Below are 72089 nucleotides of genomic sequence, written 5' to 3' on the forward strand. Positions count from 1 at the left end.
TTAAATCTAGACTGAAAGCCCACCTCTTTAACATTGCTTTTGACTCGTAACCACTTGTAACCACTCGCCTCCACCTACCCTCCTCTCTTCCTTCCCGTTCACATTAATTGATTTGATTTGCTTACTTTATTTATTTTTTGTCTATTAGATTGTAAGCTCTTTGAGCAGGGACTGTCTTTCTTCTATGTTTGTGCAGCGCTGCGTATGCCTTGTAGCGCTATAGAAATGCTAAATAGTAGTAGTAGTAGTAGTAGTAATTTATTTTTTACATTTGTACCCTGCTCTTTCCCACTCATGGCAGGCTCAATATGGACATATACAGGTACTTATTTGTACCTGGGGCAATGGAGGGTTAAGTGACTTGCCCAGAGTCACAAGGAGCTGTGCCTGAAATGGGAATTGAACTCAGTTTCTCAGGACCAGAGTCCACCACCCTAACCACTAGGCCACTCCTCCTCCTCCTCCTCCTCTCTGTAATCTTCTCTTTACCTTTAGTAGCCCAATCTCTCCTTTTTATACATTTTCAGGTAATAGCCTTTAGGGAGGGGATATGGTATCCTATCTTTTACTCCCCCTTTACCTAGGTCTTGTGTCCCACCTCCACTCTCTTACAGGTCCTCATTACTCCCAGATCCACCACTCTCCAGCTTCACTCCTTTTTCCAGTCATGACTGTAGGCTAACAGCAACTTCACTCTGTTTCTTCTCCTTGAGGACAGGGTCAGATCTTGCCAATAACCCCTCCTTTCTCCTCTGCATGGCACACTGTGAACCAAGCTGCCAACTCCTTATTGTATTTCTTATACATGGAACAGCTGCGGACCAGACTGACAACCTCTATGCATCTTCCTCCTTCTCCTTAGCCTCTAGATCAGGGAGCCAAGACTCAAATGGGCCCCAGAGTGGGGAACCCACCTTGTGCATTTCTACAACTCCTCCAAGGCTGGTGTTAAGACATTCAGGGGGCCAGGGTAGAAACTGGGAAGTAGGGGCCCTAAAGTCCTTCTGTAGGCCCTGCCTTCTTTAGCTTGAGGCAGGCTTTGTGCCCCCTGTGGCATACAGACTGTGGGCAATTGCCCTGTTTGCCACCCTTTAATACCAGTCCTGCCTCTATACTGGATACCTCTGGGAGAGCAAAAGCCTGGCTCCAAGTTGTGGGTTTTTATACTTCCCTCTAATTCTTGAGAATCCACTGCTATTGGGCTATTTTCCCAGAATAGACCACCCCTTCATTAGGTTTGAATGACACTGCTCTGGAGCAGGGGTCTAAAATGTTCCTCCTATCGTTACATAGGAAATTACATTGTGACATTCTGTTGCATCTGTCTTCACTTATTCCCTCCAACCCAAAGTAGTGATATTATTTCTATATTAAGCTTCAATCTGTGAGCAAGCATCCATTGGGATATTCTGGTAAATGTAGTAGTCATAAATTTAAAAAGTTTCATTTAGTGAATTTGATAGAAAAATAATTTGGATATCATCTGCATAAATGTAATATTTCAAACCTAATGATCTTAACTCAAAATTGAGAGAACTGAAAAAAAAAAAAAAACATTAAACAGCACTGGCAAAAGTGGGAAGCATTGAGGCACCCCACAATTTGAATTCTATAAGTCTGAGGTAATACCAGATTTTATAACTGCATAATTGCAATTTTTCATAAAAACCAAAAACCAGGAAAAGTACCCTTCCAGTAATTCCAATACATTCCAGCCTGAGCAGTAACAAATCATGATAAACTAAATCAAAAGCTGTTGACAAATTTAATTGCATTAGTATAGAAGGAATGCTTTTATCCAGTAGTAATTTCAAATTCATTACTAATGCTAATAGACAAGTTTCTATGCTAAATGTCTTTCGAAAGCCAGACTGCATCTGCTTTAAAATACAGAATTTACCCAGGTAATCTTGAAGTTGAGGAGATTTTACAAAAGATTCAGAAATCTTAGCAAGGAATGGAATGCTAGCTATATATAAATAACTGGAGCAAAACTCAGGTGACTTCGTTTGATCCTTCAAAATGGGTGTCACGATTATAGTAGCTATTTCTAATGGGAAATTACCTGTAGAAAGCATTAAGTAATTAAATTCAGCAGCCAAAATAAAGAACTACTTGATAGAGATTTCAACATCCTCATGGAGCAGGGATCTTGTGTACTGTCTTAGATATTTTAATAACTGCTCCATTGTCATAGAAGTAGATTCTGTTCAAACCTGATCAGCTGAAATACCTAAAATATCTTCATGTTTTAGACAGTCACCTTTATCAGATTCATCAGCCAAATAACATGTAAACTGTCTTCTAATTATCTCAATTTCCTCTTTAGAATATGATGCCAATTCATTTGCTGATTTAACTGTTACTGGGTTATTTATAGGTTTAGAAGTCATCGACTTGACTAACAAACAAGTTCTCTTGTCATTACTTCCTTTGTCAATTTTGTCATTTTAATAATATCTTTTAGCCATTGCTAAATTTTCTTTATAAGTCTTAACACTTTTAGGTTATCTTGGTCAGAATTAGAGTGCTGCCAACGTCTCTCCAATTTCCTATGTGTACATTTCAACATTTTTAATTCTGTAGAAAACAGGGAGAATAAAAATTTCTTGCATTAATCTAAAAGGTGCAGAATGCATTAGCTAATAAGGTGTTCCAAATTGCTATCATTTCCTTAACATCAGTATGAGAGGAAGATGAGTGTATAAAGAATCGCTCAATCATATTTTGAAAATTTTCCTGATAAAATATCCTCTAGTCCATTTACCAGCTGATTGATTTCAGTGAAGGGGTTTCTCCTTTATAGAATTATAATTATATCAGGGGTGAAATAGTGTATATCTTTAACCTACTGCTGACAGTTGATATTAACTGAAGTAAATATTTCACCTTAAACATGGGCCTGCATTATGGGTTGATGAGGTAATAATCCATTTAAAGACCAATGAAAGACATCAAGGGGTAAATTCTATATATGGCGCCTAAAAAAAACTGGCACAGAAAACCCCCCCACTTAAGCATTATTCTATAAGCCACACCTGAAGTTAGGCATGGTTTATAGAATAACACTTAAGCATTATCATTCAACGTACATTTAGGCACCATTATTTGCAACCAATGAAAACATGGTGCAAATGCCTGCACCTAAATTTACATGTGGATGGCCTTTATTCTATAATTACACATGTAACTGAAACTCTCCCCATTCTGTCCCAAAACGCCCATGACCGTCCCCTTTTTCCATTCACCCATTTGTGGGCCACATGTAAAGTAAGCATGTATCATCCAATTAAATCTAATTAGTGCCAATTGCTTAAAAGCCAATTGTTGGCACTAATTGGTTCGTTATTCAATTAATTTTCATTGGTGTAAATGGATGCACGTAGATTTAGGTGCTGAAATATCAAGCACATTCTATAATCAACGCCTAAATCTAGGCACTAATTTTAGAATATGCTTAGCCAGCACTGATTTCAGCGCCGATTTTTTAGGCACTATATGTAGAATCTCCCCCAATGTATTTGGAACAGAGACTTCCAGGAGACAATAAAGGACTAGATTCTATATATCACACCTAAAAAAATCAGAGCCAAATCAAAATATGCTTAGGCATATTTTATAAAGTACATGTAAATTTAGGTGTACTTTATAGAATAAGCCTAAATTTCTGTGCAGTTTATAGACTATGCTGAGCACTCATCTGAACGACTAAATTTAGTTACGAGCAGTTGGTGTAAATGCTAACGCCTAAATTAGGCGCAGACCAGGTGTATTCTATAACAACGCGCATAGATTTTAGAAATGTCCATGGCCCACCCATTCCATGAATATGTCTACTAATAGACTTATAGGGACTAATTCAAAATGTCAATACAAATCCCTTATTAGAACCTGATTATGAGAAAGATAACCAAATAAAATGACAGTTAATGAAAATTTCTTAAGCACATTTCAATGGAGGGAAAAGACCTCAGTGGCTCTCATACTTCCAATAAGGAACGTATGGAAGAACCTCACAGTCATACCACCATCAGTGATCATAAAAATCCTCCAAATTTTCTTATCATCACCTTATTTTATATTTAGCAACTTTTATTACAAACTATTATAACATGTAAAATCTATTCACTGCATTTAAAGTTATCAAAATCTCTTCTTAATATTTCAAAGAGATGAGTGAAAAACGTATCTTTCACTGGCTGATCATCAGCCCTGATTGGCTTGTTAAGTAATTAAATTGCATGCACAAATCCAGAAAATGTCCCCTTTCATTCTCATTCTATAACCCCTCATTCCAGAGCTTCCTTTTAATTGAAAGAGACCCACTTCCTATGCATTTATACCATAAAGGTATTTAAATGACTCTACATTTTTCCTTTCCCACACTTATTAAAAAGATCTTTGTCTGTCCCCATATGCTTTATGATGAAGATCACTGGTCATTTTAGTAGCTGCCCTCTGGACTGACTCCATCCTGTTTATATTTTTTTAAAGGTGCAGTCTCCAGAATTGTACTCATCAGAGATTTATATAGAGACACTATCATCTCCTTTTTCCTGCTGGCCATTCCTCTCTCTCTCTATGCACCCAAACATCCTTCTAGCCATCATGTTTTTTTTTTAATCCATTTGGCCTTCTTAAGATCATCAACTATGACCACCCCAGGTCCCACTCTTTTTTGTGTATAGAAGTACTTCACTCCCTACCATTCTCTTGGGTTTTTAAGCTCAATATCATGAGCCTGCAGTTTTTAGCATTAAAAGATAGCTATCAAATACTAAAACTATCTCCAAGCTTCTCTAGATCTCTCCTCATGTTATCTGCACCTTCCAGGATGTCTACCCTATTGCAGATTTTGGTATCATCTGCAAAGAGGCAAACCTTACCCAACAGCTCTTCCATAATATTACTGGATCAAGCAAAGCACTGATCTCTGCAAAACACCATTGTTAACACCCTTATTCTCAAAGTGAACTACATTTACTATTACCCTAGGTCACCTTCCACTCAAATGGTTTCTAACGCAGTCAGTCACTTTCCCCCGGGATTCTACATAGTGCACCTAGAAATCCTCACCCAAATTGGCATGGATTTTATAACAATGGATGTAACTTAAGCTTAACAAGCTAATGAGCGCTGATAACAGCTCTTAACAAGCAATAATGAGCACTAATTGGCACGGATTAGAATTTAGACAACAAACACCAAAGCAGACACTGCAAAGTCCAAAAGGTCTTTATTCAAACAAGCCCGATGTGGCCATGTTTCGCCAAATAGGCTGCATCAGGGGTAAAACATATACAACTAACCAGGGACAAACAAGGACTTTGCCCTGGTAGTAAAACTGAGCGTCCAAGATGACTTCCAGCAGTTTTCTTGATCACATATGGCAGAGCAACAGCTTCTTAAGTCTGTGCACAGGACAATGGTGCTCAATTTATTTATGAGTTGTCTACGTGGAACCACATCAAAGATCTTTCTGAAATCTCTTTCCCCTTCAGATTGCTCTCTTCCATTGTGTCTAGTCCATCTTCATGATACAGAGCCCAAAATGGTGCTTACCAATGATTTCAGCCCAGATGGAGAACAGGAGTGGTTCATCTTGTCGGAGCAACTAGAAGCAGCAGTATTTGTGTAGGAGAAGGAGTTGGGGGTCCCATTAGCTATGCTGTCCAGCTGGCAGATAAGCAGTGGGAATGCTAGTGCCGAAGGAGAGGCTCCCAATGTAGATAGGAGATTTCAATTGGGTTTGGATTAGCAAAGATTGATAGCTTAGGAAGATCATGGTACTATGGAATGCGAATGTATCTCTTCCATTTTTAAACTAAACTGGTGTGACCATGGACTCATTTTGGGCAGTTTTGGTTAAATTAGATACTGTTGGTACTAAATTCTCTTCGATATTGCAGCTTTAGTTATTAAAATGGACATGAATGCGTGGAATGAAAATCCTGCTCTTGTGTGGAGAGACTTACTTAAAGTAGAAGAGGCTGTTAAGGGAACTGAGAATTTCAATGCTGTTGTCATGCAGCATAAAACGGTATTATGCCAAAAATTGGAACAGATAGAAAATCAGTTCAGGCAGTTAAATTTTTGCCTCCTGAATTTCCATAAGCCTACAGGGATTGCTCCTAGACAAATTTTTTGAAGATATCTTGGAGTAGCATTAAAAAAAAAAAAAAATCAAGGATCAAGCGACATCACCAATTAATAAAATTTACTGTATTCCAAATACCAAATCCCTCATTGTGCAGAATGATGACAGTAGGCAATTTATGAGAATTTTGGATTTATTAGCTTTTTTTAAAAGATGAGAGGTGATTGTTAGAGTTACCTTATTACTGTCATTTGTCTTAGAGGAAGCCCTAGCCATGCCAAGCATTTGTAGTTTAGGAAATCTCAAGAATTGTTCAAGGGTCGAAAGACTTGGATATTTCCAGATGTTGTTAAGGCCACTCAGGAGAAAAATATTTCTTTCAATGCATCAAGAAGTGTGCGACTTTCAGCTGGGTATGGGGGTGGGTCTCATTTCGCATCTTTATAAAGCATTGTTGTATAGCAGCCCCTCCACATCTTCCTATGAACACAAGTGGGAAACTCTGTTGGGACGCCATTGGGATTCCAAACAATGGGGGAAGATTTATTTAAATCTCTTGCATGTCTCTATTGCTGCTAATATGATCAAGAGTTATAAGATGCAGTTTCAGTGGTATTATATCCCTGCTCAATCGCTATGGAACAGGGCTGGGGCATTGTTGGAGAGGCTGCTCGCAATTGGGGACATTTCATCATATTTGGTGGGATTGTCCTGTGGCACAGTCCTATTGGGGGTCATTTTCCATTGGCGTATTCCTGTGGACATGGGGGCTTTCCTTCTTAACTATGGACTATCTTGGCTGGATCCTCCTGAGAAGCAGTGACTGATGGCTTTGATAGCTACGACTGCCCAGTTGTGTCTTGCGTCACATTGGAAACAGGCTACAGTGCCCGTGGATGTGCTCCAATGCAAGGTGGACTTTATTTGTTTGATGTCTATGCTGACCGCTTTAAAGAAGCATACTATGGGCTCCCATGTGCACACAGGGCATCCCTATACTCCCTGGAGGAAAAGCACCTATAGACCTCTTTTTGCTTGGCGGGTCTTATGGGCCTTGTTTTTTTCCTATTGTTCATCAGGTATTTGCTCACCTGTATGTGTGTGTGTGTGGAGGGGGGGGGGGGGGGTTCTCTAGGGGTGTTCAATTTCCCTGCTGCTTTGTTAGGTGGAGCTTCTGTGCTTTTGGTTTGCACTGTCTTCTTGTTGACCTTTGTAATTACCAGTTGTTCCAATAAAGAATTTATAAAAAAAAAAGTGTACCATAAGGATGCTTCTTTTTTTCTTTGCTGTCCTTGTAAAACCTTTGAGAAAATTTAGTGTTGTGAATTATGTGTTCTTCATCTCAGAGCAATTGAGATTTTGTTATTGATTCAAAATGTTTTTCTCTGTCTATTCTGCATCTGGAAGTGTATCCAATTTAGTAGATGATGATGGAAGAATCACCAGGATTAAACAGATGCCCTTATTTTTTGTTATTTCTTATTTATTTCCCTGAATATATGTCTCACTAGTCCCTCTTTTGTTAATGGTCTAAAGTGAACTGCATATAATTATGTATGGTTTCTTGTAAAATGGTTAATGGCTATATTGTAATTCTGTATTTTCTTAAACAATAACTTCTTGTGATTTTATTGTATTTCTTGATAATTATAAAATAAAACAAAATACACACTTGCATGTGTAATTCAGCCCTGTTCCCTTTTATCAATCCCTACTACTACTACTTACCATTTCCATAGTGCTACTAGACACACAAGTGCTGTATATTAAACATGTATGAGTCAGTACATGGCTGCATATTATCTGTGATTTCAGTAGCTTTTGTGATGCTATTTTATAAAGACACAGTAGCTTTATCATAAGTGCTTATTTGGCCTCTGTACCCAAGTAACTTGATATAAAATTACCTTGCTTACATCTATGGGCAAATGTTTACTTGTTTGGCCCTAGCAATGTGGTGTCTATGGTTGAATAATGTGTTTGATATATTGCCTTTAGGGGCGTATCTGCGTGGGGCCACAGGGGCCTGGGCCCCCGCAGATTTCGCCCTGGTCCCCCTCCCCACCCTCAACCCTCCCCCGCTGCTTACTTTTGCTGGCGGGGGGCCCCAACCCCCGCCAGCCGAGGTCCGACCCGCAATCTCCATATTTCGTCTTCCTCCGTGGCCATGTGCTTCAAGGAAGTAACGCTGCAGTGCTGATTCGTTGAATCCAGTTCGGCGTCTGACGTCGCAGCACGTCAGACGCCGAACTGGATTCAACGAATCAGCACTGCAGCGTTACTTCCTTGAAGCACATGGCCACGGAGGAAGACGAAATATGGAGATTGCGGGTCGGACCTCGGCTGGCGGGGGTTGGGGCCCCCCGCCAGCAAAAGTAAGCAGCGGGGGAGGATTGACGGCGGGGAGGGGGTGGAGAGAGGCGGCGGCGGCGGGGGGGGGGGGGGGGGGGGGGGAGGCAAAAATGTGCCCCCCCTCTCTGGCTCTGGCCCCCCCTACCGCCGGATTCCAGATACGCCCCTGATGTGGTACAACCAAAGTGGGATGAAATAGAGGATATTAATGGAGCATCAATGCTGGCTCTGCCTGTTGTGCACACTGCACCTTAGTTTTTCTTAGGAGTCACTAACCTGCAGTATCTCAGTGCTACAGACAATTAATGGGAGCCTTTTTAAAGAGGCAGGAGCTGAAGCTTGCTTTTCCCTCTCCAAAAAGACATGCCAGCTAAAAAGTGCTCTCCCTCCAAAACAAACCCCTTCCTCCTATATAGACTCCCCTCAGAAGATATCCCTCTGAAGACCTGACCTTCTTGTAGCCCTCCCCCCCCCCCCCCAGTGATCTAGGGGTTCTGGGGCAGGAGCAATCCCCAGTTACTCCTGCCCTTGTTGGTGCCAGGTTTAAAATGGCATTGGCAACCCCTAGCAGTAGTCCTGTGATACTACAGTTAAGGGTCAAGTCGCTATATATGGACAAGCTGTGTTATTTAATTTACATAATATTGAGATGTTTTGCATGGATTTGCATACTTTGCATCTCATTATTCCATTTCCCATGGTGACTTAAACTAACATGCATTACAGTAATATAATCAAATTTCAAGTTTATTTAATTTTTATTATCCTGCCCTATGGGAAACCTTCTGGGAGGCAATCTAAAATAGCAGAGAGAGGCAGAAACAGAGAAGTCAAGTTAAAACATTAAACACAGACATGAGTTGCAGGATAAAGGGTAGAACTGCAATATTATTATTATTTTTTAAATTCTTTATTTATCAATTTAGATATATTAAAACAAGCAAAAATAAACTTGTCAAGTAAATAACATCACTGTTCAACTATATAAGGAAACCAGTTAACATTCAAACAATTACAGCATGTTAATTAAAGTCCACATTAGTGAGATTCAAAAATTACATCATGGATTCCAAAAGAAAATAATTAAGGAAGCTTTCCTTTATCGGATGCTCATAGAAGATATCTACTCTTAGTATATAGGGTTCTAAGTTAATTACTCCCTTGTCCTTTTGCAGCTAAAAATGAAGAAAGCTGTGCCGGCTCATTAAACACATATTTATTAGATTGATATTTAACTAGGCATTTGCACGGGTACTTTAGAAAAAACGTACCTCCTAACTGAATTACACCAGGCCTCATAAGTAAAAATCTCTGTCTACGTTTTTGAGTCTCCTTAGTCACATCAGGGAAGAGACTAACTTTTAAACCAAGGAAACTCTTATCCTTATTTTGGAAGAAAAGTCTCATCAGCCAGTGTTTATCTGGCGACAAGGCTACTGTGGCAATTAAAGTAGAAGCTTGGACTAATTCAGTATCTGAGGATTCCAATATCAATGAAATGTCCAATTCTGACTTTTCTTGAGGCACCTGGCGCTTCAGGGGCAAGTAATATATTTGTGTAAATGGTGGAACCATTTTCTCTGAAGCACCATGTGTCTCAGTAATATACTTTCTAAGCATTTCCCTTGGTAAAACTCCAACTTTTTTTGGAAAATTTAAGAAGCGGATATTGTTATTTCTGGTTACATTCTCCAAGAATTCAGTACGTCTCCTCAAGGAAATTAAATCTTTAATCATAGTCTCTTGGTTTAAATGAACCTCTTTCACTTGTTTTTCCAATTCTTCTTGACGATTCGATATTGTCTCTACCTTGAGTTCAGTCTGTTGAACCTTGTGGTCCATATTAGACATTTCTTGAGATAATTGTTTAATTTGTGGACTTAAGGAACTCCCCAAGTCCACAATTAGAGTGTATAGAGTCTCTAATGTAATTTCAGTAGGTTTCTGGGATTTAGGAAATTGTACCTCTGTAACTGCAACAGCGGTCTGTAGTGCTTTATCTCCGGTCACAGCTTTCATCTGGTGCTGGTTGTTAAGTGTCATATCTCCCCCTCGAGAGGCACCTAGATCACAAAAAAGGTCCACACTGTCCGCAGTTCGACTCTCCTCCTCGGTCCTGTGGACGACTACACTCTTCGGTGGCGTCCTGCTAGGATCCGGCGTCGACGTACTCGCTCCCGAGGGTTGCGGGGGAGGTGCCCTATCATCAGGGCTGAGCGATAGCTCCAGTCCAGCGGTCTCCGAAATGGTTCCATTTCCACCCGGTCGACCTAGCGGACCTGCTCCCGGTGTTCCTGATATCTGTGCTCCGCGAAGGTAATTAATCATTGTGGATTGTAAAGGAAGACTTTGCCGTGGAGGGGCAACGGCGGAGGACAAGCGGCCCCTTCTCTTTGGCATTTTTTCTTTCTCGGAGCTTTGCTGAGCGTCCGAACTAGTCAGCGGCCATTTTGAATCTGAACTGCAATATTAGATAGGATAGAAGATGGAGGGAGAGAACAAGAGGAAGTATCACATATCACACATGTATCTTTGAGAAACCCCAGGTAAACTTTGGTATGCAAAGAAGTTTAATTGTAAGCATCGAAAAAAAAAGATGTGTTTGTAATTCTGATTTGAACTTATGAAGTACTGTCTGTAGGTGAAAAGACACTGGGAGATTTTTCCAAAGTTGGGGACCTTGAACACTAAAGATGGCGTATCTAGTATGTTCATGAATGATTTCTCGATAACTGGGAACAACTAATTGATTACTTGAGCAGATCTTAGAGTTCATGAAGGGCAGTAAGGGATGAGATGATGGAAGAGATAGAAGGATTTTGAAGACAAGTATAGAAGTTTATAAGTGATATGGTGGGTTACCAGAACCCAATGGGCTTCCTTAAGAAATGGAGTAACACGTTCATATTTATGGGAGTTAGAGATTTGTATGTTCTGAAGGCAGCAAATGTGTTTTATCCAAAGGGCCTTGTAAAGGGAGTTACAGTAATCTATTTGTGAAATGACTAATGAATAAGTTAATACATTTAGTACAGATGGGAGAATTAGGAAATGAATAGAAAGAATGAGTCGCATCTTATAAAAGGAACATTTAATAACCTGAGAGAGTTGTGGGAGAAATGATAGATTGGAATCTATAAGTATTCCTAGAATGCGAATGGTGTCAACCTGGGGCACTGGAGTATTAGCAAGAAGAATTGGAATAGGTAGAGTACGACCTGGTTTATGTTGAAATAGTAAGGTTTTAGACTTATTTGGGTTTAGAACTAATCTGTGTTCTTTGAACCAGCCCAAAATATGGGTAAGTTTATGGTTTATAGTGGAGATTTCACTAGTAGAGCAAGTTATTCGGGGGATGAGCACTTGAATGTCATCAGCATACATTTATACAGTCATGTCTAGAGATTGAATTAAAGTTAAGAGAGGAGCCAAGAAAATGTTAAATAGTATTGGGGACAGAATGGACCCTTGTGGTACTCCTGAATTGAAGTTAAAAGGGGTGGAAAAAGTATTCTCATAGAGGACTGTATATTGGTGGTTTTGTAGGTATGAGGAAAACCAGTCTAGACATCAGTTGATTGAAGGCGAAGCAAAAGAATCAATTGCAGTTCAGCAAGCATAACTGGTAAATATCATGCATTATTGCTTTGATGTGCCTTAGTAACTAACCTCCTAAACCCTCATTTAGTGCTATTTGTGCACTAAAATTATACCGGTCGATATTCAAAGCAATTTAAGCAAGCATTCAGTGGGCTGGCCACTGATATTTAGCTGCACTTAAGTGGGAAATGCCAGTGAATATCGGCTCTTACTGGCTATTAGAAATGTGGGCTGGAGAGGGACATTCCACAGGAGGAGTCAGGAGGAGCTGGCAGTTAAGCAGATGCTGATAATATTCAGTGTCAGCACCTGTATAGCTAAGCGACCAAATGGACCACATAAATAGTAGTCCTAACTTTGATCACCTAGCTATGCGAATACCAGCTCTGAAAAACAGCTGGCATTTGCATAGCCCTCAGTAGTGTCCTGCATCTCTAACACTTGATCCCTCCCCCACTACATGACCTGAACCCTACCACCACTACAGCGTTCCCCTGATTTGGCACCCCAGGACCCCGAAAACATAGTACATATTCCTTACACCCCTCTCATTCTCATTCCCCTGATTCTGCAGCCCCCAGACCCCGTCAGAATAACATATTCTGCCTCCTCATGTGTAAGTAGCTCCCCTCCCCCGGGCCTAGTCTAGTGGGTCATTGGGGCAGTAGTGAACCCGCACTAGTAACTGTGCTTTAAAATGGCAGCCATGACTTCAGTGGTAGTTTTGTGGTTATATCACTAGAGGTCAGCCTTTCATATATGGAATTCTACTATGCCAATGCCAATTCCTTAGTCATTTAGAAACATACAGGTCTACCTGTCAAAGCATAAATAAGAAATACACCACTTTAAACATAGATAAAAAAACATTTAATAGAGCAATTGCATAAAGGACTAAGTAAAATTTGCAGTTAATGTGGCTTAACATGGGAATATACTGTTCAGTTGTCACAAATTGTGCACAGTGACCAGTAGGAGGAGAACCAGCATTTTCTTATTCTGGTCCTACGTGAAAATGCAAATTACTATATATGGCTGAGGGGAGACATGATAGAGGTATATAAAATAATGAGTGGAGTGGAACAGGTGGATGTGAAGCGTCTGTTCACGCTTTCCAAAAATACTAGGACTAGGGGGCATGCGATTAAACTACAGTGTAGTAAATTTAAAACAAATCGGAGAAGATTTTTCTTCACCCAACATGTAATTAAACTCTGGAATTTATTGCCGGAAAATGTGGTGAAGGCAGTTAGCTTAGCACAGTTTAATAAGGGGTTGGACGGTTTCCTAAAGGACAAGTCCATATAAACCGCTACTAAACGGACTTGGAAAAATCCAAAATCCCAGGAATAACATGTATAGAATGTTTGTACATTTGGGAAGCTTGCCAGGTGCCCTTGGCCTGGATTGGCCGCTGTCGTGGACAAGATGCTGGGCTTGATGGACCCTTGGTCTTTTCCCAGTATGGCATTACTTATGTACTTATGTACTTATGCATCTGGCCGCAATAATTGTGGGGACTTAATATCTCTGTTTATGAGGTGCTTCAAGGGTGTTCAGTTTTTGAATGAGTTGCCTATGTAGACCAATATCAAAGGCCTTGCTGAAATCTCTTTCCTCCTCAGATTGCTCTCTACCACTGTGTCCAGTGCCCCTTCATGATGCAGAGCCCTGGATGGGGAGCAGGAGTGGTTCCTTGGAAGAATATTAACAGTGCATTAGCCAGTTATGGGTGCAGGGGCGTAGCCAGACAACAGATTTTGGGTGGGCCTAGGCAAGAAGTGGGTGGGCACCAAGTATTCTCCCCCACCAGCACCAAAAAAATCTCAGCTGGCGAGAAAATGCTTCTTTACATCTTGGCTTACCATCAGGGGGAAGTCTTCAGCTGATATAGCTTGGGATCTCCACCAGCTACCACTAAATGTGTGCTACTGTTGGGTGGGCATGAACCCTAAGTGGGTGGGCCCTGGCCCACCCAGGCCCACCTGTGGCTACGCCACTGTATGGGTGGTAAGTGTTGTCAGGATGACATACGCTGGACATACTTAAAATTAATATAGAGTAATATTAAACCAGCTTCTGACCTCTGAGAACTCCCCCCTCCCTCAGGAATCAGAGGATGGCAAAATGAACAAAAGGTATGTTAATCAGGAGTAATTAAACACAGGGCTAGCAGGCAGCTCAACACCATTTACGATTGCTGACAAGTGTAGCATGCTATCTCGTTTAACACTTCCATGCCCATTCTCTGCCCATACCATGACTGCAACACAAAAAGCAGCAAAAAAGAACACATAGGTATCCAAATGAAGAAAATGAACAGTGGAGGTGACCAACAGCAAAAAGGACATTCAAAAGCCAAGGTTCCAAAAAAATCTTTATTCTTCAAATGACTCAACATGAATCGTGTTTCGGCCAAAACAGGTCTGCATCAGGAGTCTGAAAGGTATCGTGTGGCAGTTATGTTGGAACTCACTGTGTACTGGGGCATAAACAACCTCAATGAATTAGCAAGTCAGATGCTAAAGAAGAGATTTAATTTACATAGACATCATATGAAAAATGCCAGTACCAACAAAGATGACACACTTGTGGGACAGCACTTTACAAAACCAGAACACTGTACCAGTGATTTTATGGTAAGGATCCTGAAAGGGAACTTTAAAACAATACAGGAATGTAAGACCTTTGAAGTCAGAATGATCAAATCTTTTGACATCCATCAGATAGGACTTAACAAAGATCTGGGTTTTCTAGTCCATTATAAAGCATAAAATTGTATTTCTTTGTAAATTGTATTGCTCTGTCAGCTTCCTGTCTCCCTGACTCTCACCTATCCACCCCCATCCTGTTAGACTGTCACTGAAATGCTTTGATGTTTCACTCATATATACTGTCATCTACCAACATTTGCTTATTTCTGATCTGACGAATAAAGGCAACCTTCAAAAGCTAATCAAGAAATGTATTGTTATGTCCAATAAAAAAGGTATCATCTTATTTTCTTTTCCATGTTTTATTTTGTTTTATTTATATTTTTATTTATTCTCTATATATGTAGATGCCCTTGATGCAGACATATGCCGAAACGTGGCCACATCAGGCCTTTCTCCACTAATGTAACATTCACCATACTGCTGTGTTTGTGACTGGTATCCAGTTTTCTGGCTCATAAGCTTCCTGTGTTGAATCTCTGGCTAGTATATTTTCCTTTAAGAGAAAGTTCTGTCTTAAGCAGTATGAATATAACTGTACATTTTCGTGACCAACAGAATGAGTGGGGAACAGGAAGACATGATGCATGAGTATATATACTGTGTTGGGCTAAATTTTTTGGATTTCCCTGCCTTCCCCTTCAGATTTATCTATTTTTTGGTGCATGCTGAGAAAAGAAGTGAAAGGGAGTTATAAGCTGCAGATAAATATATACTTTTCTTCAAACTGAAGATCAAAGCACTGATTTCACTAATTTCTGAGAAAATCTCTCCTAAAAGTGCCGATTACAACAAAATCAATGCCAAAAGACAAAATATTGCTGAATAATTAAAAGATAACGTGTCCATATCTACAGAAGCTCCAAGTACCCTTGCAGAATTTAGGTTCCTATTTCCAATGCTGTATTATAGCAATAACAAACATTATTTGTCATTTAGCTTATTCTACTTGGCAATAACATGCATTATTTGTTAATAATACAGAATAACACATGAATATTTAAGCTGGGAAGTTAATGTGTGCCCCCTCTACCCACTTTTACTGATCTGTAGAAATATTTCTAATCCCTGGCAATCCTTTTCTTTTTTTCTTTTTTTTTTTTTTTTTTTCAAAATATTAAACTTCTCTTGACTGATCCTTCATTGAAAAAGTTAGGATGTTGCAGGCTCCCTGACCCAAACCTTTCTACTCTGATCCATTTTTTGGAAAGTTGCGGTGTTGTAGGTCCATGACTCCATGGCACCTCAGGAATGTACATCATGATCCCTGGTGGCTCCTACCTCAGTGGTTCCCAGATCCAAAATGAAATCCTTTAGGCCCCAAGTGGATCCTGCTGATAGGCACTCTTCCCTCTAAGCTGAGCGGGAGTCCTCCACTTAAAGTCTTGCCACTCCCACTAGCAGCAGTACAATTCGAAGACTCTCACTCAGCTTAGAGGAAACAGTACTGAAAGGGACCTGAAGAGTGCCAATTTGGATCAAGAAACTGATGAGGCTGGAACAACCAGGGTTCACTCCTAACCCCCTGTAGACTTTAGGGGTCATGACATGAGTTTCAGGGTAATAATGGGAGTACCGGTGGCAAAAGGGGGTCCATGGTCTGCTGACTTTTAATAACAGCAATCAGAGATAAGCGGTTGGGTGAAGAAGCCAGTGATACTTTTTAAAAACAGTATGTGGGTTTAAGGAACCACACAATTTAATCTATGGATGGGGGGTGGGGGATCAGGCCAGACCTTCAAAACATGGTTGGCTTGGCTTGGGGCTCTCTATCATACAGGCAAGAATGTGTGATCTTCTTGTATGTAGCAGCACAAAATGAAATTTACTGTGATAAATTGCAGTGCTGAGATACTGTGGATTACTAAATCCTGTAATAAATCTTTCCTTGGTAAAAATAACATACAAAAGCAGTATTTAATTGTAGTTTGCAATAAGTGATGTTGTAATAATAATCTTCACTCAATATTTGAAGAGTAGGAAGAAGCATATGGGTCCTTTTACTGAAGTGTGCTAACGGATTTAGTGCAAGCTAACGATTAGCGTGTGCTAAATGCTGCACAGCCAATTGTATACTGTAAAGGGGTCCTACAATTCTGTGTTTAGGGTTGCAACCAAACTCCCCCATTCAGGGCACAGGGTTGTGGTGCAGCACCACCCCTTACTCCAAACTCAGTTCAAACAAACAAACAAAAAAACCTTTTAATGCAGCACCAGTTCCACAAAACCTAATCACCCACCAACCAGGGGCGTAGCTACGGGTGGGCCTGGGTGGGCCCAGGCCCACCCAATTCCAGCCCAGGCCCGCCCAGTGCCAGCTCCCATTGCCAGCCACTGCTGCTTTTCCTGATGAGCAGCAGGGCCGGCGCCCGGCGCTACAAAAAGAAGAAGCGCTCAGCTGACTGAGCTGAGCGCCAACGCATCGCTAAGGACAAGAAAAAATGTTTTTTAAAAAATGCGGCACCGCAGGCAGCCTCGAAGCATTGGCTGCTGGCTCTGTGCAGGCTCCTCCCATCTCTTACATCACTGCCCCTGTAGCGAAGCAGGGGCAGTGACGTAAGAGACGATAGGAGCCTGCAGAGCCAGCAGCCAATGCTTCGAGGCTGCCTGCAGTGCCGCGTTTTTTTAAAACATTTTTTCTCGTCGGGTTAGCGACGCGTTGGCGCTCAGCTCAGTCAGCTGAGCGCTTCTTCTTTTTGTAGCGCCGGCCCTGCTGCTCATCAGGAAAAGCAGCAGTGGCCGGCAATGGGAGCTGGGGCTGGTGGGCCTGAATGGGAGAGGGAAAATGGATGGCAGGATGGGGAGAAAGAGGAAAAATGGAAGGATGGGGAGAGAAAGAGGGAAAACAGATGGGAGGATGGCAGAGAAAGAGGGAAAACGGAAGGATGGGGAGAGAAAGAGGGAAAACAGATGGCAGGATGGGGAGAAAGAGGGAAAATGGAAGGATGGGGAGAGAAAGAGGGAAAACAGATGGGAGGATGGCAGAGAAAGAGGGAAAACGGAAGGATGGGGAGAGAAAGAGGGAAAACAGATGGCAGGATGGGGAGAAAGAGGGAAAATGGAAGGATGGGGAGAGAAAGAGGGAAAACAGATGGGAGGATGGCAGAGAAAGAGGGAAAATGGAAGGATGGGGAGAGAAAGAGGGAAAACAGATGGGAGGATGGCAGAGAAAGAGGGAAAACGGAAGATGGGGAGAGAAAGAGGGAAAACAGATGGGAGAATGGCAGAGAAAGAGGGAAAACGGAAGGATGGGGAGAGAGAAGGGACACTGAACAGAAAAGGGTAGAGAGATAGACACTGGTTAGAAGGAGGGAGAGAGACATTAGATGGAAGGATCAGGAGAGAGGGTAGATGGGTGGAAGGATGGGGAGAGAAAGAGGGAAGACGCTGGATGGAAGGGTAGGGAGAAAGAGGTGACACTGGATGGAAGGATGCAGAAAGAAAGAGGGGAGACTATTGGAAGGATGGGGAGAGAGAGGGGAGACACTGGAAGGATGGGGAGAGAAAGAGGAGAGGCTGCATGGAAAGGGGGAGTAGTGAAAGATTGGAGAATAAGAGGAAGGGGCATGGGGAGAACAAGGGTGAGAAAAAGATGAAAAGCCATAAGTAGATGAAGGAAATTAAAGAATGGATAGTAAGAATTAATTAAATCTGGACACAGAGAGAGGCAGAAAAATATTGAAGAAAGCAAAGAAAAAGGAGAGAAAAATGAGAAATGGCCAGGAAACCCTGGCAGAAGAGTCAAGCGAAAACGAAGGAAAGCAGAATCTAGAGACTGGGAGCAACACAATGAGAAAAAGTAAATGGCCATACAACAAAGGTAAAGAAAATAATTTTATTTTTAATTTAGGATAAAGTAATATGGTGTTAATAAAGTTTCAGAGACCAATACTTCCTTCCTTAGGTCAGGAGAGGATACCGTAACAGCATTATACTGACCTGAGGCAGGAGGTTTTGGCCTCTGAAAGCTCACTGAAAAGGGTGTTAAGGCTATTAAATAAATGGTCTGAAATCTGATGCACTGAAAAGCAGCACTTTACCCTGTGTGACAAATGCATCTGAGTGTGACTACATTTTGCTGGGAGGGGGGGGGGGGGGGGGTAGAGAGAAAATTTTGTGCCCACCCACTTTGGGTTCAGGCCCACCAAACCCTTCAGTTCAAAAGTTCAATTAAACTTCAGCTCCCAAACTTAAGTAAAGTCAGTTCAACAACTCAAAGTTCAAAAGCTCAAAAAAAACAAAAAACAAAACATGAGCACATCACATTTTCTTCTGTAGCACTCCAGCAGCCCTGCAGCAAGCAGGGCTGGCAGTTCACCTCCCACTCCACAGTAACAAACTCCTGTAGCCTCCCACTACTGCCTTTAAGAGGCAGATGCACTAAAGCTTAATGAACCTTTAACGACCCTCCAACAAGGAAATTTTGATCCGTTGCATGCATCAAAGGGCTTTTACCGAGGTAGCTAGCAGCTAACGAAAACAGAATGCAGATGAGCAATTAGTGTACAAACCCCATTGAAACAAGATGCACTAACCTTTTCCGATTGCCTTTACGCAGGAAAAAGGCAGAAAATCTAACGAGAGGCCCAGGAAGAAAGAAGGGACGTCTGAGGAGGCCTGCTGAATCACCGATCAGCTGTTATTGCCCGTGCAGCAGAGGTGAGAGGCGCTGCATGGGCCGGTAAGGTAAAGGGGGGGGGGGGGGTCGTTGGAGGGGAGGGAGCGGTGGCGACGACCTAAGGGGGGCGGCGGGGGTGGGGCACGGGACCGGAGCATGGCGGGAGGCGGAGCAAGTGTGGGAGATTACACAGGAAGGGAGGAGGGCTGGGCTGGGGCTGCTAAAATTGGAGTTTTTTCGTGCGGGGGGGGGGGGGGGGGGAACGGAGAGCAGCGGGGGGGGGGGCAAGGCGTACATACAGGACGCTCATGACGAGCACCTTTGCCCCCTCCCGAAACACACGTGTTTGTGGGGTTTTTTTTTTTGTTTTGACATCTGTGACATCTTTGTGGTATGCGCAGAGCAGTCAGCATAACGCTCGGCTGCTCTGCGCATGCTTTTGGCGCTGATTAACGACGGGTTTAACGATTCTGTGATAAATCCTACTTTGCAATACCGATCCGAACATTTCTGGAGCGTTTTTGTACTGCATTCCTCGTTTTTTAAAAATCGTTAAGCACTTTTACGTTTTTTATTTTTTAAAGTTTGATTGATGCATCTCCCTCTAAGTGCTGGCAAGGTTGGCTTTTGTATTTTCCCAGTCCATGCTGGCTTGCTCCTCTAAGCAAGGGAGTTCTGGAGGCAAGTCCTTTTCCTCCCCCACATACTCCATAGGTTCCATTAGCTCTCCACAGCCTTTCTCCTCTCCCACACTTCTAAGAGCTTTCAGGAGATCCACCCTCTCTTCCTCACAGCTGGGAGGCATTATATATTGATTCTGCAACCAGGGAAATTAAGCTTCTTGATTGCAGCTCCCTCTGCTGGTAGCTGGAGTAACTGGCCCCCATTTCCTGGAGTTGCTTCCATTCCTGCTAAAGTTAGAGATCGCTTCCAGGTTTTTGGGTCCACCCCTCTCTTTCAGACTCCCAAGGGATTCTGGGTATGGTAGTTCTAGGGTTGGCTGCTTCTGTCTAGGGTCATGTTTACCTGCCTTATCACAATACCTGTGGGCTGCATGGCATTTAACACATACTAATTCATCAGCAAGTCCTAAATCCATTTGCGCACCTTAGCAAAAGGACCCCTTATTCAAATTCTTGCAGCAAAAGAAACCTATCAATAACCATAAACAGGAAGATTATTTTATCATTTATTGTAGTCCTGAGATGAAGTCTGATGCACATACATTTTGGGTTGCATTTTATTTAATTTATTTATTTAGTTGTGTTAAACACATCTATACCACAACAATTATAAAAGGGTTAATTACTGTTATATAAGCTTGTTGTATAAATTCTTGTTTTACACTATACTTATGTCACATTGTAATTCATAAGGATATTTGTAGTGAAGCATATAATTGAATGTATGTAAATATAGAAAAATAAAATAAACAGGCTGCTACTATTTGAGAAGACTTGTTACTCGAAATAATCATATTTTATTAACTGTTTTTGAGGCCAAATACAGAAATTAGAGTCAAATTCTAATTATGCACAGAATGCATTTTCCTTACCCTGTTTCTGATAAGCAATCATTCACCTACTATCTGAATATCTGGAAAAGGACAAGGAAACCACTTGGAGCATATGTGGGCAATGAGGACAAGTGTCAATGAAGGGCAGGAAGCCAAAAATATCTTTCCCCATACAGCCTCATTTACGTACTCACTGAAGCACATATTGACCTTGTCTCCATAGAAATCAAAGGGGAAAATACCATAACATATATTGTCAGATTGTGTCCAGTCACTGATAACTTGGAGGGGTTGAAATGCCAAGAGTTTCAAGTTTCAAATTTCAATTTTATTTTTCATTCTCGATTAATCACCCTGGGATATACTATCTGGGTGGTTTACAATACAATAAAACCAAAATGAAAGAAGATGAAAATAGCTACAAATGTGAACAGGAAAGGTAGACAGTAGCAGTGAATGAAAGAAAGAGACATAAGAGAAGGGAAGCATTAAAAAAGGAGGGGGAGAAAAGGGAAGAAAGGGAAGGTATTAAAACAAAGGTACAAGTACAACAATATAACCTGCTGGCGGCCAATGACGATCCCAAAGAGGGCAAACGGGCCCAATTTGAGCAGGTGTCTACAAATCTATACTAAGTGGAAAAAGCATTTTGGAATAAGAATGACTTTAAGGTCAATCTAAAAAGGGATTGGGAAGGTTCCAACATGAGAGATAAAGATAAGGCGTTCTTCATGGTAGGGGCTGTAACACTAAAGATCTGAGAATGAATAGTATTGGGTCTAATAGGGAAAAGAAGGAATTAATAAATGGTCTTGTTGTGAGGATCGGAGACTACGTTTAGGAATGTAAGGAGTCAAGAGTCATGAAAGGTACGGAGGTTGTCCAGAATTGTGAATCTTGTGTGTAAGAACCAAAACTTATGATCTGATGGGCTACAGAGAGCTAATGTTCTTGATGCAAGAGAAGGGGGTCACATGATCATATTTGCAGGAGTTAGTAATGATTTTTACCACCATGTTTTATACTATTTGTAAACGCTGTACATCTGAGGAATGAATACCCTGCAGAAATGCATTGCAGTAGTCTAACTTGCTAATAACAAAGGCATGCATCAATACCCAAAGCGCCTCATGTGAAAAAATTATCTGACAGAGTAAAGCATGCACTGTTTAAAGAAGCATGAATGGATAAGTGCAGAAATCTGTGACTGTGACTGTGGGCTGAAGCACAACTGTAGATCCAGAAATAGCAATAGGACTTATTGGCTTAGGGTCATCTTTTCATGAGAAAATGACACCTTGAGTTTTATCAGGATTTAGCTTTAAGCTGTGAAAGAATAACCAGTTAGAGATAATATTGAGTTTAGCGTATAATGCAGAAAAATCTTGAGTAGAGTTGTGATCTAAAGTGGTGAGGATCTGTATACAATCTGTGTATACGTAAGATGCAAGGTCTAATGACTGAATTAGAGTGAGCAATGGCGATATAAATATATTGAAAAGTATGGGGGCAAGATTGGCACCTTACAGTACCCCACAGGGAAAAGAGTATGGGGCTCATTTCAAAGCAATTAAACTTACAAAGTTCCGTAGGTTACTTTTTAACTTTGTAAGTCTAAGTGCTTTGAAAGTATTCCTCTATGTCATGGAGTAAGAAGCCTGTCCTGCCATATCATGAAAGTCAGCTAGGTATATATCAGGAACATGGAAGCAGACCTGCAGAGCCAGGCATGATAGAAGGATCAGGAACACAAAAACAGGACCACTCAGCCAAGCATGAAACAGGGTAAAGGCTATACAAGTAAAGGTTCCAGAAGATGTATCCTCAGAATCTGTGTTGTACCAGCAATATCTATGTTGATTTCCTTAATCACTGCCATTAGTCAGGGCATACTCTGAACTGAACAAATGGGACCTTTCACTGGCATGTCAAATTCTTGGCAACCATGGAGGGACACTTTCGAAAGGTCGTCCAAGTATGAATTAGGGCATCCTTGCGAAGTCGTCCAAAATCAGGTAGGTATAATCGAAAAATAGTATGAACGGCCATAGACATTCCATTATCGCAGTTCGAAATGCCCAAATCAGGGACGCCCAAAGTATAGTGAAAAGGACGCCCATCTTCAAGAACCGTGAAAGGACGTCCCTAAAACATTCACTGTACTTGCCCAATTTGTCATATCAATGTCCTTCGGTGGTTCTATGAGAAAGACATCCTTATTACTATACTTTGGAGTTCTCTGATGTACCTGGTTGTTCCACATGTAGTTGCGAACATCCAGGTACAGGAAATATAAGTGCAAAGTACAGTAAGGACGTGTTTCTTGCTGAATTGCCTATGGCCATCCATCTTACTAGGCCTGCTGAAGGACGGCGGGTCTGTAAGAGGGACGTCCTTCGACTGTTCTGTGAGAAACGCTATTAGTATGAATTTTTTTTATATTTCCCATACCTGGATGTCTGCACGTACATGCACTCTACTGGTGGAACATGGAGCTATGGGAAATATAAGGAACAGACATATTTTATTTTGTATAAGAGCTATGGTAGTGGTGTACAGTTGTGGGGAGTGGGGTTTGGGGGGGCTCAGCACACAAGGTAAGGGAGCTATGCATCTGGGATCAATTTGTGAAGTCCACTGCAGTGCCCCCTAGGGTGCCCGGTTGGTGTCTTGGCATGTCAGGGGGACCAGTGCACTACAAATGCTGGCTCCTCCCATGACCAAAAGCTTGGATTTGGTTGTTTCTGAGATGGGCGTCCTTGGTTTCCATTATTGCTGAAAATCGGGGGCAACCATCTCTAAGGACGACCATCTTTAAGGTCGACCTAAATTTCATGATTTGGGCATCTGCGACCATATTATTGAAACAAAAGATGGACGCCCATCTTTTTTTGATAATACAGGTTTCTCCACCCCTTCGCCAGGACATCCTGCAAGGACGACCTCAGGAAAACTTGGGCGCCCCTTTTGATTATGTCCCTCTATGTGAATTGACCTGCTTCCATATGCCACCCCCACCTTCTAGTTTAAATGCCTGGTAACATATTGTTTTGAATTTCACACCAAGGATTCTTTTTCCCTATCACAGTGAGATACAGCCCATCATTATAATATAGTCTTTTGTTTTTCCATGTATTGCGCCATCCTTCTATGTACCTAAAACCTTCTTGGTGACACCAGGCTTTGAGTCATCTATTGAAGTTCTCAGTATTTTGCAAACTTTCCTCTTCATAAGTTGGTAGAACTTCAGAAAATGCTACAGTCTGTACCAATAGCTCTGAGAAAGCTCTTTGTGCTACAAGTGGAACAGTTTCTTGCTGGTTTTATTTAATTATTTATTAGGATTTATTTACCACCTTTTTGAAGGAATTCACTCAAAGCAGTGTATAGTAAGAATAGATCAAACATGAGCAATAGGCAATTAAAGCAGTAAAAATAATCAAATAACAATACAAAGTATACTACTTACAATGCCAACACAATACATAATAGAACATGTTAATTGATAGAGAAGGGTAAAGCATAGATGGAACATATAGATAGGTAAGAGAGTAAGAAGAGTTAGAAAGTAAGGTGACTGATTTAAAGAAAGTTGCACATGAGGTCAGAGAGGTTGTTAAATATTATCTCAGCTAGGGTAGGAGTGGATAAACATGTCCTGCTGAAGTATGTGCAGCCTGTGTCACTCCTTGTGTGTGTGAGTGAGACTAACAAGTTAGTTACTTCTTCCATTAAAGGCCTGGTTGAAGAGCCAACCTTTTACCTGCTTCCTGAAGTAGAGGTAGTCTTGTGTTAAGCGGAGCATTTCAGGTAGTGCATTCCAGAGTGTTGGGACTACTATAGAGAAGGCTCGCTTGCGGGTATCATATCATGTAATGTCTTTTGGAGAGGGTGTGGTTAGTAATAGTCCTTGAGAGGACCTTAGTGTCCTTGGCGGTATGTGAAGGATCATCCTATTCTTCAGGTACTCAGGGTCATTTCCTTTCAGGGCCTTGAAGATCAGACATAGAGTTTTAAATTTAGCCCTGTATTGTACTGGTAGCCATTGAGGTTTTTGCAGAAATGGTGTGATGGGGTCACATCGTTTGCAACCTTCTATGAGTCTTGCTGCTGCATTCTGAATCAACTGGAGCTGGTGCAGGCCCTTTATAGTCAGACCATTGTATAGTGCATTGCAGTAATCCAGTCTTGATGTTATCATGGCATGCACAACTGGGATAAGATTTACCTTCTTGATGTAAGGAGTGAGGCAGTATAGCTGTCGCAAATAGAAGCAGTAGCTCTTGAAAGTTGCTTGGATTTGGGGAATCAGAGTAAGTGTTGAATCTAACTGTTGTTACGTTCCTCACCTGATTCCAGGCCTGCGCGTCTGATTCGCCGGCGAGGTGCAGTCCGGCAGAGCTAGCCAGCTTTTTGATGTTTCTCCAGGATGGGTCTGTTTCAGTTTCCCAAGTCTGGCAGCCGTCATCCGGCTTAGAGCACGGGCAGTGGCCATCTTGGCTAGCTCAGGAGGGGGCGGCCATCTTGTATAAACGAGATCAGGAAGGAACTCCATATTTGGTCTTGGGAGGATCTTCTATGGGGGCAGCCATGTTGGCTTCACCTGAGTTTGGTTTGCTCAGATTTCTTCACTATTTAAAGCACTGCCTCCAGGCCTTCATTGCTTCGGCCTCATTTGTTCTGAGGAGTTGCTGTCGGAGTGCTGTTCACCGACCTCTTTCTGTTCCGGTTTTCCTGTGTACCAGACCTTGGTTAGTTATCTCGGATTTCGCTTGTTTGCTGCCTGCCTTGACTCTGGACTGATTTGACTATTCTTTGCTTGTTGGAGTACTGGTTCTGGACTGTGTCTGTTTCCTGCTATCCTGGTCAGCGGCTGTGCAACCCCGCCGGTTCCTGAAGTCCTGGTGGCCGCCTGCAGCTGGGGGCTCAACTCCCGGTGAACGGTGGTCGCTTCCCAGGTGAAGCTAGGGGTTGTCTGGCTGCCTGACCGAGTGCGGTGTCACTCCATCTCTGCCGTGCTCAGTCGGGGCACAGGGGCTCACTACTACCGGGTCATAACAACTGTATTCCAAGGTTCCAGACTTGTGATGTGAGGGGGAGTTCGTACTTCCCACAAGGGATTTTGATGTCAGGTATGTATCCACTTGTGTTAGGGACCCAGAGAAGCTCAGTTTTACTTGGGTTCAGGCAAAGGTTTTTGTGTTTAGCCCAATCTTGAATTGATGTTAGACAGGTAATCAGTTTATTCAAGGCTGTAGGTAAGTCAGGTTCAACGGGTATGAGTAGCTGCACATCATCCGCATAGATTTGAATTGAATGTCCATTGACTGAATCAGCTCAGCTAGTGGCTTGAGGTAGATATTGAACAGAATAGGTGACAGTATTGATCCTTGTGATACCCCGCGGGACAGTGTCTGTGGTGGTGATGAGTTGCTGCCAAACATTATGGATTGTTGTCTGTCTGATAGATAGGATCAGGGCTTTTTTTGAGGGGGTACTTGGGGGTAATGAGTACCTGCACCTTTTCCATTGTCTTCTAAAATTAACCCATGGTCCCCAAGTTTTAATGAAAGAGCTCAGGCCCTACACACCAATTCTGCCTAGTCATAGATTCTGTGACTGGTTACAGGGGGCCTGGCTATTGTGGGGTGGGTCCCTCAGTGATCACCCCATCCCTGAAGGCTGGCCTATCATTTGAGTACCAGCACCTTTTTCACTAGAAAAAGTACACTGGATAGGATCTAAACCAGGCAAGTACTGTTCCATTGATCCACAACGTTAAAAGCTGTGAGAAATCTAGCAGTACTAACATCGAGGCGAATCCCTTGTCTCGGTTTCTGTGAAGATCATCTAATACGGATACGAAGACCGTTTGTTCCATAACCAGGTCTGAATCCAGATTGACAAGGATCTAGCCAGTTTCTCTCTTCGAGCCAATCATTAAGTTGGACACAAACTTGCCTGTAACTTGAAAGTTACAGGCAAGTATCCAACATCCTGTTTCTAGGGAAGCTCATAGATCAAACTGTTTGATCTATGAGCTTCCCTAGAAACAGGATGTTGGATACTTGCCTGTAACTTTCAAGTTTGTCCTGGTCAAGGTTGTTTTTCTTTAGCAAAGGGTGAACCACTACCCTTTTTAATGCTGTTGGTAGTTGCCCATTAGAAAGAGGTGTTCACAATATTTGTGGTGCCTTCTATAAGGCCCATACTGCTGCACTATCTTTGATGGGCAGGGGTCAAGGGAGCAGGTAGTTGGTCGAAGGTCTCTTAGGATTTTGTAAAGGCTCTCCTCTGTCATTGGGTTAAAAGTGTACTTCTGTCTCTGGCACTTAACTGGCTAACCAGGAATATTCAGTGGGAGATCGTCAGCTATCTCTTGCCGAATATTGTCAGCGCTTAGTGGATAACCGATTATATCGCAGCTAGATTAGGCCACTGAAATAGAAGGCCTATATTTGGCCGGTTTCAACTTAACTAGCCAGTGCTGAATATTGACTTGGATGGATGGTTAAGTTGAAACCAGCAAAAATAAACTGAATATTCATCAGCGGTCACTGAAAATGGTCCGGCATTGAATATCCAGGCTCAGCACCGACTGCAGGAGGCAGCCCGTATACCTCCCATGGTCTGAATATTGGCCCGCTAGTCTCTAAAGCACATAAACATCTTTGTCTAAACTCCCCTCCTCTTGCTGTGTATGTTTACTCAATATTGTGCAGTTAGACATAAATGTCAGAACAACCTGTCCTGAGAGGGATAGAGTAAATCATGAAGCTTCAAACACTGTGAAAGCAAAAATCAGTGAAGGAAAAGGTTCGCCTTGACAAGCAGTACAGGTCATAAGGGTAATGGTAAGTAAAAGCAAGCGTATGCAACTGAGAAATCATCTCTTACATTTTGTGTTGGTCATTCATATATCTGATCCTTTCCAAAAGAATGTAAACCATTTCCTCTGGTTAGGGAATAATTACATCTTTATTTCACAATAAATTCTTAATTCTTACTTTCCCATTGACTTCTAAGGAGTTGAAAAATGCAAGAGTCTGGGTTGGACTGAAGAATGTACAATTAGCTTTGACTTCATGCCCTTCCTTCATTTTGCGATCACCATCTGAGCATGCTCAGTGCATTTCCCTTAGCACAATTCCAGATGTTAATAGCATTATGAAACAACGCTGCATATCCCAAAAGGGATAATCAGACTCATGCATAGTAAAATAACATTCAGTCTAATAATATGTTTAGGCAACTTTTTTAACACACACACACATTGCTGAGGTATGTATATTTTTTTTGCCATAAGATGTGATTATACTTCTGTGGTCTTCATTACAAACTCCCAATATAGAAATGCATTCCTCATTGTACTGTAGAGGAAATCTAATCATCTTCTGTAAGTCTCTTGCCATCACTCTTTACAAGACATGCATTCATCCCCTTAGGGTCGTTTTAATTTCCAATGAATGCATTGTACGCCCATGGATTTGAAATCTGAACTTTTGCATGATTTATAAGTTTAAGACTGAAAATGAGCTATGTCAATGCACTCTTTTATGAACAGCAAAACTGTCTCAGAAGACAGTTATGGTCTAAATTTGCTGATGAAAGCTTTTTTTATTAAGTGTTGCGATAAAAGCCTTTATTGCCAAGTTTGAATGAAGTGCAGATGTCCTAGCCCTGCACAGATCACAGTGTGTCATTTTTCCAATTAAAATAACTGAACTTTCCAAGGAGAAGCTTCAAAGAAATGGCAGAAATCATGATGAAAGCTGGGCGTGAGCTACACCACATCTGTTTCAAAATGGTTCCAAAAGAACAGCAGTGTCCCAGGGTGTGTTGCTAATTTTCAGATACCAGAAATAAGATAGGCCTGAATATCCTCTCTGAGCCTCTCCACTTTGATTATAGTTCAACCACATTATCAGCTTGGTTTTATTTTTGCATTACATCATTTCTGTTTTCCAAGGGGCAAGTCTAGTGCTGAGAAATATGATGTATGACAGTTGAAGACTCAAGATCTCGTTCTGGAAAAGATGATACCTAAAGAAAAGTGAAACAATGTGACTTAACCCTAAAAAGCAGAAGACTCGAATCTAAAATTCCTATAAGATTCCATCCTTCCAGCTACCTTAAGGCACCTCTCAGTTACACGAGTGTGAAGTGGAAAAATGGTGCTGAAACAACTTTGACGCCTAATGTTTGGTGCCAGAAGCTGCTTTTACTCTATACCCAGTTGAGGTCTACTTTTGTTGCTGGATTTGTATGCGGTTTCAGCACCATTTTTCCACTTCATACTACAGCTGACAGTGCACTTTGACCCCTGAGGCAGGCAACTTTCCGCCGAAACACGTACCCGTGTCAGGTCTTTTCAAAGCGTGGGTGCTTTGTCAATAAAATTTCATTTATCTACAGTTTGGCTGGTGGACGTTCTTGTGGTCCACCCCTACTCTCTCTTCCAGGAATGTTTTTTTGCCAGTGATGAGGGGTATGGGTAGACCAGGGGCATTCCCTTAAAATGCATGCAGTGTTATAGAATTCAGAGGATCATTTCAAATAGTGCTTCCTCACACCCAAAGTTCAGAGCAAATCACGATGCTATGCACTATTCTATAAAGGACGTCAATCCTGGAACGCCTATTAGAGATACCATTCATCTCCGATTTTTTTCAGTACCTAATTTTGGGGCCCTTTTATCAAAGCTGCGGGAGGGCTAATGCAAGGGTAGCACGTGCCAGATCAGCACTGCTGTTGGGGTTACATGTGCGCGCCCAGTGGTAATTCCGAGTTTGGCACGCCCTGAATCCCACGGTAGAAAGTATTTTTCTATTTTCAACTGCGGGGGCGTTCCTAGCGGTAATCAGCAGCATGGCCCATTGGCATGCGCCACATAGTTACTGCGCGGGTAGCACATGAGCCATTACCGCTAGGTCAATTGGCTAGCAGTAAGGGCTCAGGCCATAAATAGGCACACGCTAGTTTTAATTTTTGTGCACACCCATTTCCTGGCCCATTAAAAAATGGCCTTTTTCCAGCCGCGGTAAAAAGTGGCCCAATGCATGCTAAAAAGACACGAACACACTACTACAGGCCACTTTTTACTGCGGCTTTGTAAAAGGACCCTTTTGAGCGCCATAAGATCAACCAAGCACAACTTCCAATGAAATTGAGCCACTTTATTCAATATATCATTACTCAGTCCAAGAACTCAAGCAGAAACAGTCCTTGGACTGAGTAAATTTTATGTTGATAAAGTAATATGATTTCATTGGAAGTTGCGCTTGGTTGGACTTAGAAATATCAGGTTGGCGGATTGGCTAAAATCATCTCCAGTTTACCATTTCTTTTGGCTAACCTTACTCCTTTTTCTCTGTACATAACAGTTCCAGAAAAACGAAGAAATCTACTTGGTGTGAGTGTAACTATGAATTGCCAGCCCATCTGTATTCTGCAGTGTCCTGCTACTTACAAGCTGTTTCATTGTTGTAGAATAATGCCGTGCTGGCCATTGTCTCTACGCTCTGTGTAGTCACAGAATCAAATTTGCCTTCATTTTCATCAAAGATTTGTTTCTTAACCATCTAAATTTAAAAAAAGCAAGCTGTGAAACAGGAAGCCAGTGTTTTATTTATATATATGTATCCTATTTTATGAATACTACATAGCTTAGATGCATTCATGAATTTTCACCATGTGAAGGACAAAAAGAACAATAGCTCTAGTTAGTGGTTTCAGTCTGCTGTGCGGGACAGAAGCTTCACAAAAAGTCTGTCTCAGAAAAAGCACATTCTCAGAATCCGTGATAATCTGTCAGTCAATTAAGATGTTCTTAAAATATACATCAGAGCCCAGGCTGCTTTGTGTTGTTCTACTTGCGATTACAGAACACTTAGAAAAGCAATATCTGGATTGGAAGGCTAGATTGAGTTCATTGGCCATTAACCTGTGGAAAACTGAAGGTTGATCAAGAGGCTGAAATACTTTACAATAACTGTAGAACTTCTATGAAAGAGGGCAGCAATGTTATCTTTGTGCACGACATAGCAATAAAGGAGGAGATTTGGGCAATAACCCTATGGAGTAGATTCTGTATAGGGCACCCACATATAGGCCCAGGATGATGTGCCCAAAGCACAAATCTATAGAAGCAGTTCCACATGGAACTGTCTTTATAGAATGCTAGCTTAAGTCATTTTTGTGCCTAATTCTAGGCATGTATTCACGAGGCATATATACACTTATACTAATGAAGGTAGTAGGTAAATCAATTATCTCATAGTACTCAGCTTCAAATTCACCTTAGTAATATCATATTCAATAGTCTAGTTCAGCAATACCCTTTAATTGGATCATCAGATCCGCACAGCTACCTCTATAATGGCTGAAATGAGCCAAGCATATTTTGAAGGTAGTGTCGTAATTCTCATTGATCCTATTATGTGATTATATTTTTCAAAACTTTTTTTCTTTTTCATTAATTATCATTAAACTTATTATCTTAATACTTAGCTTTTTAGGCTTTTAATTTTCAATGTGCATAGTGGAGACTCGGCTAAACCAACATAGATCCATGTTTTGCAAAAATTGCTGTATCAAGCAGTGGCGTAGCCAGAAGGCAATTTTTGGGTGGGCCAAAAGGTTGGATGGGTGGGCACTAGAGTTGCCAACTTTTTTGAAAGAGAAAAAACAGCAACCTGATGCACTCATACTCTGTCCCTACCCCACTCCCCATAACTTCAATGAGGGTTGCAGTGCAGGCTTCAGTGGCTGCAGACCAATTGAGAGCTAAGGGAAGTACAATAGACTGCACTATTCAGCCCCACTGAGCCATGGTCCTCCAACACATATATGGTATTGAAGCCAAACACATTCTGCATCCAGAGAACCTCCTGGCCCTCCACCAACAATGGATACAGAGCACAGCAAGGACAATTCTCCATAAAACTCATCATACAAAGAAATTTTGTTTTCTAGTGTAATCTCAATTACAGACATATTATAAATTAACTTTAAAAAAATCTATAAAACAAAAGTCACTCAGAACCTAGAACAAATCTAGCATGCCAACACTAACTTCCAAAAAAAAAAGATCCTAACTATGAAAAAGAAGTGCCTTAAATATTATAGCAGGGCCCTAAAATACAAATACATTTATCAGGAAAGCTGAACAAGCCAAATTACTACAGAATGCTACATGGAAACTTCATGCTAACAGAATACCTCAGTCACACAAACAAGACACAAATGCCAAATACAGAATAAGTGACCACAAACTCTAGAAATATAAATTAAACGGAAACCCCAAGAAACTAGACCTTGCATGTAGTACAACACCAGAGAAACAAGAAGGAAAAGCATTTGCTCCTGTGCAAAATATAAAGATGGCACATGCCAGGGATGGTGTTAGGGGATGGAACTAGGGCAATTGTGCTTGGTTCCTTGGCCAGGGAAAGCCTGCATGCTGGAAGCTGAAGGCGCAGCCTGGTAATGGACTTTGGGGTCCTTTCCTAGATTTTTGTTCTGGACCCCAGCCATGTTTAACATCAACTTTGGCAAGATGTACATTTCAAATCCAACATGTTATATTCACAACATTGAAAATAAAATATTTTTAATACCTTTTTGTTGTCTGGTCATTTTTTCTCAAATCATATTGGTCCGACATTTTTTGCAAAATGTCAAAAGTTGGACTTAGACGTCATATCGAAAATTCTCCTTTATGTAAGATGGACACAGATTTGACACAGGCATAGGCGCCCGGTATAAGAGGCTTGGAGAGGCTAAGCCTCCCCCCTGCTGCAGCAGAATGGATCAGCTGTGGAGTCCAGCTGCTCTGAGGGGATTAAATTGTTGATTTACCTCCATCCTCACAGCAGGAGCTGCAGTGAAAGCCCTCTAGCAGTTGTAGAAATTGGTTTATGGTTTGTTTACCTTACTGCTGGGAAAGCAGGGGGGGTTGGCTGGAGGTGTCCTGAGTTGCCAGGGAGATATTTAACGAGGATGACTTCCTGACCTGCACTGAGGACAGATAGCAGCAGAACGGATACTGGGCCAGCATGATCAGAAAAAGTCACCAGACAACAAACGTAGAAAAGATCATTTTATTTTCATTATAGTGTTTGGAATATGTCCACTTTGAGAATCAGGTGCTCAACATTAAAAGTTTATATTTATTTACTTATTTATGGAATTTTATCCCACATTAAACATGAATTAGGGTGTTTTGTGGCTCTACATGAGAATTGTGATGATATGATCCCTTGTTTCATATTGTTGACGGTCTACATTTTCCGTATGGGTGGTATATTGGTGTATTAGGTTCTGCCCAGTGTAATATTTATGGTACAGTAAGATTCTGAGTGTCTTTTTGCACAAAGTTGTGCATAGTGTTTTGCAGTTGAGCGATTGTGCTTAGAATATGCTTTGAGCAATTACTTTATTCTTTGACATATGATACATATCTAATATCTAAATTTAATAAAAGGTATTAATTGTGACTTTTATTTTTATTTATTTATTTTTTCTGTGTGTTATCAGACAATTATGGATTTAAGCTCCACCCCTGGCCCCACCCCTAACCCCGCCGCATTTAGCCTCCCCAAACAGTTGGGCCACCGACCGCCTATGGACACAGGATAGCTTGGATCTAACAACTTTCCTTCAACAATCTGATTCAGAAGTTATTACTCATGCTACTTAACTAGTGACTTTTGTCTTTCCACAAGATCGTGATCATGTGCTGCATCTCTATTTCAGGAATAGGCACAGTCTCCCCGATATTCATAGCTATTTAACTGGCTAGACACATCTGCTGACTGGTTAAATAGCATATAGGCACCTCCCCGCGGAATAATTTGTGCAGTATATTTAGTGGTACTTTGTAAATCATAACCATCATTGGGTCGATATTAGATTGAAACACACTACACCACCTTGAGTGAATTCCTTCAAAAAGGTGGTAAATAAATTGTAATAAATAAATAAATGTATATATGTATGTATCTGCATTACATACCCATGAGGAATTTTTTTCTTCTTTTCTGCATTGATAGATCATTCCCGACCCTGGTCTTAGTCATGAATACTATTTAAGTATAGGGTTATCTACCATCCAGGTATGCACTGGGTGGCTGCCCAGGTGACACAGAATAGTCCCCCCCCCCCCCTTGTTACTTTGTTCCAGGTGAAGTATTGACCTGTAATATAGCATAATCCCTTCCCTTTTTTTTTTGTCTCTCCCTAGCATCACTCTGGCTCTTGCTACAAAATAAAAATTATGGACGGTAGCCAAAAAAAACCCCACAGTGTGCTCTATTCCTTTGGGTTTCCCACCCAAAATACATAACTCTGCATCATTTTGTATTGAATTGACCACTTTCACGCACTCTTACACCACCTCACAGGCAAGCACACTCTGCAGAGATCATAGATTCAAACAATTTAACAATTTGATCTCATGTGAATCAGTGCTTATATCATTTACACTTTTAATCTAGGTGATCTGATAAAATTCTGTTTGTCTTATTGGTTCATTAATTCTAAAGCAGAACATATTAACATTTGAAAGATTTGTCCTGAAGTGATTACTATAATGATTTCCCTTTACTTGCTGAGCTAATCTAGTGGCTTGGTTTCTCAGTGTTCTTTAGATTGCCCCAAAATTGTTCTTCTTATTCTCAGAGGCCACAACAGCAAAGAAGACAAAGGAGTCCTGAAACAAGCAGTGTGGTGCAGAAGTTTATTGATTGGTTACAAGGACTTGACATGAGTCATGTTTCAGCTGTAAGGCCTGCCTCAGGACTTGAGTCTACAAATAAAATGAAATAAAATAAACAATACATATACAGACCAATAAATGTATATACAGTGATACCTCGGTTTTCGTCGATAATCTGTCTGAAAACAATCGGCGAAATCCGAAACTGACGAAAACCGAGGCAATTATTTCCATATGGAATTGTTTGGTTAGACATGTGGGGTGATGCTCACACAATGAGAAACAACGACACACTAAGCAGGAGAACGCGTGGGTCGCCCTTTGTTTTCGCAAAATTAGCAGCGAGGTCACATGGGCACGCTGACAAACTCCGAGGCAACCGATGAAATCCAAGACCAATTTTTCGTGGAAAAAATCAACGAAAACCAAAACCAACAATAACCGAAGTCAACGAAAACTGAGGTATTACTGTATATTAAAGACAAAACATAAAATGTATAAATCTCAAATATACAAAGTATATATCTGTAAATAAAATGGTGAAATATATATATATATACTTACACATACACACACACACACATAAATATATATATATATATATATATATATATATATATATATATATATATATACACTAGTGGAACCAAGCCTGTTCCTGGGAAGCTTGAAGCTTGCCAGGTGCCCTTGGCCTGGATTGGCCGCTGTCGTGGACAGGATGCTGGGCTCGATGGACCCTTGGTCTTTTCCCAGTGTGGCATTACTTATGTACTAAAAAGAAACGGGCCCTAGGAAGGCTCTCGTCTAAGCGATTTTTCCTCTCTCCCCTGCCCTCCCCTCCATGTCTAGCGATTCTTCCCTCCCCTCCATGTCCAGGGATTGTCCTGTACTCTGTCCTCCCATCTGTGTCCCGCGATTCTGTCCGCCCCAACAATTCTCCTCTGCCTTGCCCTGCCCTCCCATCCGTGTCCCACGATTCTCTCCTCTCCTCCCATCCCATCCCATCCATGGCCATCGATTCTCCTCTGCCCTGCCCTCCCCTCACCTCAATGTCCTGCAATTCTGTCCTCCCCTCCATCCAGTGTTCCGTTGCCTTCAGTTGCTTGAGTTCACAAAATCCTGATGTCAGCTCGCCTCCAGCATTCCCTTCCCTCTCACTGTTCTGCCCGCTGACGTCATTTCGTCTTTATGCAAGGGCAGGACAGTGAGAGGGATTGGAACACTGGAGGCTTGCTGACGTCAGGATGTTACAAACCCAGATAGCCAGCCAGCCAGAGAACGTTGGAGGTACAAATGATATCTATAGATATGCATATACAAGGCTTACTATTACTGATTGTTTAAATGAGGAGTACAGAAAGTAGTGGAAAAGACATTACAGCAGAAAACCTATAATAAGAAAATTCCTATAGATGTACCATTTACAAAATAAATAAATAAATGAATTGAACATATACAAATATGAAGTAAACAGCAAACACATACCTGCATTTTCTCAGTTATAATTGAGATGTAAGGTAAAACATCAAGAGCTGAACTATGAAATGGGAAAAGAATATTTTGCATAAAAAGTGACAGGTAGAGTGAAAGACATTGTACTCATTGTAGCTAAATGCATTACAGCTCATAAAAATATTGACAGAATGAAAAAAACGCTCATTATGACTAGAAGCATCGGAGCCCATGAAAAAGCGACAAATGAAGTGTGGGACTGACAAAAAAAAGTGCTTATAATAACTGACTGTATCGGAGTTATTGCAAAGATAGTGATGGTTTCATTTTTACCACAAGCCCTTTTCCCATCCCATTAAAAAAGTGCCATTTTTTGTAGATGCAGTAAAATCTGGCCCGGCACATGACCAATACACGTGCCTACACTACCGCAGGGCATTTTTTACCATGGCTTAGTAAAAGAACCCCATAAATAGTTAATACCAAATTTTAAACAAATAGGTGTAATTAAAAACTGGTGTGGAAAGGATTTCTCACAAATAAAAGTTAATTAAGAAAAGTCTATTGAAAAAAATGTGGAAGCTGAATGCCTCTTCAGAGCTCTGCATTAATCAGTGTAGATGACGACAGCGAAAAGTAAAATCGCTAGTGTCCAAAACCAGACCAATGTGATTAACGGCCGGACAATGCAACACTACTGTCAATAGGACTACTTGTATGGAAGACAGCAACTGCAAAAGAAACTAGTGTAAACAAAAGAAAATGCCCCTAAAAAGAGGAATGTAAGAGAGAGCAATAATCATCAAACCATAATGCAATAAAATTATTCTAAACATATATAATTACAAAATGCAAATACCGTTATAACACACGTGTATTTCCAAAGTTTAAGTACAACATGTACCATTTAGTGCAGAAGCAAAGAAAATACAGGCTTCAGAGAGGGAGTAGCATAGCACTGACACAGCTGGCAAAGATAGCAATAGGGAAGCACATTGAAAGCTGCTGTGAGTTGTGGGCCTTCCATCATTCCAGTATGTGCATGCACCCAAGACCTTCCACATTTCACCCCTTCTTTTGCAATACTGCAGAGGGTGGGATGTGGAAGGCCTTGAGCATGCACATGCAAATTGGGATGCTGAAAGGCCCACTGAGGTTTTTGGGGTGCTGTTAAATTTTGAGTGGGAAAAGATTGGTACCTTTTAACTTCTGCATCCACTACAGTTTCTTTGTTGGTTTATTTCCCCACAGAGACAAGAGATGTTCTGCCAGCAGTGCTGGTGACTGCACTTTTACTAAGCAAGACATTCCAGGCCTTCCAGTGACCACATGGAATTCCATTCTCACAGAGACTTGAAATCTGACTACTGCCACACAAATAATACTGTGGAGGGACCACCATAGAAGTGGATGGAAAATCTGCGTTCACAGAAACAGCAGGCTAAGTATTTCATTGAAGTTTAATGCTGATAGGGTATCAGCCTCCATTTCCAGTTGGGTGGTAATGTAGAATGGGTTAGCAGCCTGGCAATCTACTGTAGTTTGGGTATTCTGAACGATATTAAATAAAATAAACTGGCTGCATTGGTCTGTTCTAAAGCAGCATACATTTATCAGACTTTCTCCTTTCAAATAATTGCTATCTTCATCTTATCATAGATGTGTAATAAAGTGCTTCATTTACTTTACACTGTAAATACATTTAGAGTGGAGGAGTGGCCTAGTGGTTAGAACATAGGCTTGACATCCAGAGGTAGCCACTTCAAATTCCATTGTTCCTTTTGATCATGGCAAGTCACTTAACCCTTCATTGCCCTGGGTACAAACTTAGATTGTGAGTCCTCCATGGACAGAGAAATACCCAGTGCACCTGAATGTAACTCACCTTAAGCTACTACTGAAAAAGATATGAACAAAATCTAAATAAATAAATAAATATGTGATCATTGACCAGTGAGTATCAGGTGGGTTACTTAAAGAGTTTTTAGGCTTGTGGGGTCAGGGCCAGCAAGCTAAAAGTCTAGAAGGCACAGAAATCTACTCATTCTGTCCAAGCCAGAAGGTGCAGTTCCAACCACAGAGATTTATTTAACTTGGATGGCATAAAAGGGTACAATATGCAATTCTTAGAATAATTATTTATACTTACAACTAGATAAAGATATTCCCCTTAGGTACAGTGTTTTTAGAAGCAGCAGTAGAAATAATAACTTGAGAAAAGGTTCTTTGCAGAAAATCCTTTATAGTTATTTTCTCTGGGGCTTTTTCAGCCTGCAATTGCACAGTCCCGGTTGCTGGTCCCTTACCTGATTTAGAGGCCAACTAAAACCAAGTCAATACCCCATGGTATGGGTATTACTAAAAAAAGCAATTTAGACTGTTCCAGAGCCCTGGGGGGAGGGAGGTCCCTGCCAGTGGACTAGAGTTGGAGTATCCCTGGGTGGGAGGAAGCATAGTCCAAGGGGAGTGGTATGGGAATAAGTTGCAAAGAGAAGGTGAGCCCTGTGAAGAGTGACAGCAGAAGTGGAATTTGGGTTTTAAAAAAGGAGTCGTGGTGAGGTGCATGAGGTGTTTGGTTGCCTGTACCCTAGCCAAGACCCTTGGGAGTATTGGGGAATCCTGGAGTGCAAGAAATAAATGCAGGATGAACATAATAATTGTTGTTGCCCCAATAAGTGACAACGGAGAAGGAGGTTGAGCAGCAGGTGGACAAGGGGAGTCCAGCCTGGAAGTGGAATCAGGGCAGGGGGAGCCTGTCCAAGGCCAGAGTGTAGCCCTGAGAGGTGCACTGCTGAAAGGAGGACAGCCTAAAGGGTGTGTGCCTGCAAGAGTTTGGGTCGATACCAGAAGGAGTGGAAACAGCCTTGGATTTATTACAGTCACAAAAGAATGGGTAAAGGACAAGAGGGATATAAATATGTAAAGCTGTCAATTAACTTGAGAGGGAGGAGGAGAGGTCAAGATTGCCACAGCTAATCTTGAATAGAACTGTGTATGTAAAGAGTCTGAAGTGTTGACTGCTGGTTGCAGAAGTTGGTGTTGGTTTTGATAAAACTACCTGAGTACAGCATGTTCAATTGGAAAGAGAGGAGAGTGAGTGCTCCTGGACTGAGAGAAGCAGTACCCCAAAGTTCTTTTTGGTACTCCCAAACCCCCAGATCTCTATTCCAGAACATTGATCCACTTCCAAGTTCGAATGGTGGAACCTGTGATAGAATGAATAGTGAGCTGAGTAGAGAAAGAATAGAGCATTTGAGTGAAATAATTTTTCCTTGTGACCCGGGTCTGGGTTGTTGTGGACCTCAGCTAGTAAGGGGTGAGACCCAGGTTACACAAGTGTTTAGGTTTTGACTGAAACCAAAATCAAAACTCTTTGCCTTCCCCCCACAACCAGACTGAGCCATTCTCCCTGTACCCACCTATGAGCCCCCAGGTCTACCTTAAACCCTGGTGGTCTAGTGGCCAAACTGGGGCAGCAACCATCCCTAACCTCTCCTGCTTCTGCCGTCTCCACCATCAAAATGGCTGCCAAGTTCTTCAATGGCAGTCTTGTGAGACTACCACTAAAGATTGTGGCAGTCGTTTTGAGATTGGAACCAGCATAGGCAGAAGTGCCTGCCTATGCTGTCTCCAATCTCAAAATGGTTGTTTCAACCTTCAGTACTGAAGGTCTTGGCAGACATTTTGATGGTGGAGATGGCAGGGGCAAGAGTGACTGGGTATTGCTCCTCCCCCAACTTGGCTACTAGACCACCAGGGCTTCTATGGATGGTTGGAGGGAGGCACTTTTGATTGGGAGCAGAGAGTAAGTAGTGCTGTATGGTTGGGGAGCAGAGAGTAGTCACCACTTTTGTCTGGAGAGGAGTTTTGATTTCAGTTAGAAAGCAAAACATTGCTGAATCCTAATTTTGGGCCAATTTCAGCGCTAAAGCTGAAACCAAAACCAAAATTGAGTAGACCTCTAATAGGATTCACTACTAGGATCTCTTTCCTGATGCCTGGATAGATGGTTTCCACTGCTCCTCATTTTCACCTTTGAAAGCAGTGTTGTGATCTGGTCCCCATTCCAAACACACCTTGGAATCAGTGCAGCAACTGGTATGCTCTATCCCTGTTTCCTTCACTGATTCTCTTCTTTGTGCACTGTCTACATTAGTCACAAGCTTCCCTTGCCTTTAGTGGTGTTGTGGCCAGGGAGCAGGAGCCAAAGACAAGGCCCCTCCATAGGGGTGTATCCTCCTACTGATTTTGCTAGGCAGAAAAATCAGCCCTGGTTCTAAAAATCGCAAGAGCTTTCCAAGTCAAAAGTTCACACGCCTAGTAATGGTAGAGGAACAGAGATCATTACTAAGCTGTCTCTCACAGGAAGAATCTGTCTTCCTCCTACACATGATTTGATGTTGATTTGGTATATTTTACACATCAAAGGTGAAGGTATTTGGCACAACCATGCAAAATGGCTACAGAATTACAAACCATAATTTGTGGCTCCACTTTCACCACAGATATGTACAAAACCATTTGGGAATCTCATTAGTCCAGTATATTCCTGGACTCAGAACCATATCATCTTAGCAGACTGAGCAGATGTAAACAATTGTGCTATATATCATCTTCTGTGGTTCAGCCTGTCTTTATATAAGCCAGAAATTCCTAGGGCATAGTTTAGATTTTGCATGGTGGAGGGGACCTATCGGGTAAGGGACCAGCAACCAGATTTCACTCTAAAATGGGGCAGGGAGAAGAAGCAAACCTGTTCCATGCAGGAAGCCCCAGATGGGCTCTGGAATGCTCTGCACCAACACTCCAGCTCATTTCCTTTCATGGCCTGACCGGCGAGATGGAGGACCTGTTTTTGCTGTTTTTTCAGGACGCTGTCTCTGCCTTGGTGCTCTCCTCCTCCTGCTCATGTTCAAGCACGTGATCCCAAATCATTGTTTCCACTGGTTTCTCTGGATGCAGTCTCTGCCATGGTGTTCTCCTTCTTCCTCACCCATTCGACCACATGACCCTGTAAGCCTGCTCAAACCCAGAACTGTTCTCAGTGACACTATATTTAGCTTTCCCTCTGTCTCAGTTTACTACCATGTACTTGAACTGCTTGAATGCCTGTGTATTTGCTGTTACCCTCTCTTGTAGGACTCCCTGTTTCTGCTGATATCTCTGGATGCTGTCTCTGGCTTGGTGCTCTCATTCTCCTGCACCCCTTTGACCACATGACCCCGTAAGCCTGGCTGAACCCAAATCTGCTCTCAGTGACACTATATTTCGCGCTCTCTCTCTCTCTTTCAGTTTATTGCTGGAAGCAGTGTTCTACAAATATCTCTGCTCCTTTCCTAGTCAGTTCTTTCTAGAACTTTGGGCCATCATCATGTCCTCCTTGCAAAGCTTCATCCTGGTAAGTTTGTTACTACTGACATGGTGCTATCGTACCGGCACTTCGTCGGCACTCTCTCCCCTAGTCTTCCCCATTCTTGTATTGTGGGAAAACTTCCCCCTTCCCTTTGGCCCTTGGCAGCATTCTCCCCCTATGGTCTTTCCCCTCCCATCCCAGGCAGCTGAAAGACTCTCTGCTTCAAAAATTGGTGGCTCTACTGACATTACCACTAGCCTTTTGAACTGTAGATTGCTTCAAAGCATGTCCTTTCTTATCCATGACCATGACTGTTACCTTATCTGTCTCACGGAAACACGGATCAGGATGGGCGAAGAGGCCCTTCATTACTCTTGCCTCCCATCAAACTTTGACACTTACTCTGTCTCCTGTTCTTCTAGGTCCACAGGTGCAGTGGCTATTATTTATTTCACAGCTCTTCAGGTCTCAGAAATTCCTTTCCCCTCCTCTTACCCAGAACTTATGTTGGTCAAAGTTGGTACTGTGCACCCCTTTCATATATATATATATTTTTTTTTGTTTTACTGTCTTTCTCCCTCTCTTCTTTGAAGTGGGAATCTTGCCTGCTGACCATTACTGAAGCCACAGTTCATTACTCTAATCAACTCATTCTTGGGGATTTCAGTGTTCATATAGATAATCCCTGTAACATTAAATCTAAACTGTTTCTGGATTTTCTATTTGACCTTTTCCTCCACCATCTAGCCCAGTATCCTGCTTCCAATCCAGGTCACAAGTACATGGCAGAATCCAAAATAGTAGCAACATTCCATCCTACCATTTCCAGGGGCAGGAGTGGCTTTCCCCATTTCTGTCTCAATAACAGACTATGGACATTTCCTCCAGGAACTTGTCCCCAAATCTTTTTTTAAATCCAGATAAGCTAACCGCTGCTACTACATCCTCTGGTAATGAGTTTCAGAGCTAAAATGCTATTGTGCAACTAGGCACATATTTAATTTATTTATTATTTGGACTTTGCTCACACCTTTTTTCAGTAGTAGCTCAAGGTGAGATACATCCAGGAACAGTAGGAATTTTGCTGTTCCTAGAGATGTCACAATCTAATTTTGTACCTGGGATAATGGAGGGTTAAGTGACTTGCCCTAGATCACAAAGAGCAGCAGTGGGATTTGAACCAGGCACCCCTGGATATCAAGCCCCATGCTGTCACTCCTCCAAAGGGGGCAGGGCCAAATTTACAGGGATATGGGCAAGGGAAGAGCATGGGTGGGGCATGAGCAGCCCCAGTTTTTAGAGACAGAGTTATAGTATACAGCAGAATGCCGATTATCCAAACTCTGATTATCCGGATGCCGAATTATCCGGATTGCTTCTGTTCCTTATCTTTTCCATTTTTTTTATCATAATCTCTGTATCATAGATATCACATTATGCCTGATATACAGTAAAAAAATTTTATAACATCACAAATAGCTTGATATTTTTCCCATTTATTACTGAAAACAAAAAATAATGCTCAACACATAATTCTCAAAGTATATTCGCTTTTCAAAAAGGAATGCCCAATTGTCTGGATTTATGATTATCCAGACCACCCCCTGCAGAGGATAGTCTGGATAATTGGAGTCCTACTGTACTTCCGTTTTCACGCCTGATGGTACAGACACAAGCATTTACACCAGCCTTTGACAAGCGTAAATGTTCATGCCTAGAATTAATTATCTCATAGTACTCAGCTTCAAATTCACCTTAGTAATATCATATTCAATAATCTAGTTCAGCAATACCCTTTAATTGGATCATCAGATCCGTACAGCTACCTCAATAATGGCTGAAATGAGCCAAGCATATTTTGGAGGTAGTGTCGTAATCCTCATTGATCCTATTATGTGATTATATTTTTCAAAAGTTTTTTTCTTTTTCATTAAACTTATTATCTTAATACTTAGCTTTTTAGGCTTTTAATCTTCAACGTGCATAGTGGAGACTCGATTAAACCGACAAAGATCTTTGGAAAAACCGCCGTAAGAATACAGGAGACTGCCTTGATACCAGGGGCGTAGCTACGGGTGGGCCTGGATGGGCCCAGGCCCACCCAGTTTAGCCTCAGGCCCGCCCAGAAGATCCTTACCCTCTCCCACCCCTGCCGCAGTGCTTCTTTTAATGCTGTCGGTGCTGCTGTGCACAGTCTCCCACCCCCGAGGCGGTGCTTAAACTTTGCTACGGCGCTGCCTGCCTGCCAGCAACTCTACAGATGCGGCACCGACGTCCGACTTCCTACTCCGGGGCCTTCCCTCTGCCGCGCTGATGTAACTTCCTGTTTACGGAGGCGGGACACGGAAGACGTCGGACGTCGGTGCCGCATCTGTAGAGTTGCTGGCAGGCAGGCAGCGCCGTAGCGAAGTGTAAGCGCCGCCGCGGGGGTGGGAGACTGTGCACAGCAGCCAACAGCATTAAAAGAAGCGCTGCAGGGGTGGGAGAGGGTGAGGAAGTCAGTGGGGTGCTGGCCCAGGAAGGGGAGGGGAGGGAACAGAAGGCTGAAGGGTGCTGGACTTGCCAGGGGCAGAGGGGAAGATGGAAGGAAGGGGAGAGGTTTGGGATTTGCAGAGGGGAGGTTGGAAGGAAGGGGAGAGGTTTGGGATTAGCAGAGGGGAGGTTGGAGGGAAGGGGAGAGGTTTGGGATTTGCAGAGGGGAGGTTGGAGGGAAGGAGAGAGGTTTGGAATTTGCAGAGGGGAGGTTGGAAGGAAGGGGAGAGGTTTGGGATTTGCAGAGGGGAGGTTGGAGGGTAGGGGAGAGGTTTTGGATTTGCAGACGGGAGGTTGGAGGGTAGGGGAGAGGTGCTGGATATGCAGGGGGGTGGAGGGAAAGGGGAGATGTCCTGGATATGCAGAGGGTTGAAGTGAAGGGGAGAGGTGCTGGACATGTAGGGGGGCTGGATGAAAGGGAAAGAGGTGCTGTACATGTAGGGGGGGCTGGATGAAAGGGAGAGAGATGCTGGACATGTGGGGGGGGGGGGGCTGAAGGAGAGGTGCTGTATATGCAGATGATGGCTGAAAGGAAAGGAGACAGATGTGGACCTGCAAGGAAGGCTGGAGCAAAGGGAGAAAGGTGCTGGACCTATGGGAGGTGTTAGAGGGAAGGGAGAGAGGTGCAGGGAGAAAGAGCCAGATGCATAAGGGGAAGGAAAGAGAGGAAGAGAAGCTGGTTGGGGGGTGGGATCAGAGAGGAGAGGGACACATTGGTGTGTGTGGAGGAGGGAGGAAGGGGACATAGGGAAGTATACACATACAGAAGGGAGATGATGGGCATTAGGGGAGCATGGGGACAGGGACACAAATGTGAGATGCTGTATGGGGATGGCACATGGGCACAGAGGGGCCTGACAAGGGGGGGGGGGGGGGGGGGATATGGAATAGAGATAAAATGCTGGACACTGGAGGGGGGGTATATGGACACAGAGGGGGGAGAGATACCAGACAAGGGGGAGAATAGGAATACAGAAGGGATATGCTGGGCATGGGGTGCATAGGTGCACAGAGGAATGATGATGGATGAGGGGATATGAACACAGGGGAGATACTGGACAAGGAAATATAGGAAAACAGAGATGGGAGATGGATGATGGACATGAAGAAAGAAGAAATGTCAAATAGGAGACACTGGCAAGTTATTTAACAGAAGACAGAGGGAAGCAGAAACCAGAGACTCAAAATCTAAGTAGGAAAGAAGGTCATTTTCAAAAAAGAAAAACGTCTTTTTTTTTTTTTTTTTCAAAAATATTGTTTTGTGATTTGGACACTTTATGATTTGGACATCTTTTTTTTTTGGTCCATTTTCGAAAAAAAAAAAAAAAAAAATCAAACGTCCAAGTGCAAAACGCACAAAATCAAGCCATTGGGATGTAGAAGGAGCCAGCATTTTTAGTAGACTGGTCCCCCTGACATCCCAAGACAGCAATAGGGCACCCTAGGGGGCACTGCAGTGGACTTCATTAAAAACTGCCAGGTATACATCTCACCATTGCTCCCTTACCTTGTCTGCTCAGCCCCCCAAAACCCACTACCCTTAACTGTACACCACTATCATAGCCCTTACGGGTGAAGGGGGCAGTGGGTTTATGGTGAGTTTTGGAGAGCTCACAGTTTCCTCCACAAGTGTAACAGGTAGGGGGAGGTAGGAGCCTGGGTCCACCTGTCTGCATTGCACTGCACCACTACAAGACTACTCCAGGGACCTGCATTGCTATTCTAATGGACCTGAGTATAACATCTGAGGTTGGCATAGAGGCTGACAAGTAATGTTTTTCATCATATTTTTGGGGGGTGAGAGGGGGTTAGTGACCACTGGGGGAATAAGAGGATGTCATCCCTGATTCCCTCCAATGGTCATCTGGTTATTTAGGGCATCTTTTTGTGCCTTATAAGTACATAAGTACATAAGTAGTGCCATACTGGGAAAGACCAAAGGTCCATCTAGCCCAGCATCCTGTCACCGACAGTGGCCAATCCAGGTCAAGGGCACCTTATTGATTATAAAACCAGATCTAGCTCAAAACGTCTTAGTTTTAGTCCTGGACGTTTTTATTTTTGTTCTATTATGGCTGAAAAACGTCTAAATCTTAGGAACGCCCAAGTCCCGCCCTGAACACGCCCCTGACATGCCTCCTTGAGATTTGGACGTACTTCTGACAGACTTCATAGAAAAATGTCTAAAAATAGGTTCCAAAAATACTGATTTGGACGTTTTTGTGAGAAAAATGTCCAAATGCTGCTTTAGAAGTCTACCCGGCACTGGCCTTGTTTTCCAACTACTGAAACTGTCCTCGAAGTCCCACTCCAGCCTAGTCTTCCTATTTTCGCCTTAGGAGTATTTCAGATTACTATCTGTTTAGGCAGTCATTGAAAACTTTCTTATTCAAGAAGTATCTAGAAGTATGATACCAGTGGCGTTCCTAGGGGGACTGACACCCGGGGCAGATTGCCGATGCGCCCTGCCCCCCGGGTGCAGAGCGACCCCCCCCCCCCGGCGAAAGAACCCCCCTGGGTGCACGCTGCTGGGGGGGGGGGTGCCGCGCGCCTGTCCGCTTCGTTCGTTTACATGCTCCCTCTGCCCCGGAACAGGAAGTAACCTGTTCCGGGGCAGAGGGAGCACAGAACGAACGTAGCGGACAGGTGCGTGACACCCCCCCAGCAGCGTGCACCCGGGGCGGACCGCCCCCACCGCCCCCCCCCCCCTTGGTACATCACTGTATGATACAATGTTCCTGTATAGTTTGATTTACTGTAACACACTTTGATTTTTTGAGGGAAATTTAGCAGGATAGAAAAGCTGGGAAAGAATAGAATAGGGAATGTAAGTTCTAGAGTGAGTTTCAACAAAGTAGCCCTTTTTTTCAGAAGATGCATTATCAAGGATGTTCACATTTCAGAAGCCAGGGCTTGAGGATACGTCAGGATAAGTAGAAGAGCTCAGCACTTCATACTGTCAACCAGTAAAAACTAAGCATTTATTGGGGATGAAGAGGAACCGATGAGAGGCAAAAAATCATAAGTCCCCCTCTGGCTTGTTCTTTTATTTGCTAAAAGCAACTACTTCATATTAGACTGTTTCAGGGTATAATGTTTTCTTTTCTCTCTGTGGACAAAATAGAGTGGGTAAAATGTAATGTCATACAATAAATATAATTACTCAGAGTGTCTGCAATAGATAAACCATATCTATTAAAAATGATTTTGCTGTTATATTAAAAATAAAACAAAATCAACTCTGCTACCTATCTAAAATTGTGCCTGGAGTGTTAAAAAAATATAGCAGAATACTATGAGCAGTATGTGAGGTATATATACTCATTTAAAATGTACTTTTTGAAAGGAAACAATCTGAAATACAATTGAATTGTGCAGCGAGTGTCATTAAATGTGCATAAAATTTTAATGACGTTACTGTCATAAGCAAGAAAAATATACCTATCCGTCAAGTTAAATCACCCTTTCCATGCTGTGTTACATTTTAAGAATATTTGCACCAGTTTATCCTGGCAGGACTGCAGTCAGTTGAATATACTGTGGTCAATCATGCTCCACAATTTCAATTATGTTTTTGCTAAACTGAGTAGATTGCTAGGGAATAGCTGCAGATGATGACATAATATTAAGTTGTAGAGAACATAAGAACATAAGAATTGCCATACAGGGATAGACTGAAGGTGCATTAAGCTCAATATCCTGTTTCCAACAGTGGCCAATCCAGGCAACAAGTACTGGAAAGATCCCAAAACAGTACAATACATTTTATACAGCTTATCCTAGAAATAAGCAATGGATTTTCCCCAAGTCCATCTGAATAATGACTTATGGACTTTTCTTTTAGGAAGATAGCCAAACCTTCTTTAAACCTCGCTAAGCTAACTACTTTTACCATATTCTCTGGCAATGAATTCCAGAGTTTAATTACATGTTGAGTGAATAAATATTTTCTCCTATTTGTTTTAAATGTACTACTTTGTAGCTTCATTGCATGCCCCCTAGTCCTAGTAGTTTTTGAAAGACTAAACAAGCGATTCATGTCTACCCATTCCAGTCCACTCATTATTTTATAGATCTCTATCATATCTCCCCTCAGTCATCCTTTTTTCCAAGCTGAAGAGCCATAGCTGCTTTAACCTTTCCTCACAGGGACGTCGTCCCATTCCTTTTATCATTTTCATTGCTCTTCTCTGTACCTTTTCTAATTCCACTATCCAGCTTATAATTGAAAAAGAAAAACGCCTATATTGCGACCCAAATCGGGAGATAGACGTTTATCTCACAAAAACGAATAAAGCGGTATAATCGAAAGCCGAATTTGGACGTTTTCAACTGCACTCCATCGCGGATGCGGACAAAGTTGATGGGGGCGTGTCGAAGGCGTGGTGAAGGCGGAACTGGGGCGTGGTTATCGGGCGATCAGAGATGGGTGCCTTTCGCCGATAATGGAAGAAAAATATGCGTTTTTAGCGAGAATTTAGGGCACTTTTCCTGGACCCTGTTTTTCCACGAATAAGGCACCAAAAAGTGCCCTAAATGACCAGATGACCACTGGAGGGAATCGGGGATGACCTCCCCTGACTCCCCCAGTGGTCACAAACCCCCTCCCACCACAAAATATGCCGTTTCACAACTTTTTATTTTCACCCTCAAATGTCATACCCACCTCCCTGGCAGCAGTATGCAGGTCACTGGAGCAGTTATTAGGGGGTGCAGTGGACTTCAGGCAGGTGGACCCAGGCCCATCCCCCCCCCCCACCTGTTACACTTGTGCTGGTAAATGGGAGCCCTCCAAACTGCCCCCCAAACCCACATGTAGGTGCCCCCCTTCACCCCTTAGGGCTATAGTAATGGTGTAGACTTGTGGGCGGTGGGTTTTGAGGGGGATTTGGGGGGCTCAACACCTAAGGGAAGGGTGCTATGCACCTGGGAGCTCTTTTACCTTTTTTTTTTGTTTTTGTAAAAGTGCCCCCTAGGGTGCCCAGTTGGTGTCCTGGCATGTGAGGGGGACCAGTGCACTACGACTCCTGGCCCCTCCCACGAACAAATGCCTTGGATTTATTCATTTTTGAGCTGGGCGCTTTCATTTTCCATTATCACTGAAAAACAAAAACGCCCAGCTCACAAATTGTCGAATAAAACATGGACGTCTATTTTTTTCAAAAATACGGTTCGGTCTGCCCCTTCACGGACCCGTTCTCAAAGATAAACGCCCATGGAGATAGACGTCTTTGTTCAATTATGCCCCTCTATGTCTTTTCTAATTCCAGTTCCATCCAAAAGGGATGTGGTTCATCCTAGCAGGTTAAGTGCTGAATATTACACTTAACCTGCTGTGTTTTATCCAGCTGTGTATTCCTGGATATTCACTTCCAGTGCCTGGACATGGCCTAGTATTGAATATCCAGGAATAAAGCTGGCAGAAATGCTCTAGTTCGGCTCCACACCCATTGTTGCATGAGGAAGACTCCTGTGGATACAGAATATATGCTTGCATTTAACACTGCAGAGTCAGGGGTCAGTATTTTTTTATATTAGAGTTCCAGGCAACAGAATTTAACTCAAATAATTTTTGTTGATTATAACCAATGTTGGCAGTTTATTTATTTATTTATTTTTGTATAGCTTAGAAATATAAATTGCATTCTTTTGGGGGCAACTCCGGGGGCTACTGCCTCACTAGTGTGTAAAGTGAGGGGAACTTCTCACCCTCCTTCCTGATCAGATTTTTCAGGGGGCCCTCTATTTTGAGTGCTTGGGGGAGGTGCCACTTCATCCCTTGAGTCATCCCTGGGGGTAAGTACTGTCAGTGGAGGGAACCAAAAAAAAAAGTTATACCTGGTGGCTAAGTGCTGCCTCTGGTGGAGGAGGGCTAGAGAAAAAGTGTTCCTGATGGAGGGGGGGGGGGGGGGGGATGCTGCCTGTAGAGGACCCCAGGAAAAAAAGTGCTGCCTCTTCGGGGGGGGGTATTGTTTTCTATCCATATGGCATGTATGAAGACGTGCTGGTAAGGAGGGAGGAAGGAAGAAAAATCTGGGATTTGGAAAATTGGAAAAGGAGAAAAAGAGTGGATGCTGGTGTAAGGCCTAGGGAAGATGGAAAGGGAAAGTGCACTCTCCCCTTGCTAATTCATGTGATTGTGAGAAGGGGCATAATGAGAGAAATTTCCCATGGTGCCGGCTCATTTCACTTATATATATATATATATATATATATATATATATATATATATATATATATATTCACTATTTTGATATGCTGGCTTTTTATCCTGTGTGTGTGTGTGTGTGTGTATTTTTGAATTATCATAATGAATACTGTCAGCAAGCACCTCTCCGTGCTGTCCGCTCTTGACCCGCACCTCTCCGTGCTGTCTGTCTTCACCCACACAATTGGGGCTAATCCACCTCCTAAGAGGAACTGCTTCTGCTCACTTGCAAAAAGTAATTATTCGCAGTACCAAATTTATCCTGCAGAGTACTTTATTCCATCGCGGTACCAGTGGGAAAAACAGTATGATCACTGTACCACAGCTGTTGGTCTCCGTGCACTTTGCTTCACTTTTCCAACACACCAAACAAATAACAGTTTAGTCTTAGAATTAGCTAAAGACTTGGGAAAACCTGTGGTTCAGTCTATTCCTCCGCTCCTCTCTGCTACTGCCTAGGAGTTAGAGGCATTTTCACCACCCTCATTTGCCAGACACCAACACTCTGACAACCTCCCACAAATGTTCAGACTGACCTCCTTCAGGTAATTAATTCCCACAGTTCCATAAAGCCAGACCGCATCTAGGCATTGTCACTTAGCGGCCCCCAAATCTCTGGCTTCTCTCTCTCTGCAGTCTCTTCCTTTTCCACCTCTCTTTGTCCTGAGCAAAAAGAACTCCATTTGCTCCTCACCAACCTCTTTCCTTTCGCTTTCCTCTCCTAGTTCAATCTCCTCCCACTCAATGGAGTCTTCCCCCACCCTCTCTCCCAGGTGCTGCTCCTCCCCCTGATTATCCTCCATCTCCCAATCACCCCCTGACTCTACTACCTGCTGAGAGTTGTGGTACTGTTTCTCTTGTTCCCTCCTCCCTTGCAAGTGTTGCTGGGCTCTGTAGTTCTCTTCCCTTTTCATCAGTCTCCTACTCCCTTTACCCCTCTGAGGGTTTTTCTCCTTTCCTCGCTTACTGTCACTATCAGCTCTTCTCTGCCTTCCTTCTACCTCCTCCTTACAATACGTATGAGAAGTATATATACAAATGAATATGCTAATGTACCAAGCCCCCCTCCCCCCAAATGAAACAGTTAAACTACACCCATGGGTTAAAGTCATCACCTTCGATATAACACGTTACCTTCATTTGCAATTAAATCTGCAATGTTCTGAAAGGCTTCTGGACAGTCTACATTTGGTGCAGATATATTAATTATGGTTAGAGGATTACCGTTGATTTTAACTGTAATCTTAACCCATCAACTCACAGTCATGAGGTTGGGATAGCAAAGTAAGGTCTGTTCTTCTAATTAAAATCGCTAATCCATTTTTCCCCCATCAGCAGGAGAAAAGATAGGAAAAAATGACAATTTACTCCCCTCCCCCCCGTTTACTAAGCTGCGCTAGCGACTGCCGCACGGCAATGCCGTCACAGCCCATTCAAAGTGAATGTGCTGCGTCAGCATTATTGCGTAGCAGCTGCTAGCATGGCTTAGTAAACAGGAGGGTTAGATTGCAATTTACAAAACTCAATTGAGGATAAATGTGTTTCTTGGAAAAGGAGAAAAGCCAGAGAGTCTCTAGAAAGGTGGGTCAAAATTTTCTTCCTTTTGATTGGATTGCTAAAGTCCTTAATGTTAAGGAAAACACAAGTAACAGTCATTAACAACAGGTCTAGTATAATGCGGATTCATTACAAAAAGGATGGAAAACACATTAGTCACTGCTAAAGGCGAATACAATACCACAAAAATGATTCGATTCAAATGATTTGAATTGCAAATTGGAGAGCACTAGCACCAGGCCCTCCTTGGAGGTTGGACCAAGGGAATCTTGCCTCCCTCTCAACAGCCCTGCTAGGAAACAGAATTAGGTAGCACGCAATAACAGTAAAAGAAAAGCAGAAAGGTAAGTGCCTTTTTTTTATTGCTACTCGCAGAAGTACCTAATAGGATAGGTTACTATCAAAGTTCAAAAGCCTACAGTTCATAAAATTGGTTGAAAAGAATTTTAGAAATGCTGGCATTGCCCGACATCTGTAACGTTAGGCATCTTACAGTACATGAAGGGGTTGGTAGCAATGCCATGTAGAGGGACCTGGCTTTGATTACCTGCTCAGATCTCCCATTTCATGGGTTGGCTGAGGCTATAATGCATCAGAGATGGAGTTCTCAGCCCCTGGTTAGGAAGGAGTCATACTCATTACAAAATAGTAATACCCACTGGCCATATTTAGGGCTAGTGATTGCAGAGTTCTGGCAGAAGCCCTGCAGCATGACACCCATCAAGAATGCTGACTGAACTGACTGGACTAAAGTAAGTTCAGAGTAGGGAAGTGCATTTGTTTGAAACAACATGGGAAATATTTCATATCATTTTTAACCCAAAATGACAGAAAAATAACCCAGAATTATCTGTGCCGTTTAACTATGGTCTTCTTTTACAAGCTAGTGATTCCCGTGCGGCAAATGAGAGGAAGCCTATAGGAATTGAATGGACTTCCTCTCATTTGCCACATCGAGAATTGGTAATGTGGCTTTGTAAAAGAAGCCCTATGTGTACTATTGCTCTATAGACAGATACTGAAGTGCTAAGCAAGCACCTATTGTTTTAATAGGCACCTAAGAGTCCTTTTACCAAGCTGTGGTAAAAGGGGCCCTGTGCTTGCGGTGGGGGCCGTTTTTGCTGTGCACTGAGGTCCTTTTTACTTCAGTGGTTAAAAAGGCTGAAAAAAGAAATGGCCATGCTGGGGGAGCACTTATCACCACCCATTGAGGTGGCGGTAAAGGCTCCTGAGCTATCCTGGTGCTAACCTGGTAGCGCACAGCGCTGCATAATTACAACTGGGTTAGCGCCTGTGGAAATATTTTTTGAATATTTCTGCTAGTGCTGGAAATGCCGTGCACTGGGGGGCAGATGCTGAACATGGGAAGGATAGGTGAGAAGAAATCCACCCAAAGACGGAGAACACAAAACGCCCCACGGTAAAAACAACAGTACAACAAAGTGGGAGGGTGACCAAGGATGCCAAAGATTGGAAGATGTATGTTGGTAAAAGGAGTTTATTGAAGTACGAAGACTCGATGCAACGTTGTGTTTCGGGCGTTAGGCCTGCATCAGGAGTCTATAAAATGTGTATGTACAATAAAAGTTAAATGTGGGGAGGATAGGAACAGGGTGACAGAAATGAGATGCTGGACAGGATGGATAGGGATGGAGAAGAAAGATAGATGGTGGACACAGAGAGAAAAGAAATGTCAAAAGGACAGGAGACCCTGGAAAGAGAGTTAAGAAAAAATAGAGAAAATCAGAAAAGAGACACTGGGACCAAAGCAATGTTCAGACATCAAAGGTAGAAAATGGTATTTTTTCTAAATGTATTAATTGTAATATATCAGCTTTGGAAAATGTACATCTCTGATATCTTGCATTTCAGTTTCTATTTATATTACAGCTTTCTATTTAGTTTGCAATGTGTTTGCTTTTTGTAAAGCTTTTTTTATTGGAGCTCTGAAAAGGTTCTTCCTCCCCCTCACCTGTCTCCACTACCTTGGGAGAGATGGCATTATAGGGGGCCCTTTCAGTCCTAGCTACACCACTGATGAAAGTCCATTAATATTTCCACTAGGATACTCAGTACAAATGATTTTAAAGAGTTTCTAGGTTTAAAAAGTTATTTCATCCATGGTAATTATGCTGAAATCAACTGTATTCAGTGATCAGATATTTTGCAAAACTAAGAAACTGCTGGGCATTTAATTGTCCTTGGTTGTTAAATTCACATGATGTAGCTGGAAAGACTTTAAGCTCATGAGTTTGCTTCCCTAGAGCATTGTTTAAATAATGTACCATACTGAAAGTAAAGCTAAGTAGAAAGTACTTAAGAATTCATGCTCATTGGGAAACTTTACAATTAGCTTTAATTGGAAAACTGTACAATTAGATTTTCTTCAACTGTAGAATTAATATGATCTCTTTCCTTGACTCTCAGTGTTTGTCGTTATTTTTATCTTAAATATAATTCCTTAATGTCTATATGTAGTGCTGTATGTTTATTGAAATTTATGCATGAAGAAATCTAACCAGCTAAACCCTATGGTGACAATTCTATAAACTGGCACTTCATTTTAGGTGCCACAAAGAGGCACATTTAGCTTCAGTTCTATAATGGCTTAAGGGCACACCTAAGCCTTTACAGAATACTAGTGCAAAGCTGAACGGGCATGCCAAAAGATAGGTACTTCCACTTATGACAGGTCAATGGCTGGTAAAAGTGGGCACATCATTTAGCAACATGCTCTTGACATGCCCATGCTCTGCCCACATATATGCCCCCTGACAGTTGTGTACAAACCCCCAGATTCTATATAGGTCACCAAAACATAGGCACACAAATTTGCATGTGATGGGCAGATGCATGTGCGAATCAATTTGTTAACAAGGCATTAGCAATCAATAATTTGACTTAATGGGCACCAATTTATGGGGTCTTTTACAAAGGCATGGTAGCGGTTTTAGTGTGCACTGATTAGCCCACGCTAAACCCTAGAGACGCCAATAGCACATGCTTACTTTTTAAGCGTGAAAGGACCCCTATATTTGCACGCGTATCTGCCCTATGCGCTATTTTATAACATCCATACGTAACTTTTCTAGCGCACAACTCAAAGGGACATGGCCATGAAAGGAAGTTAGGTGCAATGTTCTAGAATACTATGATTTGCAAGCTCAACCCCTTGAAACTTAAGCATCAGCAGTTACACTAGATTCTAGCAGGCATAAATGCTGGTGGCTAAAGTTACGTATGGGAATCAGCTCTTAAGTGCTGCTTTATAAAGGATGCTCATCCCGGAGTGCCCTTTATAGAATAGTACCTGTCACGATTGTGACTGTGTTCCATGCCGACACTCACCTCGCCTCCGGGTGACCAGGCCTATGGCTGCTGTGGACTGTCGTCTTCCTGTTTCCTAGACATGTTCCAGAGTTCATTCCAGTCCTGATGTTCCAGCACTCCAGGCTTGCCCTGGTGTTTCTGCTGCCAAGCCTCACCTGTGACCTCATCTGTAATTGCCTTTATTAAGCACCTGGGAACTTTCAGACTTGCCTTTGCAACAGAGGTCTTCAGCTAAGTTTTCATCTATGAGTGCTTGTTGCAGTTCCAGCCCTGCTAGTTCTTGTCTTGTTGTCTTCAGTTTCATTTCCCTTCCTCCTTGTGTCTGCCCTGTTTGTCTTTAGCTTCAGTTCCCTTCCTCCTTGTGTCTACCCAATTTGTCTTTAACTTCAGTTCCCATCCTGTTTGTGGCTGCCCTGTTTGTTTTCAGCTTTCATTCCTGCCCAGCCTGTTCCGGTATCCTGAATCTTGTTCCAGTATCCTGAATCCTGTTCCAGCCAAGCCAAGTCCGTTCCAGCATCCAGTTCCAGCCAAACCAAGTCTGTTCCAGCATCTGGTTCCAGCCAAGCCAAGTCCGTTCCAGCATCCGGCTCCAGCCAAGCCAAGCCCATTCCAGCATCCGGTTCCAACCAAGCCAATTCTCTTCCAGCATCTGGTTCCAGCCAAGCCAAGTCCATTCCAGCCAAGCCAAGTCTGTTCCAGCATATGGTTCCAGCCAAGCCAAGCCAATTCCGTTCCAGCATCTGGTTCCAGCCAAGCTAAGCCAAGTATGTTCCAGCATCTGGTTCCAGCCAAGCCAAGTCTGTTCCAGCATCCGGTTCCAGCCAAGCCAAGTCTGTTCCAGCATCCGGTTCCAGCCAAGCCAAGCCAAGTCCGTTCCTGCGTCCGGGTCCAGCCAAGTTAAGTCCATTCCAGAATTCTGTCCAGCCAAGCCTGTTTGAGAGTCCTGAATCTTGTACCAGCCTCTCTGTGTTTAGTCTCGCTTTCTGTGGGGTGGGTCACTACTCCGGATCATTCCTCATAGTTGTGACAGTACCTAGTGTTGATTTTTTCCAGCACCGATTTTTCAGCATCATTTATCAAATTCCCTCCTAAGAAATTTAGACACATTACTCCCGATATTAAAAACTATTTAACCAGCCAGGAATGGCTTCTGGCCAGTTAAATAGCACTTAACTGGCTATCTGCGAATATTCAGCAGGGGATAGCAAGCTATGTCCTGCTGAATATTCATGGTCAGTGCATAGGGCCTTATTCTATAAAGGTTATGGTCCTAAATTTGCGCTCCTAAAATTTACACTCCTAAATTTATGAGCATAATTTTTACTCCTAAATGTATCTTCCTAAATCTATGCACCTAAATTATGAGCATAATCTATGTTCCTGCATACATTTAGGAGTATAAATTATGCTCATAAATTTAGGAGCGTAAATTTAGGAGCATAAACTTAGGAGCGTAAATTTAGGAGCATAAATTATGCTCATAAATTTAGGAGCATAAAATTTACAGAATAAGGCCCATAGCCCCGGATTCTATATAGCGCAACTAGCATTCTGTGCCAAAATCCAAGCATATTCTATAACAATGCATGTAACTTAAATGGCTTATCAAGCTAATCAGCATTGTTAACAGCACTTAAAAAGCAATAATGAGCACTAATTGGCAATAATTGGAATTTACGTGCACAACTTGCTAAACGTATTCTGTAATGCACTGCACCTAAATTTTAATGTGTAAAGGCAAAAAGGAGCATGGTTATGGGTGGGGAAATGAGCATTTCATGGGCATTCCATAATTTACGTGTGTAGTTATAGGATATAACCCAGTGCGTGTAAATCTATGCGCAGGGACTTACGCTACATTTTCTTTGGTGTAAATGGAGGCAAGTAGTTTTAAACACTAGGATATTGTTAGTCTGGTTGTGAGCCCTTGAGCCCAGGCTGAGGCCTAGAATAGGTGTTAGGCCAAGGCCGGGGTGGACCAGGCAGGCGCTATACACTACCTCAGCTACAAATTCCTGCACACACACGCAGCAACCAACTTGCACCTCCAGAAAAGGGAAGATAGGGCATTTAATCGGGCCTCATGGCCAATCGGGAACCCATTTAGTCAGAATTCAAGCATGCGGGCCTCACAGCCTAACCAGAACCGACTCATACGTAGGGAGGGGAGAAAGAGGGAAACCGAGGAGGTCTCTACGAGAATTAGAGCACCAGCACGTACAGAAACACATCAAGCAGTACCCCACGGCACACAAAGGAAATGAGGGACTGCGAAATAAAGATACTGTAAGCAGAGACCCTCAGCGGACAGGAGAGGGAAAAGTCTGCAAAACGGAGTACGGTGCCTAACCCAGCCCCAGCACAGAAAGGAACAGTGCTCAGCAATACAGAGGATAATTACAGTAAAGAAAGGACTGGCAGACACAAGGGAAAACTACACCATGCAGACAGCTGCCAGAAGCAGTGAAACTCTGCAGACAAAGGGTTAAACCAAGCTCACACACACAGCTGCCAGAGGCAGGGAACACTGCAAACAACAGGTTAATTGGAGTACAGGGAAAGCAAACAAACAACCCCCACTGGAAGAAGCAAAGGGTCCCGGAGCCTGCTACAAAGGCAGGACATACAAATCAGAATACAAACACAGCAACAAAGGGTAACTCCGAAGGAAGGGGAACCAAAACAAACAAACTGGAATGGAACAAGGTAGGAACTCACCACACAGCACCACAGCCAAACAAAGAATCCCAGGTGCAGTGAGAGAGGTAATTAGACACACACTAGAAGCAGCAGGCAAACAGAGACAGAGGAACAGAAACTGCAGACAAGGTAAGGAGTAATCAAACCCCACTAAAGCACAGAGCAAATAGCTCAGACAGAGCACACGTAAGGCTTCAGCAGAACAGGAATAACGCCAAAGCAGGGGTTGTAGGGAAAGGTAAGCTTAAGTAGATCAGAGTGACATCAGCTCAGCCCCTGACGGACCAATCAGGAGCAATTCCAAGCATTCCCCTGTCTGACTAGCAGAATTCTAACAGAATCATAACAGATATCAATTAAGCATATTCTATATACCATGCCTAAATCTAGGCACCGCTTATAGAATACACTTAGGTGGCAATGTTTTCCGCACTGATTTTATAGACGCCATATATAGATTCTGGCTCATAACGGTTAACTGGTCATATCGTGCGATATAGCTGGCTAGGTGTGAATATTCAATGCTTCACTGGCTAAGTTAAGTGACCATATCAGACCACATAAATAGCAGGCCTATCTTTGGCTGCTATAAAATTAACCGTCCAGGGCTGAATGTTAACTTAGCTGGTTGTTTAAACTGGTCAAAAAACACCCCATATATTCAATGCCAGTCACCGGAACCGGCTCGGTATTGAATATATGGGCTCAGCGCCAGCCACAGACTGAATTTCGGCCTCAGTCTTTATAAAATAACGCCTAGTACTTACGCGCGCAACTGCCAAGTATTGGTACCAATCATGCATATAAGCACTACTGTTTGATAAACTGGACACAATATTGGTGCCCAAATTTAAGGGGTCTTTTACAAAGGCGCGGTAGTGTTTTTAGCGAATGCTAATAATTAACTTGACTAGCCCCTGGATTCTCTGTAGCGTGTCTAGAGTTATGTGTGGTTCTGCACATAGATCTAGGCATATTCTATGACTTTGTGCGTAGGTTAATTGTTTTAACAAGCTGTTAAGCGTTAACAGCTCTTAACAAGCAATAAAGAGCACTAATTAGCAAAAAATAGAATTTACGCGTGTACATTACTCAATGTACTGCGCCTAAATTCTAAAGTGCACAAGCAAAAAGGGACATTCTTAGAGATGTTGAAATGCGCGTCGTTATAAAATATGGGCCAGTCCATTGATTTTCTTATATTTTGTCCTTGTGATGACTTATACTGTGCCAAAACCTGCCCCCGACTTATGTTGTGCCAAAACCTGCCCCCGACTTATGCTGTGCCAAAACCTGCCCCCACCCCCTCCACCACCACAGTAATGCCGCTATCCCCCTCCCACATACTACAGTCCTACCTTGCTGCCCGCCCCGATGGTGTAGTGGCCTCTGTGGCTGCGACTGCAGGAAAGAATCCCACTCTTTCCTGCCCACTGCCGCTACTCCATCTCCAGAACTCTCTGCTTTGCTCTTCTGTGCCGCGGGTACTGCCGCCGTGTTTTCCCAAAATGGATGCCAAGACTTCGGCAGCAGTCTTGACTGCTGCCAGAAGCTTCAGAAGCCATTTTAAAAATATGGCAGGGGCCATCCATGGCACAGAAGAGCAAAGCGGAGACGGAGTAGCGGCAGAGGGCATGAAAGAGTGGGATTCTTTCCTACCCCCGTAGCCGGAGAGGCCACCACACCACCAGAGCGGCCTTCAAGGATCAAAATAGGTCTTGGTAGGGCTGTAGTTTGCGGCGGCAGTGGCCAGCGGAGCATAGCGCATGGTTAAACATGGCAGTTTCTGGCACCCCTCGAATGTTAGTGCCCCCCTGTCATGCATACCCTGCTTACCGCGTTCCACCAGCCCGGCTTTTAAACCATCTCTTTATTATTTGACTTTAACGGTACTTTCTGATCATTTTCTTCAAAGGCTGCAGCTGCCTCCCTAAGGGGTCCTTTTCCTAAGCCTCGGTAAAAAGTGGCCTCTGGTAGTGTAGGCATGTGTTTTTGGCACCCCCTGGGCCATTTTTTACCACAGCTGAGAAAAAAGGCATTTTTTAATGGGGCAGTAAACAGCCGAGCGCTAAAATTAAAAGCAGCATGCGGCTATTTACTGCCTGAGCCCTTACCACCACCCATTGACATAGCGGTGAGGGCTCATGCACTACTCATGCGGTAATCAGGCAGTGTGCGCCAATGTGACCATGCTGCCAATTACCACTGGCAAACAGCACCCACCAATTTTAAAACTACCACAGGGCGCCCGTACTACCCCTATGGTAGTGCCAATTTGGTATGGGCTACTTGTGCATTAGCCCTACTGCTGCTTAGTAAAAGGGCCCATAAATTAATTCCATATGGTTGCAGAAATGAGTAACATTTGCCTGGAGGACAGAAGAGAGAGAAAGAGAGGAAGAAAGAATGTTGATTTACGTATGGATATAATATGAAATAAAAACAGGGGGACTGATATTCAGACCATGGGAGGTAGCTGGGATGCCTTCTGTAGTTGGCGTTGAGCCGGGATATACAATTCCGGGCTATTTCTGGTGACTATTATCTGGTTTATTTTTGGCCAATTTAAACTTAACTGGCTGCTTAAATGTAAATTGACCAAAGATATTCCAGCTATTTATGTGGCCCAATATGGTCGCTTACAATAGCCAGCGAATGATGTGCTGAATATTTGGAGATAGCTGTCTATCCAGCTTATAATCGAAAGAGAAAAATGCCTATATTTCGACCCAAATCGGGAGATGGGCGTTTTTCTCGCAAAGGCGCCCAAATAGGTATAATCGAAAGCCGATTTTGGGCGTTTCCAACTGCACTCTGTCGCAGAAATGAATAAAGTTGACGGAGGCATGTCGGAGGTGGGACTGGGGCGTGGTTATCAGCTGAGGAGAGATGGGCGTCTGTAGCTGATGATCGGAAAAAAAAGGCGTTTTTACCGCGATTTTGGGTCACTTTTTTTGGACCCTTTTTTTTCACGAACAAGTCCCAAAAAAGTGCCCCAACTGCCCAGATGACCACTGGAGGGAATCGGGGATGACGTCCCCGGACTCCCCCAGTGGTCACTAACCCCCTCCCACAAAAAAAAACCCCACTTTAAAAACTTTTTTCCCAGCCTGTATGTCAGCCTCAAATGCCGTACCCACCTCCATGACAGCAGCATGTGTTCGATCCTCTCACAGCTTTTCCCTGGGTCAGATGTGGCTCTCGGGTGCACTACAGGGTCACATCAGCATTGCATTGTGGTGGGTGTAGGGTATTGGGCTCCGTGATTTCATTAGCTTGTGTTATAGTCTCACGATGTTGGTAGTTGGTAGGCTCTTCTCCCATGGTGCTTTTCCCCCTGCCTACTGGGTCAGAGTGTGCCCTGTTGTGTTTCCTGTTGTAGTCCATGCAGTAGTGGCCATTTTTGTAAGCCAGTTTTAGTTCCCTTTCCTGTGTTAGCCACGTTAGAGCAGTGGCATAGCCAAGGGTGGGCCCAGGCCCTCCCACTTTGGGCTCAGGCACGCCCAGTAGCAGCACACCTATGATGTGGCTGGCAGGGATTCCCAAGCCCCACCATCCGAAAACTCCCAGCAACTGTCCCTCCTGCATAACTTGTAAATAGCAGATCTTTGCCTGCAGTGAGTAGTGACTGATGCATACTGCTCGCACCGGCCCCACAGCCTTCCCTCTGATGTATTCCTGCCTATGCGGAAACAGGAATTTGCATCAGAGGGAAGGCTGTGAGGTCAACATGAGCAGGTGTATTAGTTACTGCTCACTGCTGGTGAAAATCTATTTAAAAGGTATGCGGGGTGGGGGGATGTTTGAGAGATCATATGGCATGCAGGCGAGAGAGTGAGAGATCAAATCACTTTTGGGACAAGGCGGAGTTCTTTTGCCCACCCATCTTGGGCCCAGGCCCACCCAAAATTGGGTGTCTGGCTACGCCCCTGCGTTAGACAACTTAGTCCTTACCTTGAATGTGGCTGAAAGAGGGCATTGTACAGCATTCTGCCAGCTCTGACCTACTACTAATCTCAGTACCAGGGAGACTCGTTGCCAGTGGGGCACAACCTCTGCAGTTAATTGTGAGTAAATGTGCTTCCATATCATCAAGCTGATCAATCCATAGACTGGTGGGTTGTGTCCATCTACCAGCAGGTGGAGATAGAGAGCAAACTTTTGCCTCCCTATATGTGGTCATGTGCTGCCGGAAACTCCCCAGTATGTTCTCTATCTCAGCAGGTGGTGGTCACACACAGCAGCAGCTCTGGCTAGGCCTCCAAGCCTAATTTTTAGGTTTTGTTGAGTGCCTGGGGTTGAGGGCTCTTTTGAGCAAGTGCAAACCTGGTGGTGCCAGGTCCCTCCTTTTCTCCCCCCTCCCGCTGGCTCCGTTAAAAAAAAAAAAAAAAAAAAATTTTGAACGTCCTTAAAGGCGTTTATTTCGACGTTTATTTAAGCATCTATTGCAGCTACTCACTGGGACACCAGGTCGTTACAACTCGGAGCGGACAGCAGGTAATTTTTACCTTTTTATAGCGGGCAGGGGGTTCCCCGATTCTTCTCCTCGTGGCATATGGCATCGGAGGGCGAGGGCGCAAAGGGTCGCTCCCCGGGTCGCTTGAGCGCTTCTAGAGGGGATGCGGGGGTCTTCAAGCCTGATTCGCCCTTGTTGGGTGACAGTTTCGTGACCGATGAATGTCCCGGTCCTTCCTCCGGCGTGGCGGTTTTTCCCGCCATAAACGCCCATCCCCCGCTCCTCGCCTCCGCCATCTTGGCCGGCCACACGGCTCGGACGGCTTCTTCTTGGGCCGCCCTTGAGGTTGGAGACATTAATGCCATGAACGCCCTTAATTTGGGCGACGGCACAGAAGCGGCTAAAGTTAAGAGCCGTTCTTCCCGCGCGGCTCCTTCGCGGAGTTTCGCGCCGGACGCCATTTTGGATGCACAGCATGTCTCTCCCCCGCTATTGCGAGCGCCGGTTGAGGGTGCGTCTAGGGCTGTTGCCCAGACTGCGGAAGTGCACAGTCTGGGGGGTTTCTCCCCCGAGTTTGTTTTGCTGCTGCATCAGGCCTTCCTCATGCACAACGCTGCCCCTGCTCCCTCGTCTGGTAAAGAGGTTGAGGTTCCCAGAGGTAAACGCCCTCGGGTTGATTCCCAGGCCTTGGAGGAATTTGTCTCCTCCGATGTAGATGAGGGCAGCGTGTCTGAGGTCTCCCAACGGTCCTTTGCGGATTCCTTGGAGGAGACGGATCCCCGCTCGGATGGAGCGGATGACCCCTCTGCAGCGCGGCTTTTTAGCTCAGAGGATTTGCCCAACCTGTTGTTACAGGCCATGGACACTTTGAAGATTTCCTCTCTGGAGGACGTCTCTCCCTCAGCCCCTGTTGGCTCTGCCATTATGCTGGGGACGTAGCGCCCGCCTAGAACCTTCCACGTGCATGATGCCATGCACACCTTAATTTCGGCTCAATGGGATGTCCCAGAAGCGAGCCTTAAAGTGGCTAGGGCTATGTCCCGCCTCTATCCTTTGGCTGTGAGTGAACGTGAGGCCTATCTGTGGCCTACCGTGGATTCTTTAATCACTGCGGTGACTAAGAAAACGGCGTTGCCGGTGGAAGGTGGCACGGCCCTAAAGGACGCCCAAGACAGAAGATTGGAGGCGGCCTTAAGGTCGTCCTTTGAGGCGGCTGCTTTAAGTTTGCAGGCCTCAGTTTGCGGCTCCTATGTGGCCAGGGCGTGCCTGACTATGGTGCAGCGGGCTTTCCCCTCGGATCATTCCTTGAGGGCTGATTGGCCGGCCCTGGAATCGGGCTTAGCCTATTTGGCAGACTTGCTGTATGATGTCTTGAGGGCCTCAGCGAAAGGCATGGCTCAGACAATCTCTGCGCGGCGGTGGCTTTGGCTGAAACATTGGTCTGCTGACCACGCCTCTAAATCCCGCCTGGCTAGGTTGCCTTTTAAAGGCAAGCTGCTCTTTGGGGTCGAGCTGGACAAAATCGTGACCGATCTCGGCACGTCTAAGGGCAAGAAATTACCAGAGGTCAGGGCTCGGGCTAGTACTCGTCCTGGTACCTCCAGAGGACGGTTGCAGGAAGCCCGTCGGTACCGCCCGGGCAAGTCGGGCTCTGCCCCCTCTTCCTTCAAGAGGAATTTCTCCCCCAAGCAGCATTCCTTTCGCAGAGACCGCCGTCCCGGAGGTGCTCCCTCCGGTCCTCCCCCAGGGTCTCGTACCCAATGACGGGGTCTTGGTCCACGCCCCAGTGCAGATTGGAGGACGGCTGTCCTCGTTTCTGGGCGAGTGGACCACAATAACTTCAGACGCGTGGGTGCTGGAAGTCATCAGAGACGGCTACAAACTAGAGTTCTGCCGACCCTTAAAAGACGGGTTTGTACTCTCTCCCTGCAAGTCTCCGGTCAAAGCTGTGGCAGTGCAGCAGACCTTGGACAATCTGATCCGCCTGGGCGCGGTCGTTCCGGTGCCAGAAAGTCAGCTTGGCAAGGGACGTTACTCCATTTACTTTGTGGTACCAAAGAAAGGAGGTTCTGTCCGGCCTATCCTCGACCTCAAAGGGGTCAATCGGGCCTTGAAAGTGCGGCACTTTCGCATGGAGACTCTCCGCTCTGTTATAGCGGCAGTGAAGGCAGGAGAGTTCCTGGCATCCTTGGACATCAAGGAAGCGTACCTGCATATTCCCATCTGGCCTCCTCATCAACGCTTTCTGCGTTTTGCAGTCCTGGGCCGACACTTCCAGTTCAGAGCCCTCCCTTTCGGGTTGGCTACTGCTCCGCGGACCTTTTCCAAAGTAATGGTGGTCATCGCGGCCTTCCTACGAAAGGAAGGGGTACAAGTCCATCCTTATCTGGACGACTGGTTGATCCGAGCCCCCTCTTATGCAGAGTGCGGCAAAGCTGTGGACCGGGTAGTTGCTCTTTTGAGCTCCCTGGGATGGATCATCAACTGGGAGAAGAGCCAGCTGCGCCCGACTCAGTCCCTGGAGTACCTGGGAGTTCGATTCGACACCCAAGTGGGCAGAGTGTTCCTGCCAGACAATCGGATTGTCAAACTTCAGGCTCAGGTGGACCAGTTCCTAGTAGCCTCTCCCCTTCGGGCTTGGGACTATGTGCAGCTGTTGGGCTCTATGACGGCCACGATGGAAGTTGTGCCCTGGGCCAGGGCTCATATGAGACCGCTTCAACACTCTTTGCTGCAGCGCTGGACTCCGATGTCGGAGGATTATGCTGTGCGCCTTCCCTTGGACCCAGCAGTGCGCAAGGCGCTGAGCTGGTGGATGCAGACAGACAAGTTGTCTGCGGGAATGCCTCTGGTGACCCCAGAGTGGATTGTCGTCACGACGGACGCCTCGTTGTCGGGCTGGGGAGCCCACTGCTTGGGAAGGACAGCGCAGGGGCTCTGGTCTCCTGCAGAGGCAAAGTGGTCTATCAACCTCCTGGAACTCAGAGCCATTCGGTTGGCGCTTTTGGAGTTCATCCCGGTACTGGTGTTGAAGCCAGTACGGGTCCTGTCGGACAATGCCACGGCTGTGGCCTATGTCAACCGCCAGGGAGGTACCAAGAGCGCCCCTCTAGCCAAGGAGGCTATGAATCTTTGCCAGTGGGCGGAAGTGAACCTGGAGCAGCTTTCAGCGGCCCACATTGCCGGAGTCATGAATGTCAAGGCGGACTTTCTCAGTCGCCATACCTTGGAGCCCGGAGAGTGGCAGCTATCTGCTCAGGCGTTCTTGGACATCACGAAGCGCTGGGGCCAGCCGAGCCTAGATCTGATGGCGTCATCGGCCAATTGCCAAGTGCCGCGCTTTTTCAGCAGAGGACGGGACCCTCGATCCCTGGGAGTAGATGCTCTTCTCCAACAGTGGCCGACACAAGAGCTTCTCTATGTGTTCCCGCCCTGGCCCATGTTGGGCAGGGTGCTAGACCGGGTGGCAAAGCATCCCGGCAGGGTAATCCTGGTGGGTCCGGATTGGCCCAGGCGTCCCTGGTATGCGGACTTGATCAGGCTCTCAGTCGACGATCCTCTGCGGCTGTCAGTGGAGCAGGGCCTGTTACATCAGGGTCCCGTGATGATGGAGAATCCCTCCCCCTTTGGTCTTATGGCCTGGCTATTGAGCGGCAGCGTCTGAGGAAGAAGGGCTTCTCAGACAAGGTCATCGCCACTATGCTGAGAGCGAGGAAGCGCTCTACTTCTACTGCTTACGCCAGGGTTTGGCGTATCTTTGCAGCGTGGTGTGAAGCAGGCTCACTTTCTCCCTTCACTGCTCCAATTTCTTCAGTGTTGGCGTTCCTGCAAGAAGGTCTGGAGAAAGGCCTGTCGCTCAGTTCCCTTAAAGTCCAGGTAGCGGCTCTGGCTTGCTTCAGGGGCCGCCTGAAGGGTGCTTCCCTGGCTTCGCAGCCAGATGTGGTGCGCTTTCTCAAGGGAGTTAATCACCTGCGCCCTCCTCTGCACTCAGTGGTGCCTGCGTGGAATCTCAACCTGGTACTAAGAGCATTGCAGAAGCCGCCTTTTGAACCCTTGTCGAGGGCATCTCTGAAAGACCTGACGTTGAAAGCAGTCTTTTTGGTGGCTATCACTTCAGCCAGAAGAGTTTCCGAGCTCCAGGCGCTCTCATGTCGAGAGCCTTTTCTGCAGTTCACTGAGGCAGGAGTGACTATTCGCACAGTGCCTTCCTTCCTGCCCAAGATTGTTTCTCGCTTCCATGTGAATCAGCAGCTCTGTCTCCCTTCCTTTCGTAGGGAGGACTACCCAGAGGAGTACTCTGCTCTTAAGTATCTGGATGTGAGACGAGTCATCATCAGATACTTGGAAGTGACCAATGATTTCCGGAAATCGGATCATCTGTTTGTCCTGTTTGCAGGTCCTCGTAAGGGTCTGCAGGCTGCTAAGCCTACAGTGGCAAGATGGGTCAAGGAAGCCATTGCAGCGGCTTATGTGGCCGCGGGGAAGGTGCCGCCTATCCAGCTGAAGGCTCACTCCACGAGAGCTCAGGTGGCCTCGATGGCAGAGGCCGGATCCGTCTCCTTGGAAGAGATATGCAAGGCGGCAACTTGGGCTTCGGCTCATACATTCTCCAAGCATTACCGTTTGACTGTGGCTGCACGGGCGGAGGCCCGGTTTGGAGCTTCAGTGTTGAGGTCAGGGATTTCTATGTCCCGCCCTGGGTGAGTACTGCTTCGGTACATCCCACCAGTCTATGGATTGATCAGCTTGATGATATGGAAGGTAAAATTATGTATAATCATACCTGATAATTTTCTTTCCATTAATCATAGCTGATCAATCCATAGCCCCTCCCAGATATCTGTACTGTTTTTATTCTGGTTGCATTTCAGGTTCAAGTTTAGTCTTCAGTTACTTCAGAAAGACTTCGTGTTCAAGTTTTTTCACTTGGATTCTTCAAGAGTTAAGACGAGTTTGTGTTACAGTGAGCTGCTGCATTCCTCTCCCCTCCGTTATACGGGGCTGGATTGAGACTTAAAATTCTGCCGGCACTCCCTCCCGCTTCGTGCGGCTGTAGGGCAGCTTTGTACCCCTCCCGCTTCGGCGGTGTTAGGGTCAGTCAGCTCCTCCCGCGGTTGCGGTTGCAGGATAAGCCAGATCCCCCCGCATCGGCGGGTGTGGTGTCCCTCCCCCGCTCCGCGGGGATGAGCTGGACGGATTCCCCTCCCCCACTTGTGTGGGGATGAGCTGGGTTAATTCCCCTCCCCCGTTTCGGCGGTGGTGAGCTGGGCAGAGTGTCCCTTCGTGGGTGTAATTCTCTAAGTGCTGAGTCCTGCGGATGGAGCTTTGATATCGACATACTGAGGAGTTTCCGGCAGCACATGACCACATATAGGGAGGCAAAAGTTTGCTCTCTATCTCCACCTGCTGGTAGATGGACACAACCCACCAGTCTATGGATTGATCAGCTATGATTAATGGAAAGAAAATTATCAGGTATGATTATACATAATTTTACCTTATTCCAATAAAGGACGTTTTCGGAGAGATTAGTCTTCAGGTGTCAACTGGTGTGTCAATGTTATACAGCAGCAACAAGTCCTAGAGGCCTGCGTGTATGCAGGTCCCTGGAGCACTTTTAGTGGGTACCGCAGTGTACTTCAGCCAGGTGGACCCAGGCCCATCCCCCCCCCACCTGCAACACTTGTGCTGGTAAATGGGAGGTCTCCAAAACCCACTGTACCCACATGTAAGTGCCCCCTTCACCCCTAAGAGCTATGGTAGTGTTGTACATTTGTGGGTAGTGGGTTTTGGGGGAGGGGGGTTGGGAGCTCAGCACCCGTGGTAAGGGAGCTATGCGTGTGGGAGCTTTTTCTGAAGTCCACCGCACTGACCTAGGGTGCCCAGTTGGTGTCCTGGCATATCAGGGGGGCCAGTGTACTACCAATCCTGGCCCCTCCCACGACCAAATGGCTCGGATTAGGACGTTTTTGAGCTGGGCATTTTTAGTTTCCACTATCGCTAAAAAAAACCAAACGCCCAGCTCAAAAACGTCCATTTTTTCGAAAATACGGTTTGGCCCGCCCCTTCACGGGCCCGTTCTCGGAGATAAACGCCCATGGAGATAAGCGTTTGCGTTCGATTATGCCCCTCTATATCATGCAATATAGCTGGTTATCTCCTAGCCACTAACCAGGAATATTCAGCGGGAGAGAGCCGGCTATCCCCTGCTGAATATCGCCGGATAGCCGGCTAAGTGCCATTTAGGGGTCCTTTTACTTAGGTGCACCAAAAATGGTCTGCGCTGGTGTAGACACGTGTATTGGATGCGCACAGGTTCATTTTTCAGCACACCTGCAAAAATGGCCTTTTTTTTTTTGATCGAAAATGGACATGCAGCAAAATGAAAATTGGTGCCTGTCCATTTTGGGCCTGAGACCTTACTGCCTCCCACTGACTTATCGGTAAGGTTTCACGCATTAACCGGTCAGTAATCGTCAGGGCGGCCGGCACCGGAAATTTTCCGGCTCACATAATGGACATGCGTAAAAAATGAAATTACTGCCTGGGCCATGCGGTAGCCGGGTGGTAGCTCTGAACTGGCGCGCTCTGGGCATGCGTAGGCGCCTACACGACTTAGTAATAGAGCCCCTTAATCGGCCAGGTGCTGTTCCTGGCCAGTTAAATGTTTTTGAATATCAGGGGATAGGAATCTAATCCAGTTAGTTTCTTGGTAAAGGAGTAGGACAGCTTGGGTATAAAACTATACCAGAGTTTCTGCTCAGATGTCTTTTTGAGAGTCTAAGTGGGTGGCTATACCAACAGTAATTACAGTTCTCTGGCATGATATTGTGGAAACATATGGTATCATAATTGGTGTTATGCACATACGTACAGCATCAAATTATACTTTAAAATGTCCCTTAAAACCAAACCCTTAATTACAAAGATAACATGAGCAAAAACAAAGAATAGCAGTTGATCTTCTGGACATTGTAGTTCAAAATGAGTTTGATTTCTGTATCCTATAATATACATCAGGCTTCAATTTGTTTAATTTGTAATGTCTAGAGCACTACAGGCCATAATATACTACGTAATGTAGGGCCTGATATTCAATTGGGGTGGCCGGTGTTTAAATTTAAGTGCCAAATGGAGAGGAATGGATAAACAGGGTATGGTTATTTAAGCTTTTCAAACAGAACTGGGGGTACACTCCATGAACTAATAGCACATTTAACAAATCAAAGAAAGTATTTTTTCACACAATGCACAATTAAGCAGTAGAATTTGTTACCAAAACATATTCTCAAAAGGTTAAGTATAGATGATTTTAAAAAGGATTTGAACAGGTTCCTGGAAGAACCGTCTATAAATCATTATTAGTTATGCAGACTCAGGAAAACCACCATCTGTAGATTTGAGCCACAAGGATTGGATCTACTCTTTGCAATCCTTCCAGGTACTTGTGACCTGGGTTGGTCACTATTGGCAGCCAGAAAATTTTCATTTCCAGGAATGTTTGTTTTATTCAGAGGTTTTTTGTTTTTGTTTTGTCATTTTGTTGTTATAGAAACAATGTCATCAAATGAAAAGCACAAAATGACAGGGTTTTTGTGCTCAATTTTATTTGTGTTAATTACATGCAATGACATTCATGAACATTTTTCACCTCATTGCAAACAACAATCCATCCATATTGGAGAAAGGATACTGGGATCAACGGACCTTTGTTTTGAAATTGTACGGCACATCTTATGAGTTGTCTTCGCCGATCAGCTGTTCTTGCCCGTGCAGCAGAGGTGAGAGGCGCTGCACGGGATGGTAAGGCAAAGGGGGGGGGGGCGTTGGACGGGGGGAGCGGCAGCCACGACCAAAGGGGGGGCAGCGGGGGCGAGGCACGGACCAGAGCATGGCAGGAGGTGGAGCTAGTGTGGGAGAATACAGGAAGGGAGGAGGGCCGGCCCGGGGCTGCTAAAATTGGAAATTTTTCATGCGGAGGGGGGGGGGGGGGGGAAGGCGTCCATATGGGATGCTCATGACGAGTGCCTTTGCCCCCTCCCGATCCTTTTTTTTTTTTTTCTTTTTTGGTGCTGAGGGAGAGGGGAGCAGTGGCGACCTGGGGTGTCAATAAAGGACGCCCCTGACGCGTTTTCGCCCCCCCCTAGTTATTTTTTTTATTGGATTTTGTTAACTTCTAGTAGACAGACAGCCCTAACGAGAGGTACAGACTCTCATTAGATTTCACGGTGTTCTCCTGCATTAAACGAATCGGAAAAGGTTAGTGCATGTCATTTCAATGGGATTTGTAGAAGAATTGCTCATCTGCATTCAGTTTTCGTTAGCTGCTACTGTCGTCGGAAAATAGGCTTTAGTGCATGGAAAGGATAGGAAATTCTTCCTTGAGGGCTCATTTAACGATGAAAAACGTTTAGTGCATCTGGGCCTCAATGCCTTATATTTTCTCTCTTACTTATATGGTATTCTTCAACTCTGACCTCTAAGGTCACCTTCACATAAGTTATTTGCCCTTTGTGATGAATACCTATCACTCTTTGGTCCTTCAATGAAAAATGTCCCTGTGTTATGTTAAAAACCTGTTTGACACAAACAAACAGACACTTGTTAAAGTTTATAGCCCATTATGAGGGTTAAGCAAGCCTGTCTATGGTCTGTGAGAAAACCAAGACACAAGCAAGCTAATTGCCCTACTAAATAACAAAAGGAATGATCTGAAAAACCAAACAGCTCTATACATCAACAACCAATTAGTAGGACTAATTGGCTTTAATTAGAATTTACATGCACAACTTTCAAGGTTTATTCAATACTGTGGTTCGCATAAATTTACAGTTGGTTTATCAAGCCCCTGAGGCAGTCCTTTAGTTGGGTGAAATGCAGCCATGTCGGGCTCATCACTGTTATGAATTTTTGTGGTGAATAAATTAATTTTCTTATGAAAGTTTTGTGGCAATTTGCTTCTTTTTTCATCCTACACAAATATCCCTACAGAACAGAGGAGTAACCTAGGGGACCTTTTACTAAGCTGGGGTAAAAAGTGGCCTGTGCTAGTTTGGGTGCATGAAATTGGAGTGCAATGGGCCATTTTTGACTGTAGTGGATAAAAAGGCCTTTTTTAAAAAATGGGGCAGTAAATAGCCGTGCATTAATATTAAAAGTAGCGCACAGCTATTTACTGCTTGAGCCCTTACACCACCTATTTGTTGGATTATTTGTAGTAAATAATTAGCAGATTTTAGTACACACAGCTTCAGCTTTAGAAATGTTAATTTCTTTCTTCATCTCTCTCTCATTCACCCCAGAATAATTCACTGCTGAGTCACTTTAAAGTTGAAGTAACAAAACATCTGTTTACTCACAGTTTGTAGTTAGATTATAATCAGACAGGCTTATATATACATAATACTATACATTTGTATTATCAGCTCCTTCCATGTGCTTAGATGGTAATGGATGCTCACACCACCATAGATCCTCTCAGGTTAGGAGAGATCATGAGCTCCATGTGCTCCATGTGCTACATGTGCTGCATCTGCTGTGTCTAAACCCCCACAGGAAGTTGCATAGCTGTGTGACCTCTCTAAGTAATTCACATCAGAGGTCACAGAGTAATCACAGAGAAATAATAGGTGACAGGCAATGCATGTAAAATTCAATTACATTCCAACAAACCCCTTCTCATGCATAACTGTCATGCAATTATTTATTCATACAAAGTCCAAGCTTTATACGCAGATTCACAAAATGTTCTCTGGGTAACGGTTTGGTCATGATGTCAGCTGTCATCTCACTGGTGTGACAATAGTGTAGACTGATGACCCCTTCTTTCGCCAACTCTCGCACGTTGTGGTATTTCGTTGCGATGTGCTTGGTGCGTGACTGAACCT

Source organism: Microcaecilia unicolor, chromosome 4 (assembly GCF_901765095.1).
Source record: "Microcaecilia unicolor chromosome 4, aMicUni1.1, whole genome shotgun sequence".
Taxonomy (NCBI): domain Eukaryota; kingdom Metazoa; phylum Chordata; class Amphibia; order Gymnophiona; family Siphonopidae; genus Microcaecilia; species Microcaecilia unicolor.